Below are 69,334 nucleotides of genomic sequence, written 5' to 3'. Positions count from 1 at the left end.
CCCTCCCTCTCCCTCTCCCTCCCTCTCCCTCCCTCTCCCTCCCTCCCTCCTCTCCCTCCTCCTCCCTCCCTCTCCCTCCCTCTCCTCCCTCCCTCTCCCTCTCCCTCCCTCTCCCTCCCTCTCCCTCCTCCCTCCCTCCCTCCCTCTCCCTCTCTCTCCCTCCCTCTCCCTCTCCCTCTCTCTCCCTCCCTCCCTCTCCCTCCCTCCCTCTCCCTCCCTCTCCTCTCCCTCCCTCTCCCTCTCCTCCCTCTCCCTCTCCTCCCTCTCCCTCTCTCCCTCCCTCTCCCTCCCTCTCTCCTCCCTCTCCCTCCCTCCCTCTCCCTCCCTCTCCCTCTCCCTCCCTCTCCCTCCCTCCCTCTCCCTCCCTCTCCCTCCCTCTCCCTCTCTCCCTCTCCTCTCTCCCTCCCTCTCCCTCCCTCTCCCTCCCTCCCTCTCCCTCTCCCTCCCTCTCCCTCCCTCTCTCCTCCCTCCCTCTCCCTCCCTCTCCTCCCTCTCCCTCCCTCTCCCTCCCTCTCCCTCCCTCCTCCCTCCCTCCCTCTCCCTCTCCCTCCCTCTCCCTCCCTCCCTCTCCCTCTCCCTCCCTCTCCCTCCTCTCCCTCCCTCCCTCCCTCTCCCTCTCCCCCTCTCCCTCTCCCTCCCTCTCCCTCCCTCTCCCTCCTCCCTCCCTCTCCCTCCCTCTCCCTCCCTCTCCCTCCCTCCCTCTCCTCCCTCCCTCTCCCTCCCTCCCTCCCTCTCCCTCCCTCTCTCCCTCCCTCCCTCTCCCTCTCCCTCCCTCTCCCTCCTCTCCCTCCCTCTCCCTCCCTCCCTCCCTCTCCCTCCCTCCCTCCCTCTCCCTCCCTCTCCCTCCTCTCTCCTCTCTCCCTCTCCCTCCCTCCCTCTCCCTCCCTCCCTCCCTCCCTCTCCCTCCCTCTCCCTCCCTCTCCCTCCCTCCCTCTCCCTCCTCTCCCTCTCCCTCCCTCTCCCTCCCTCTCCCTCTCTCCCTCTCCCTCTCCCTCCCTCTCCCTCCCTCCCTCTCCCTCTCCCTCCCTCTCCCTCCCTCTCCCTCCCTCTCCCTCCCTCCCTCCCTCTCCCTCCCTCTCCCTCCCTCCCTCTCCCTCTCCCTCCCTCCTCCCTCCTCCCTCTCCCTCCCTCCCTCCCTCTCTCCTCCCTCCTCTCCCTCCCTCTCCTCCCTCTCCCTCTCCCTCCCTCTCTCTCTCCCTCCCTCCCTCTCCCTCCCTCTCCCTCCCTCTCCCTCCTCTCCCTCTCCCTCTCCCTCCCTCTCCCTCCCTCTCCCTCCCTCCCTCTCCCTCTCCCTCCCTCTCCCTCCCTCTCCCTCCCTCCATCTCCCTCCCTCCCTACCTCTCCCTCCCTCTCCCTCCCTCTCCCTCCTCCCTCTCCCTCCCTCTCCCTCTCCCTCCCTCTCCCTCCCTCCCTCTCTCCTCTCCCTCCCTCCCTCCCTCTCCCTCTCCCTCCCTCTCCTCTCCCTCCCTCTCCCTCCCTCTCCCTCTCCCTCTCCTCTCCCTCCCTCCCTCTCCCTCCCTCTCCCTCCCTCTCCCTCCCTCTCCCTCCCTCCCTCCTCTCCTCCCTCCCTCTCCCTCCCTCCCTCCCTCTCCCTCCCTCTCCCTCCCTCCCTCTCCCTCTCCCTCCCCCTCCCTCTCCCTCTCCCTCCCTCTCCCTCCCTCCCTCCCTCTCCCTCCCTCCCTCCCTCTCCCTCCCTCTCCCTCCATCTTCCTCTCCCGCCCTCACCCTCCCTCCATCTCCCTCCCTCCCTCCCTCTCCCTCTCCCTCCCTCTCCCTCCCTCTCCCTGCCTCCCTCTCCCTCCATCTCCCTCTCCCTCCCTCTCCCTCCCTCTCCCTCTCTCCCTCTCCCTCTCCCTCCCTCTCCCTCCCTCTCCCTCCCTCCCTCTCCCTCTCCCTCCCTCTCTCCCTCCCTCTCCCTCCCTCCCTCTCCCTCCCTCCCTACCTCTCCCTCCCTCTCCCTCCCTCCCTCTCCCTCTCCCTCCCTCACCCTCCCTCTCCCTCCCTCTTCCTCCCTCCCTCTCCCTCCCTCTCCCTCTCTCCCTCTCCCTCTCCCTCCCTCTCCCTCCCTCCATCTCCCTCCCTCCCTACCTCTCCCTCCCTCTCCCTCCCTCCCTCCATCTCCCTCTCCCTCCCTCCCCCTCTCTCTCCCTCCTCCCCTTCTGCTTCCTTCTCTTCCCCCTCTCTCCCCCTCCCCCTCTCTCCTACCTCTCTCTCTTCTCTTCTCTCTCTCCCCCTCCCCCCTCCTCTGTCCCCCCTCTCCCCCTCTCCCCATCTCTCTCTCTTCCCCTCTCTCTCTCTCCCTCTCTCTCTGTCTCTCTGTCTCTCTGTCTCTCTCTCTGTCTCTGTCTCTCTCCCTCTCTGTCTCTCTCTCTCCCTGGCATGTGGTGCTGGGGTAACAGTGAAACCAAGGACCAGGGAGCTCTTAGCTCAGATCCAGCCATTAGAGCAGTGGTACAGGAGCGTGTGCCCTGTTTCTGCTTGGTGTCTGACAGGTAACAGGTGCTCTGGGGCACAGCTTTCTGGAGTTCCGGCCTTGCTCCCTCTTGTGGCTCAACTACCACAAAGCTGGTTTCCAAACCCTGACAGGTGTCTGCAGTTCCTCTCACTGGTTCTGTCACAGCAAGGAGTGGACCGAGAGGAGCAGGGAACCACCCACAGTGGTTTCTCTCACTATCTGCCCCCGAGGACTGTGTTAGCTACGTTTCTCATGGCGGTGATCAGTTCCGACAAGAAGCAGAGTGAGGGGGGATGGCTTTGGCTTTCAGACGATGGTCAGGGTGTGGTGGATGGAAGACCGGCTAGCCCAGGAAATGGGTCTGAAGCAGCTGGCTGCATGGTTTTGGCAGGTCCCCATCCCCTCCAGTGACCTAACTGACCTGCTCATTTCCATCTCCTAAGGCATTCCCCACCTCCACGAAGAGTACCACTTACTAAGTACGGGTCCATCATTCAAACACGTGAAATGGTTCGGAGCCTTTCCCATTCCAGCCATAAGGACGTTTCGACTTTAATAAGAGCAGCGGGAACAAGGATGACAGACACAGGAAGCGTTGTGCTTCTCTGGGCTGGAGACATGGGCACTGCCTTATTAGAGTGGATGAATTGGCTGCTTCAATGGACCTTTAAATTGGACCTAATATTTTCAATAACTTTGATTACTATAGACCTCATGATTCTGTACACAGAATACACGTTTTTTCTTAAACTCATATTTGTGGGATTAAAGATGTGTGCTGTTATCACCGGGCTACAAGTAAAAGTTTAAAGATGAGGGGAAAAAAAACTTAAATATCAAAGAAAATCAATAGTTACGAAAAGAAAAATGTGTAATAAAAAAAACTGAAGTAAAAACACAAACTAAACTTCAGACCACAATCTACAGCTCAAAATACAAGGCAAAATCCACAAACCTAAACCAATGAATCAGGAAACACTCAATTCAGTTCAAAACAGAATACCTGTCAGTGTCTTTCAGATTGACAAAATCCACCTGTCTCAGAACTGGAGCGTCCAGCTTCTTGACAGCCTCTCCTCAGAGTGAGGACCAGCTCCCAAGTCTGTGCCTGATATGGGTAGACAGCTGTCACTCCTCACAATGGCTCCTTATGACATCACTCATGGTCACTAGCTTTCACAGCTGGTGTCAACCCATGACTTCCTAGTTTGTGTGCTGTTATCACCGGGCTACAAGTAAAAGTTTAAAGATGAGGGGGAAAAAGCTTAAATATCAAAGAAAATCAATAGTTACGAAAAGAAAAATGTGTAATAAAAAAAAACTGAAGTAAAAACACAAACTAAACTTCAGACCACAATCTACAGCTCAAAATACAAGGCAAAATCCACAAACCTAAACCAATGAATCAGGAAGCACTCAATTCAGTTCAAAACAGAATACCTGTCAGTGTCTTTCAGATTGACAAAATCCACCTGTCTCAGAACTGGAGCGTCCAGCTTCTTGACAGCCTCTCCTCAGAGTGAGGACCAGCTCCCAAGTCTGTGCCTGATATGGGTGGACAGCTGTCACTCCTCACAATGGCTCCTTATGACATCACTCATGGTCACTAGCTTTCACAGCTGGTGTCAACCCATGACTTCCTAGTTCTTTTCTCACAGCTGTTCTCTAGCCCTGGACAAGAAGCCAGTAAGAAGGGTGGAGTTGGGCCCGGGCTTTCAGAAGATGGAGAAGACCCGGTGGTGGGCTCGGCAGGGGCGTGAGAACTGCTTTCGCTGTATTGACAATTCCCTGTGCTTCCCAAGGACCAAACACCTCTGGCTAGGCCCCACATCCAAGGGGTCCCCAACTTCCCAAAACTGTTGCCTAAGCAGACAGTCTGAATTAGGGCTCTATTGCTGTTGTAAAACACCATGATCAAAAGCAACGTGGGGAGTAAGGGTCTATTTCTATCACATTCTGGGTAACAGTCCATTCCTGAGAGAAGGACAGGAACTCAAACAGGGAGAGACCCGGAGGTAGGCACTGAAGCAGAGGAGGATGCTGCTTGCTGGCCTGTCCAGTCTACTTTCTTATATTACAGCACCCAGGACCACCAGCCTAGAGGTGGCAGGCCAAACCCTCAATAGGCTGGGGCCTCCCCCGTTGATCGCTAATTAAGACAATGCCCTACGTGCCTGCCCATAGCATCATCTTATGGAGGCAATTTTTATTTTAATTGAGGTTCCTTCTCTCAGATGACTACTCTAGCTTGTGTCAAGTTGGACATCAAACTATCCAGCACAGGGAGCAAAGGTTCATGAGACAATGCAGGACATCTCATATTCACTCCATAACAAAGACCTTATCCACTTTATAATAACGAAAGCAACCATAACAGTGATAAGTGTCTGGAAGCTTTGTACTGCCGTGGGTGATAGACACCGGCACTTCCTAGGAAGTAAACATGGGGTGTTTCAATGGCCTTAAGACTTGGACCCTAAAATCTGTGACATATGGCTTTTACAGACTATATCATCTCTACACTCAAGGGTATTCAAATCCTTTTGCTTTAAACTGTGAGTTTTAAAGGATGGAGGCCTCTCTCATAGTGTGGGTATCTAACAGAATACTGTTTCCAAGGTATCTTGAGCGTGTGGTAAACATCTATGAGCCTCAGAGGGAGGCAAATGTATCCCAGCTTCCCTGAGACCCTCATCAGGATTCCTAAAGACAGTGTTGATGCATTCAAAAGGATCAAGGAAAATCTGAGTCCAGAGACCCACAGATACAAGAGGCATTCTTCCTGTGGCCACTGGAGATAGAGCCCTCTCTTCTTGTTCTCTAACAGCATACCTTGTTTTGAGTCCTTTATGAACCAGAGACAGAAAGTGACTTCTTGTACTAAAGGACCTTGGATAGCTGAGGCTAAGGTGCCAAGAGCTGAGGGGTGGGAGGCTGCGGTCTCTGCATCACGCACTCTGTTGCCCTCGAATGCCCAGGGAAGCACTGAACCCTCACCTAAAGGCTGTACTGTGAACCCCAAGGCCTTATCACCTAGATGCCCTGCCTCTTAGTACATTGGGGTTGAGGTTTCAGCAGGGATCTAGGGGGATCCATGCTCACACCTCATAGCACAAGCTAGAGCTGGTTCCCCCTAGTCTTTCGAGTTTGGCTGGACAGTAGGCAGGAGCTCAAAGCAGGAAGTAGAAAGGTATCTGGCAAAGGAGAGGACATGACGATCATCAGTTTAAGTGCTCTTGGGGTGGGGGTGTAGGCAGGACGGCCAGCAGTTCATAGAGTGAGACGAGATGGTATGTGTCACTTTGCTTCAGAATACTGTCACTATGGTTCTAAGAGGCGAGTAATCCTGAAAAGGCTTTCGCAATTTTACAGAATCTTAAATGCTTGACACATAGCCTGTCTACCTTCCTCCACCACTGAATTTTTTTGACATTTAAACATTATTTATTTTTATTTTAATTTTAAATAGCTTGTTTTACATGTCAATTCCAGTTCCCTCTCCCTCCCCTCCTCCCACACCCCTCATCCCCCCCCCCCCATCCTCCCACCCTATTGCCAATTCCTTCCACATAGGGGATATCTAGAGTCTGTCATTTCACTCAGGGCAGGGTCCAGACACTCCCCTAAGAGTCCAGGCTGAGAGAGCATTCATCTTTGTGTTATGGACACACGATGTCTGTTAGTATTCGAGGGATAGACACTGATCCACTGCTCAGTGCCCCATAGGTTACCCAGGCCTCCTCACTGACTCTCACATTCAGGGGGTCTGGATCAGTCCCATGCTGGCCTCCCAGCTGTCGGTCTGGGGTCCAAGAGCTCTCCCCTGTTCAGATCAGCTGTCTCTGTTGGTTTTGCCAGCCCATTCTTTGCCAATTTGCTCATCGCTCCTCTCTCTCTGTCACTGGGTTCCTTGGGTTCTGTTCAGTATTTAATTGTGTGTTTGCCTCTGCTTCCATCAGTCACTGGATGAAGGCTCCAGGATGGTTATAGACATCAAGTTCACTATCAGGAATAGGCATTCGAGGTGATCTCTCCACTATTGCTTAGCTTGCCAATTGGTGTCATCCGTTTAGATCACTAGAGGTCACAATGGTGCCTGATCTGTCTTCTAACCTATGATTCCCTCTTCCCCCTATCCTACCTCCCCCCCCAGTCAACCTTCCTGTTCCTCCAAGTCCTACTCTCTCTTCCTCTTCTCCCCCTATTTCCCAGGTCCCCGCTTCCCCCCCACCCCTCGCCGTGTTCCCCATCTGTTCAGAGGATCTTGCCTCATTTCTCTTCTCTTGGGTACCATGCATATCTTTTAGGTTCTTTCCTGTTTCCCAGACTCTCTGTCAGTGGAAGTGCAGACTAGCACTCTCCTGATCCATGTCTAAAATCCATATATGAGTGAGTACATACCATGTTTGTCTTTTTGTGACTGGGTTACCTCACTCAGGATGGTTTCTTCCAGCGCTATCCATTTACCTGCGAATTTCAAGATTCCATTGTTTTTTTCTGCTGAGTAATACTCCATTGTGTAAATGGGCCACATTTTCTCTATCCCCTGTTAGGTTGAGGGGCATCTAGGTGGCTGTGTATGAAGGTATTTTCTGATACTCTCAATCATTTCACAGCCATTAAAGGAAACACGACTGTACCAGCAGGGTGTGGTGGGGGTGTGCTGGGGGCAGCCCCGGGTACATGCCTATAGAGCAGATGAAGTCCCGAGGTACGGGCTATTGTTGACATGGGCATGGCCATGTCGAGGATCCAACACCTCGGCCCACAGGATGGCAAAGCCTGCCCTGTGTGGGTGAGGCTCAGGAAGGCGCCAGAGCACTAATGCCGAGGGTGTGTGTGCAGCTGTTTCTTCTCAGACGACTGCAACCTCAGACAGCTCCACTCGAGAGAGCTCCCGAGACCAGCTAACTCCTCCAGTACTGTACATAGTAAGGTTCCACTGTGGTGTAGGAGGTACTGATCCATCTGGGCAGGCACTGCCCACCTGATCCCTGTCTGTCTGTCCATCCATCCGTCTGTCCTGTTTTCATTCTCTTTCCCATCCCCGTCATATCAAGTCTCAGCTGTTTGGGACATGGCACCTGTGAATGACCTACTCACTGGTAAACAGGTTAAGAAATGACACTGTGACCAGAGCCTCTCTAAAGCTGTCAGCCTAACTTTATAGCAACGACGGGGGTGGGGGGGGTGGGGATGGTACAACTCAGGGGAAGAATGCTCCCAGGCAGTATGAGGCCCTAGACTAGTGGTTCTCAACCTTCCTGTGACCCTTTAATGCATTTCCTTGTGTTGTGGAGACCCCCCCAACCATAAAATTATTTTCACTGCTCCTTCATGGCTAATTTTGCTACTGTTATGAATTATAGCATAAATATCTGATATGCCCCCAATGTGAAATGGTAGTTTGGCACCCCACCCCCCCAGGGGTCATGATCCACAAGTTGAGAACCATTGTCCTAGATCCAATAAAGAAAGAAATGCAGCCTAATGCTAGAAACAAAGATATAAAACCCAACAAGCCTTTCTTGCCAAAGACAAAGAAATGAATCAAGCCATTCTAGAGGAGACTGAGTTTATTGAACACATTTTTACTAAGCCCTTGCTATATGCCAGGCATTGGGTTAGGTGCTGGGAATATGCTGCACTGATCAAAGATGTGCAAAGTCCCTGTCTTCATTGTACTCAACACTCTAGACACCGTAGGCTACAAGACAATAAACATAATAAATAAGGAAATGACATTGTAAGTTAGAAGGTGGAAACTACTAAATAAATAAAACAGAGCCATGGTGGGAAGGAATGACCAATCTTTCTGAACATTTCCCAAATGATTAAAGAAAAAAATACCAATTCTTTCTTGGAAAGTCTGTACATCTGAATACAATGAAACAAAACATTTCCGGGTCTGCGGTGCTTGTGGGATCTTAGCAAGAAATTAAAGCCGTTTGAAAGACAGGGAGGTAGAAGCAAAAACTAGGATGGATAACTTTTTCAAAATAGGTGCCAACTGCAGAGTTCTGGAAAAAGTGGCAGCTGGTTCCTGAAGCAGTAGAACCATCTAGAGTCTCGGCAAACCCCAAACGTCTGGCAGCACTACCAACCAGTTGCTCTCATGGGTCAAGGTGGCTAAAGAAAGTTGGTAGGGGAAGACACCATGGCAGAACTCTAACAGCTTTGAGATCTTTTTATTTCCAATCCCTTTCAAGAAGACAGCACACTGCTCTTTGTTGCTGCTAATACTGAACGATTAAGAGGAACACCCAGGAAAGGGATTGCCTGTGCTGCCGATCACCACATCTCCCCTCTCCACCTGTTCACGGCGCACACGGGTGATGTGTAGCACTAGGGTTTGCTCCGCCCACACAGTGAGCAGACACTAACGCTGAATCACCTGCAAGATTTCTGTCCTTTGATTTAATTTCCAATTTCAATGCCAGAAAAACAACCCAAACTACACGGCCAGTTTTATTCTCTGTATAATTAGGTTCTCCAAGTAAGAAGTGAAAATAGAGAGTAATGGTGGTGTCATCTTCAACAAGAAAGTCACTGATTTACAAAGTTCAGGTTAGGGGCCAGGAAAAAGGAGTGTCCACCATAGGACATTTACAAATTGATCACGATGACAGCAGCTCTTTCTAGAGGTAATAACGTCATTAGGTTGTCGTAACTGTCCAGTCTCAGGTTAACATCTGGAAATTGTTGAGATGATATGTATCTCCGCTTCTTGCTGCTAAGGTTTCAAGGGTGCCTCTTTGTGGCATACGTCACCAATGCATTTTGCAAACCTCCTCCTTTCAAATCAGGAAGTATATATAAAGTGCAAATAAGAGTCACTCCTGGGCTCCTGTCTCAACAGCCATATCCCCAAATCTATCAGTTAAACCGCTGGCCAATAAAGATGTCGGCAGGTATTTCTAGAGTTAGCTAATGAGTTCATCTGGCAAAGAAAGTATCTGAAAGTCAACACAGTCCTGGCAAGAAAACATGAAGTACCACAAACAAGACAGGGATGTGAGTGATGGAGGCAGTGGGGGGATTTTACAGACTCTTTGGCTCTTGACTTTTAAAATCTCAGGAACCACTACTAAATGAACGAGGCCAGCGGATTTCACACCACAGTCAGTCTTCAGTTTTTCCTGTGTTGGTGACAGGAAAGAAAGGAAAGAAAAAAAGAAAAAAAGAGGTTAGGAGTCAAATATGATGAATACGTCACCAAGTCTGTCTCTCTCTCTCTCTCACTCTCTCTCTCTCTCTCTCTCTCTCTCTCTCTCTCTCTCTCTCTCTCTCTCTCCCTCCCTCCTCTATTAAACAACATCCTATTTTATAAAGCAAATTGAGATTCCTGACAGAACTTTGCAAAGGTGTCTTCCTCGACATTTGATAGGTATAGGTCAAACAGGTCTTGAAGGAGGTAAGTTACACCCATTTCTTTATGCAAACATACATGTATTTGACAGTGCATCAAACTGTACCCAGAACATTCCATGTGTTGACAGGTGCTCTCCCTCTGAGCTACCTCTCCAGTTCTTACTGGAAGATGTCTTAGGTGTGCATTCACTAGAAAGGATACAGACACAGCATTTCCTGCATTTGGAGTGCCAGGATGTTACCTTTCCATAAACCAACCTGGCAAAATTACTACTTTTGTACAGCTTTTGGGGGAAGGCAGGACATGGAGGAGGTCTTAGTACAAGAAATCAGGCTGACCCCAAACTCATGATTCCCTTGCTTGAGCCTCTAAAATGCTGGTTCCCCATGCTCAGCTTAATGCAACCAACTCTGTAAAGTGTGGTTTATAAATAATAGTTGGAGGTGACAGGTATGATGTTGTCATATTAGTTTGGCAAGAACCCACTTTTATGTATACTTATATTTTATACTGAGTCAAATCCCACATTAATGTAAATTAGCTACTGGAACCAGGAGCCACTATATTTTCTGTATAAATGCCAAATTCATGGACAAAGTTTTATATTGCACATGGCTGGTTAACATTCACAATAAGTTATTTCCATCTCCTGCAAATCACCACACAACTGGTAAGCATCCTGAGGGGAATGCCCTTTGCATTTCCTTCTGATTTTTTTTTTAAGAGCATGAAGGCTGTTTCAGATATCACTATATATAAAACTAAGTTACAACTGAGATTAAACAGTGTATTGTAAAATACAAAAAAAAAGCTAAAGTCATAGAAAACGATCAGACACATACTAGTTAAATTCCTGAATTTCTTTTTGGCTTCTGCCCTTTCTTCAGCATCGAAGTACCAGACAGTCATAGCGTACCTGCAAAAGGCAAGCCCGTGTTACTAGAGAACACCAAAGCCTTCAAACTTACTCTGTCAAGTTCACACTAAAATTACTTGTAAAACCATCTCTTATCGGAAGTCCACTCCTATTTTAACTTAAAATCATTGGTTTCGGGTTCAGTGCTGTATAAATGCCATATAACACCTGCTCCAGGCACTGGGAATTCAAAGATGCTGTCTCGGGCTCCGGTGGGTGATTGTACGGGGAAGGATGGAATGGGAAAACCTGCATGGGAAGGACTGGAGGAGACCCGCACTGCTAAAGAGTAGAGCCTCAAGATACAGGAAGGGATCAGCGCAGGGGAGGTAGCATTTGAGTGGAGCTTTCACACGTCACAGAACCCAGCTCAAGGCCCGCTCTCTTTAGCTGTGGACGCCGGTGAAAAGATAACAGTTCACTACTGATGCCCTCGCGCTCCGCACCCTCCTTGCTTTATCCTATCCAAGGCACAGACTGCAACTGAAGCCATCACGCCCGCATTTTAAAACTTTTACATTTATATTTATTATCAGCCACAGTAATTTTCATTAAGATTCCCAGTAAAAACCCAAGACTTCTAAATCACTTTTACTGATATTTTCTCTATGAAGCTGGTCACAGTGGTGAATAATAAGAGAGTCCTGCCACAAAACAGGGTTCAGTTATTGAACTCCACCAAACAAGCCACAAGTAGCTTCAGCAGTAAGAACGGGTGGCCTGTGTGTGAAAAGCATGTTACAGTATCTCTGGGGCTCGGATCGGAGATGTCTAGAGGCAGTGTATACGGCTCTGAGTTAAGTTTGTTAAGGTTTAGCAACAGCTCTCCCTACCTCACTGCTACTCCCAGCACAAGCCCCGTCCTACGTCACTCCACACTCTGCCTGGCCCACAGCACTTGCTGGGAGATAAGGGAGAATTGGAGGCAGAAACACATAAACTCTCTTCCTTCTTCCTTCCTTTCTTTTTTTGGGGGGGAGGGGGGTTGAGACAGGGTTTCTCTGTGCGTGGCTTTGAAGGCTGTCCTGGAACTAGCTCTTGTAGACCAGGTTGGTCTCAAACTCACAGAGATCCATCTGACTCTGCCTCCCGAGTGCTGGGATTAAAGACGTGAGCCACCACCGCCAGGCTACATAAATATTTCTATCAGAGCTTTCTAGATTAAGATTAGAGGATTTTAAAGTGTTCAGTGACTCTGAAAATCTGTATGTCTATGCGTTAAGAAGGAGAAGGGGAGGAGGAGAAAGGAAGGAGGGAAGGAGGGAGGGAGGAGGGGAAGGAGAAAAGGAAGGAAGGAAGGAAGGAAGGAAGGAAGGAAGGAAGGAAGGAAGGAAGGGAGGAAGGAAGGAAGGAAGGGAAAAGGACTTAAAATCATTCACCTGTAGGTCTGGGGATGTAGCTCAGCTGATAGAGTGTTTGCATAGTGTGCATAGTGCCCTAGCATCTCAAAAACCGTGTGCACCACACACGCCTCTCATCTCAGCACTCAGGAGGCAAAGCAGGAGGCCCAGAAACTCAGCGTCATCCTCTGCTACATGGTGAGTTCCAGGCGAGCCTGGCGTGAGATCTTGTCTCGAAAATGAATGGATGGACAGACAGAGCAAGAAAACTATAACATCCAATTGTTATGGCACCGATAAGGTTAGCCCGGGCAAACAGAGAGCGGAAAGGAAATGAATTCAGAACAAATTATTCTTTCCTTTCCCAAGGTTCTTTCCTTGCTTAAACTGACAAACTGTAAATTCACTTGAAGGAGCAGAACTTTTGATACGTGACAATCAGGGCTAGTTCAGCACTGGTTTTTGGTGCTACTGTTTTCTCCTTGGCACTTCTGGGCCTAGGTCTCATTTAGCTCACATTGTCCTGAACTCTCAATCCTCCCGCTTACACCTCTGACTGCTGGTGAAACAGGAGTGTGTACAAGAAACTTTAGCCATAAGGGGAAGGAGGAAGGGGCAGAGGAAAGGGAGAAGCATTCTAAGGAACTGAGTGAGAGCAGTATGCACAACTCATAAAGTTAATAGTTACTTTAAACTGAAGTTACGGTTGTGTATTACTGAATTCTCAGGAGCCCCTTCAGTATCTATCATTCAAAACAGGCTTACCTATCAGTTTTGGGGTAGGACCAGCACTGCCTAGTATAGGACGCGAGTTCTAAGAGTTCTCCGGGAACTAGGATCCCATACATGTTCTGGAAGAGGAACTGTGGCCCCGGCTCTTACCTGGTAGCATAGGAGGGTTGAACTTCATGCGGGTTCCTGCGGTCTGACCAGAAGAACAGAAGTCTGTCAAAAATGGGTTCCACGTCTGCTACGAAAGATTTCCCTTCTGGAAATATCCGCAGAACCCCTCCATGTAACTGAAGGCCAAGAAGAGGAAGAGTTATTTCCTGATCTCACATAAAGTTTATCAGCAAGGATGTGTTAGTTCTACCAAAGAGAAATGCCACCTTTACCTCAGCTTTAAGTGGGTTTTACCCCCCAAATATTTACTCCCCTTATACTTTGTAGTTAAACTTACACCAAGTTAATACGGCTTAGCTATATACAGCTCTCCTCATCCACCTCAGATCAGCGTCTTCCCACCCCCACAGCCATGAAGGCCACAGACACAAAATAACAGACAGTCAAAGGGTGTCATACAAAACTGTTCATGTAAGAATGCTTCAGCCGGGGCTGGAGAGGTGGCTCAGAGGTTAAGAGCACTGACTGCTCTTCCAGAGGTCCTGAGTTCAATTCCCAGCAACCACAGGGTGGCTCACAACCATCTACAATTCATTCTGGTGCCCTCTTCTGGCCGAACACTGTATATGTAATAAATAAATAACTCTTTAAAAAAAAAAAAAAAGAATGCTTCAACCCAAAAGAGCAAGCAGACGAATCCTAAGCAATTTCCTAGCTCCATCAAATACTCTCTAAGCACTCATCACACACAGCTGCCCCTGCAATAACAACTTAGAGCATTCCTCTGAGTTCTTCAAATGCTCATCTGACCGCTCTGGCTGGACCCTTCCGAGAGCTCTCACACCACACTGCCTGCACCTTTTAGGACATCTATCACTGTCTTCGCCGCCTTTTTCTTTTTCACATGTACAATCTACTTGTCCTACTGGAACAATCATCTTCTGTGTGGAAATCAGGCTTCACACATCATTGTTTCTACATAACACACATCTGGCTCTGGCAGAAACTCAAATATTTGTTGGTTTTGTTCTTCCTTGTTTATTATTGTTGGTCCAATAACTCTGCTCACCATAGCATCCCAAAAGATACTTTTAAGCCCTAAAGGAAATGCTCCAGTCTTATTACCAAACAGAGAGGAGAGACACAATGTTATGTACATTACCACAGTCAGAGCCTGCACTGATGAACAGCAAACAGAGATGCACAGAATTCAAAAGCTAAACAAACTTCTAGAGTTCTCTGGTTTCCCACACTCCTAAGTCACTCTCGACTTTAAGAGAGCACATAAGGGACAAACCATGTCACACGAACTTCAATCTCTATCCAGTCTATCTCTACCACCTACCATACAAAAACAAGCCACACAACCTCTGCCACAACACTTGCTACAACAAATGGCTCCCTACGGGACATGCCATCCTGAGAAAGAAGACGATGTGGGAAGTCCTTCTCGAGGACAGTTTGCTATCCCACAGTTCTCTTGTGGAATTCTCTCAATGTCGCTGCTGGGGAGCAGGGAAGGTGTACATTAAATGCTGAGTTGAGACATCAGCTCTGTATTCCAATGTTAAATTACCTCCCTCATTAACCCCTGACCTTCACAATCACCCTACCAAATTAACTTTATAGCCACTGTCCTTAACCTCATCAACTTTGGTACTAACTCCACAAGTGGAGGGAAGGTAAGAAAATAAAAGTGGAGACAGACTATTAGAAACTATAACTCTCCTGCATGGTTTACCTAGCTGAAAATGGCTAGCTCCTCTCAGGGCACCCATATCTGTACTTTTTATGGCATATATAACCCACTCCCACCGCTCCCCCATGATTTCACAGTACCTTGGCATCCCAATTCTTATTCAGGTAGTAGATACAGGTGATGCAGCGGCCATCACCATTGGGGTTATCCACATGGCGGACATAACCTGTTCCATTTCCTGGATAGCAAGCCACCATTGCCTGTGGAGACATTAGAAGGATTCTGTTTAGAAAAGCTTAAATAGCTTCATCATGCAGCAGGCATACACGGCACATAAACCCCGATTACTATCAGAATATAAAAAGCAGCATGAGGTAACCTTTGGTATGAAAGCTTAACAAACAGGCAGTCCACGCCTTAGGACTAGGTGCAGGGTAAGTAGTCCGGTAATGTCCCCATGGTCTAGAACATTGAGAACCTTCTAAAGAAACCCATCTACATCATCAAGATGGCTGCCTTTCTTTAGCATTTCATTTGGAAAAAGCAGACTCCAGGTTTCCATCCAAGCCCCACAAGATCAGAACGCCGGGGTGTCAGGGGCAGACATAGAGGGCACACACATGTACTTTCAGTACCCAGAAGCTGAAGCAGGAAGGTGGGAGTAAGATGCTTGGCCTACCCAGAGAGATTTTCTCTAAAATGATGGAAAGAAGTGGGGGGGGCCGATAAGAGAAAGGCTCTTCGGTGTGGGGCTTTGCAACTGGGCTTGTTTAGCAGTTTCCTGAGTTGTGGACTCATGCTTGTTTTCTTACAAAACGATTATGTCTAATTCCAAAGGGCGTAAAGAGTCAGTGGGAAGCTAGACCATAACCAGTCAGCACAGATGACACGGGGAGACCTCTTTGAAGGGGAAAAAATAGTACATACATCAAGTGTACTCCTTAATCCTTATGCTCTTTTTTCTGTTATTAAAGGTTTACTTATTTATTTTATGTGTATGGGCGCTCTATCTGAATGTATACCAAAGGAGGGCATTAGATCCCACTATAGATGGTCGTGAGCCACCAAGTGGTTGCTGGGAATTGAACTCAGGACCTCTGGAAGGGCAGTCAGTGCTCTTAACCACTGAGCCATCTCTCCAGCCTCTCTTAAGACTATCAAACCAGGTGATAATCTGAGGTCCTTCTTTGTCTAAGTCTATAAGGGTAAATGAAGAAAGTAGAACGTCAGGTAGAAAAATCCTGAGAATTACAATTACAGGCTTACATACCATTAGTTTCATGGGGCGGGGGATATAATGGAGATGGGAAGAAAAAAAACAAACAAAATGTAAAACCTATTCTCATTACAAGGCACCGCTATAATTTAAAAATATTATATAGGGATTCAGGATATCTAAGGAAAATATTGGAACTGCTAAAATAAAATGAGGGCCTGAAAGCTTTTCTCAATTCTATCAGTGTGATCTTAGCACCTAAGGAGAACCCAACATGCAGAAGTTGTTCACTGAAAACTTGACAAGTGTATCAATGAGCTTATGAATGGGTCTTTGTTGAAACCAGATCCCATGCTACCTAGATAAATAAATAGCTCATTCTTCCTCTTTGAAAGCCTACCTTCAGACATACTTGGGGGGTCTGGTTAAATATTCCCTGATACATAGCAAGGTTACTTCATGAGTAAGATGCCTAGTCCTGTACAGCCCCAAACTAAGTCACAGACTTAGAGTGAGCGGACTCCCGACTGAGCCTGAGATCACAGAGCAGAGCTGGGCCTCACACACACTTCATCATGGTCAGAGGGCATGCCACACTGTACTTTTCTGAGCAGCTAGCAATCCCAATGCCTGCCTCTGCAGCTTGAAGAGTGCCACTGTGAAGCTCGTCTGTTAGCCTGGACATCTCCCCGAAAGTGGGATTGTGAGGTGACTGTAATAAGGATTCGACACACGATGGTACTGCCGGATAGATGGTGGCTCGAGGAAAGGTGATTGGGAGCAGACAGAAGTGACTGGCCTGGCATAAGGGAAGAGACAAATGAAGTCACCTAGAACACATAGGGAATTAGCTATTCCTGGAAGCAGCTATCAGAAGTGTAAGGGCCACACAGAAAGTCATTTAGGCACAATTTCTTGCTGATTTCCCCACCATCCCTGTCTCCACCTACTGAGCAGGCCTTTGAGAGAGAGAGAGAGAGAGAGAGAGAGAGAGAGAGAGAGAGAGAGAGAGAAAGGAAAAGAAAGCCTGCTGTCAGCCAGTGCTATAGCTTTATATTCCAAAACAGCTCTGCTCCCAGAAAAGGTCAGTGGTCTGGATGCCTGCCATCTACTTCATCTGCAAACGGCTGTGTGAGCCCGGGCCCCTTCCCGTGGTGAGGGTTAGGGTTACACGGTTTGTATTGATTGTCGATTTGACAGGATGTAGGATCACCGTGGAGACAGATCTCTGGGAATGCCTGGGATGGAGTTTGTAGATTGGGTTAACTGAGGTGGGAAGATGTCCTAAGTGCCAGACTAACTAAAAAGGAGAGAAGGAGAGGAGCGTTAGCTCCCCGCCCTCTGCTTCCTGCCTGCGGACGCGGTGTGACCATCTGCCTTGAGCTGCTGCTGCCGCGACTTCCTGCCACCATGGACTGTGCCCTGGGACTTGAGCCAAAGCGAACCCTTCCTTCCTTGAGCTGCTCATTGCCGGGCGTTTTGTCACAGCAATGAGACAAGTAATTGACACAGTCCTCCAGTGTCCAAAAGAGAGGGAGGACTTGATCTAAGCTCAACACCCAGAAGAACAGCGGTGTCTTGTAGAGCATCGAGAAGCACTAACCCGCTTTGGAACTCAGCTTGAATTAAAATACAAGCTGGAAATAATGGCAGTTCCCATGAATGCCGCCTCCGCCAACTGCTACAGGTACGAAACACACAGAGAGAATGTGCTGGCACAATCCCTGAAGGACTTACCATTAGGACACCCCTTTAACTGTGAGCATGTGCGTGTTTAAGGGAAGGAAGAGATCATTTTTCTGGCCAGAGTGAAATTCACCCTCTCTCTGATTCCAGAAGCCACATGCATCACGTTTGAAACAATGGAAGGAAACCAGGGGACGCTCAAAGGTCCCGCCGCAACCTTGCTGACCAATTGTACCACTGAGGTTTCTGGCCAAACGCCAGGAGGGACAGGAGACGGTTTTTGGCTCGGACACATTCCCAACTGTCTGCTGGTCCTCGCCAGAATCTCAAATTATGAAACTAAGGATGCGCTGAATGGCAAACCTAAGTGTCGAGTCATCAAGTCTGTGCCAATTTGTGCACGGGCAGTAACAGACTCCGGAAACTAATGGATTTATCGGATCTGTTATCTAAGCCTCATCAAGTCTGTAGAAGGATCCTGAGTGCAGAGTGGAGGGAAACGCTGCAACGCTTTATTGTTTTATGGGAACAGAGCTGGAGCATTTCAGAGATTGTCAGCACTGACATTCACCAGGAAGGTATCTTACTTATTACAGGCTTTTTATTGGCAGAAACTTCCTGACTGGACCAATAGTTGAAATCTTCGGCAGTTTTACAGCACATCAGTGTCCCTTGGGTGGCACAGTCTCTGCAGCCTTGTTCTAGTCCTGGGTTTGCAGATGAATCAGCACGTCCTCTGATTCCGCACGTTGTCTGATGCGTCTCTGTTCCCTGCACTTGCCCCTGCGCAAAGCCCCACCCCAGAGGCCTCGCCATAGCTCTGCAGCAACAGGAAATGAGAGGAATGAGCCAGGTGTTCCCGAGCTGGCTCTGCACCAGAGATATGTGCTTCAGACACCTCCACGGTCACGTTCGAGCAAGAAGGGAGCAGACAGAAAAACTACAGCAGAAGCCAAGTACAAAATCTACTGTCCAAAAGCCACCGGTAGAAAAGAAAATCATGCTCCTGTTAGGGGCTTCGGGAGAACTACAAAAACAAACAAGAAACCAAGTTCAGAGGTCAAGCCTTGGGTTTCCTCCCCAAGTCCCCAACTGGCTGCTCTAAGACTTGAACCACAGCTGGCTGTTGATACTGACCAGCGTTAAAACTGGCACCCTTCCTGTCCGTGCAGCAACAGTGATCACTTTCAGATAGAAACCTTAGCATCTCTCTATAGACCATGCTGCAGACTGGGGGTGAGGCCAAGCAGTAGAGCCGCGCCCAGCACCAGGTCAGTCTAGGTCTGTTACCCGGCCCCTCCCATAGAGAACAAATTAGGAACAGCATGCGTTTTATGAAAATGAAGTTTATTGCTCAGAACTTTGGAGTCAGATTCCTTAGTATAACTTGATCTTTACAAAATGCCAAGTGGTGTTTTATGCAAATTTTTAAAAACTGATCACTTCATTTACAAAACTTATCATCGGTGTAAAGATGCTTTTTTCCAAACCCACTACTCTGCTTCTAAGGAGGCTGAAGCAAGAGGATCACAAATTTTAGATCAGCCTGAACAGCAAAAAAGGAGATGCGATCTTAAAAACAAAAGCTGAGACGTGAACAGCAGAACTTAAAAAGTATCTGGTTGAACAGTCTTTAAAGTCTGATCTACTAGCAAATTAAGACCTCTTAGCTGTTAAATAGAAAAATCAGCAAACTTTTAAAGAATTTGTTTTGAGTCCTTCTTCTGGGGGATTTAATACTATTGTTTAATTGTGTGTATGTGGCTGAGAAGGGACCAGAGCTGGTGCAGGCAGGGAGGCAGCAGATCCCACAGAAGCTGGAGTTACAGGTCCTCCACAGGAGCACCACACACCCTCAATCCCTGAAAATCGTCTCTCTGGACTAGGATTTGTTTAATTAAGACTGTCTGAAAGAAGGAGAAGGAGGAAAAGAAGAGGACGGGGAGGACAGACCGCATAGAACGCTGGGAATGCGGCACAGCCGGGATATAGGGTCACCAGGGCTTCAATCTCTTTGTACCTCAGCTAACTCATCTGTAAAAATGGGTTCAAGCAGACTGAAGTGAAAAAGCCGTGTAAAACTCATAGCTCATAGCGCAAGATCTGGGCTTGCTTTCATTTGCATTGAGGGCAATGGAGACCCTTTCCCTCTTTCCCTTGCTACCCCAAGGCACAGCCGCCCGCCCGCACGGAGAATTAGATATGTCGAGTCAGGAGAAAATACAGGAGCGCACACACCTTCATTCACCTGGGAAAAAAAAGCCCACTGGGAGGAAGTCACAGCTGAGTTTTCTGGCTTGAAACCATCTGGCTGGCAGGAGCCTAGGTGACATGTGGTGGCAGTGTTTGCAGGGTCTGTGGGTGGAGGAATGAAGTCCATACTTGGGGAGAATGGCTCGGAGTGGTTTGTGTTCAGCCCATACTTGAACTCACACAACGAATGTGGACAGTGAGTTCTCTGAACACTTCATGTCCTGTGCTAGTAAAAGGCCCCTTGCTTAGGCAGCGCCCAAAAGGTATCACACAGAGGCAGGGTGGCGGGCGACTGCACAGAGGTCTATATGGCCTAGCAGCAGCTTTAACCTGGAATCTCTCCCATTTAAAAAGGAAAATTAAAATCTCTAGATACCCAAATGCCTTATGCAAGCATCCTACCACAAAGACCAGAGTGAAGGGGAGAAAAACCAAAAAACTAGAAGGGAAAGAGTCTTTGGCAGGGTTTGTTCTTTTTTTTTTATTATTTAAATTAGAAACAAGCCTGCTTCATATGTCAATCCCCGCTCCGCTCCCTCTCCCTCCCCTCCTCCCCTGTCCCCCACCAGCCCCCCTTCCCATCTTCCCTTCACTCCCCAGGGATGGTGAGGCCCTCCATGAGGGATCCCCAAAGTCTGTCATATCATCCGGGGCAGAGCCCCCACGTGTCCAGGCCCAGTGGGTTTTGTTGTTAAATGCATTTTTTTAAGTTAAAGACAACTGAAGCCAGCACGTCGAATTACATTCTCTATTTGGCTCTGACAAAGAGTATAACTCCAAATATGCCTTGCAAATGAAATGCAGAGGCATGAAAAGGCTGACTAGAACTGCAGCATTAGCCCCCTCCCCCCCCCCCCCCGTCCCCTTCCTCCCCCATCTAAGGTTTGTGTTCTAAAAGGACACCAGGATTAAGTTCCTACAACATAAATGCCTCATGACTGCTTCATGGACCAATGAAACGGCATGGTGGGAAAAGGTGCCTGCCACCAAGCCAGGCTACCCAAAGGCTATCCTCGGGACTCACGGGGAAGATGGACAGATTGAACTCTCAAAAGTCGTCCTCCACAATGCATGCCATGGCACGAATGTGCCCACAGGCACACCAGAGAGAGAAACAAGTAAATGCAAAGGCCTCTTCATAAGATGGTGACAACCATACAAAACTTTTTGTCACCAGCACAAAGTCCACAATAGCTGCCAACTGAACCAGTCTATGAAACTGGGCAGGAAAGCAAGGTCTGGGCATGATGAAAAAACAAACAACATTCGAATGTTTCAGAATTTTTAGATGTATTCTTAGCACTGGAGGGTTGGGTTTTACACTTTTTAATTTACTATAGAGCGTGTGCATGTGTGCGTGCGTGCATGTGTGCATGTGCGCGTGCGTGCATGCGTACACCCGTGCCATTCCCTACATCTACACACCCAGGCCAGAGGGCAAGCCGTGGGAATCGCTTCTCTCCTTCCACTACGTAGGCTCCCCAGGACTGAAGTCAGGTGGTTGAGCTAGGCAGCAGGGAGTGCCTTCACCAGGTGAGCCATCTCGCTGACCCAGCTTTAGAATGTCCACAGATTTATTCTAACCACCCATGGAGCTGTGGGCAATTCAGGCACTTAGAGAACAAAGGCAGGCAAAGTTACCTCAGCATCTCGCTGGTTATCTGTATCAACGGTTAGGATCAAGCCCTTCTATTTCCTCCCTTCAGGATCCTCTGGTGAGAGGCCAACGAGACAGAGTGAGGCGAGAAAAGGAAGTATGCTTTTGGTGGGTCTCAGCGTGGTTCCAGCTTCCCCACTTTCCTTCCCGGAAGTTTCAGGATGACAGAGTCCAAGGCATGTAAGGGTCAACAGACTCCAAGTCCCTGTGCTTCCCACTGGTCTTGTTTCACAGGGAAAACTTACTTTTGCCTTCCTCACTCAGAGGCCCTGAGTTCACACTAAAACCAATGCCGTTCCCTGCACCCACACAACACACCCAGGGCGCTGGGCTACACATTAACCTCGCTGCCAATGCAGCGTGATGGTGTGCATGCCCTTACACCTGAATTGCACAACCAAGAAGGAACTTGGGGACTTCTGCAAATGGGACTTACAAACGGCAGGGTTACTTTGGCGAAGTGGGTCTGCCTGCCCTTCCTGTTCTGGAAAGGGCAGACAATTCACCATCTCCACTTTCCAGCCACCCCTCTGTGAACTTGGCCCCAGCTTCCAGATGGTACAAGCAGAAGATAACCTTCTATTTAGCTGTTCTGCATTACTGATGATAGGGGTACCAGGTGCCAGAGTCTTCTGAGATCTGTATGCTGAAGAGATAGGCTCCCCTGTCCACTCCCTGAGAAGAAGCATTCACAGGAACACACAGACACCCACCACACAACACACAAATGCCCACAAGTTTGCACAAAACCACAGAAGATCACAAGACTGTAAAATCTGACAGTATTTGGTCAAGACTCCGTTCCGGGAGTCCCCGGGTCATGCCTGAAGTTCTGAGTGAATCACTCTCCCCCAAGAAACCAATGAAACTCTCAGAAGATGGGGACTTTAAGAGATGATTTTCATCCCGTTCTCAGTTGTAGCTAATTCCTTGGCTTGGAGGGGATTCGTCTAAGTCCTGCAATTAGGCACAGTAAACAGGCCTGGCAACATCCACATATCAATGCAGGCTGTTTGGGTTTGGGAAGGCAGCCCTTCCCGTGGAGGCCTGGCTCTAAGCCAGCCGGGAGATGACTGAGTGACAGGGCTACGTGCGCTTCGTGAGGGTGGCAGCCAGCCCACACCCGAGCACACCGCCAGGCAGCCAGAGGAGGGAACAGACTCTGGGGAGCCCTGGCTCCTCCCCCATCGCGCTCCAGTCACCAGAGAAAGGCTTTCAGCAGGGGCTTCCTTCTTGGCAATTACAAAATCAGCCAGTCTAGCAGGCTGGAGGACAGTATGACAAGCAGTTAACCATCTCCTCCCCAAGGCCTGGCACCACATGCTAGCAGCTGCCACTTCGTAAAAACTCATGGGCCCAGGTGGCACTTCTATAGAACCTGTTTCACTGCCTGGCTCCTGGGAAGGTAAGCAGAAGCTAAGCTGTGTCCCAGTCACACTGCTCACACGTTCTCAGAGGGAGTCATTAACCCTGGTTATCGTATGGACCTAGAGTTTACCACGTATCCCTGGAGAACAAACACATTACTCATCCTTAAGGCAATGCTGGGGTGGGGGATGGGGACTCTCTGCCCTGGGACTCACAGAATTTAACTTCCTTAACGTGAGAAACAGACTTAGCAGAAAAATCAAACATAGTGCCCCAAAGACCACACACAATAGGGGAACCTGGGACAGCTGATTGCCCAGAAAATTGTATGTGGGTCTCTTTATGCTTTTGTCTTAAATTAATCCCAACGTATGTGTATGTGAAGGAATTCACAGTGACTTAAAGGCAACCTGTCAGAAAAGACTTCATTAACAGATAACACAGAAAAGCACAACTGCCAATCAACAATGTCCTGAAAACAAGACAAAACAAAACAAAAAAGTTCCTCGTAGCAACATTTACTAGGCAAGAGAGAGCTACATCTGCATTTCAGCGCTTAGAAAAAGTGTATCTGCTCAGTTAAAGTAACCACACACCAAAAGGCAGCGGAGTCAGGAAACCCCGGCTCACATTCAGTTACCGCACAATCGGGCTCACAACGTGCTCACCGCCATCCCTGCCTGCGATGGGTGTGTCCCAAGTGCTGCTGTGTTCTCACTGTGACCCCATCAGGAGGGCGCTCATCCTCCCTGAAGAAGACACGGAGGCACATGAGTGTTTGCAAACCTGTGTTTGAACTGTGTTGGTCAGTCTGGCTGAAAACGGCGAAGTTCAGATACAAAGCTAAACAAGAATGTTCTCAAAGGCGAAAGGCGAACTAGCCTGTCCCAGGCTTTTGGAGGGAACTAAAGTCTTCGGTTCTATATGAAGCACCCTTAGGATCTCAGGACCCCGGAGGCCTCCGTATAAGATGGTGGAGTGTTTGCATCCGGCCTACCCAAACCGTCCCATACACCTGCTAGAGCATAAAAGCTATGCAAATAGCTGACAAACAGTATGGTGTAGGAAATGACAAAAAGACCTGTTCAGTGCAGAACCAATCTTTCCCCAGCATTTCCAATCCAGTTGATTTAAAGATACAGAGGAGCCTACGATATTCACCTCACCCTTTTCCACAGAGATAGAAAGTCCTAAGAGGCAACAAACAAACAAACAAACAAACAAACAAAAATTTTACAAGGATACCAAGAAACAAGTGTGCTTGAAGTTGTCTGTGAACTACAAGCTGGGGAGAGTCTGAGGCAAAGGAAATTGCCTAAATCCTGAGGCAAAACAACATTGGCCAGGCTGTTGTCTTGGCTCGTGTCACCCTCACAGCAGAGCCCATCTCACCATCAGGGCACCTCTCCCACACCAGCCCCTCCCTCCTTTCCATGTGCCCCAGCATCCATCTTAGCCCGGGCCGTCCACAGCCAGCCATGCTTCTTCCACGGTCTGTGATGGTGGCACCTTCCTTCTAGAGCCTTCCTTTATCAAGTCGTGTCAATACCTGGTTCCCAGACCAGCTTCAAAGTCAGATACTAAGTGGCCAATTCAGGAAAGAAAAAAAAAGTTTTTTAAAGTTAATATAAAAGTTCTGGAAAGAAAACAAGAAACACCCAGCAAAAGAATCCCAGGGAAGAAGAGATCAGTTTTCCCTCCGCAGGCACAAAGCTAGTTTGGGAGACATCTGAACTCTGCTACTAGTACATTAATTAGAATTCACAAGATGCAGAATGTCTACAGTCACGTTAATTAAAATTCACTCAATGCAGACTGCTGGCTTAAAGGAGGGCGGACGTCCAGAAGATCTTCAACTGCGGTCGAAGGGGGAGGGGGTTCTGAGAGAGACGGACACCCAGAGGGTCTGTGGCGGGAATAGAAAGGAGAGGAAAGATGCCTCGCCGGTTCTGAGGAGTGGGGGAACTAGAGAGATGTGTGCCTGGCGCTGTCAGTTAATTCAGTTGTCCAGAAGCTCCTCAGAGTGGGCTGTGGGCAACATCTGACGATTGTGGGGAACAGTCAGGTACGACTCCACCCACTTGTATTTAACAGAGGTCTGAGGTCCACTGTCACAGTTCAAGACCAACCTGGGCGTCACAGCAAGGTCTGTCTTAGTGCAGTAAAACCTAAACAAATGTGAGAACCGAGAGGCACTGCAGGCAGGGGCTGGGTATTTCAAAGCTAGGTGGGTGAGCCAGTGTTCCAAAGCAGCCTCTCCACCCGCCACCGCCGCCGCTCAACACCACTTCCAAAATACTAGGAAGTGTTATCTGAAATAGGCACTAGGTTTTCTAGAGGGTCCAGGAACGAAACTGCCCTCCTTCAGCTCCAAGATACACAATGAAGAAGCAGGGCATGGCATGGTGGGCCACGCCTGTAATCTTAGCATTGGGAAGTGGAGAGAATCTGGAGTTCAATGGCAGTCTCCCCAGCTAATAGTGAGTTCAAGGCAGCCTAGGCAACTGGACTGTCTCCAAACAAACAAAGCAAACAAAAAAGCAATTGAAAAAGGATTCTCAGTTCCTCAGAATTACCAAACACAGTCTCCAAGCCCCAAAAGGAAAAATCGAGGCCATCCATACCTAAGCAGCAGGAAGCAAAAAGGGAACCATATGCAGATTTCTACTGAATCATACACCTTCAATTCCAGTCTAGAGATGTCAGGTACAGAGCCCCAAACTTTGGCTTGCTCCTGCCCTCTAGAGCTAGACATCTTATTCTGGAGGGTCAGGGACTCCAGGCTCTTAAGTGGTGTTCATAGTTGGAATATATAGATGCTCACTTTTTGGAGACTCGACTGTTTACAAGACACGATTTTCAGATTGGCAATCATCAAAGTGACCAGGAATCTTTCTTCCTGTTCAACTATCCTAACCTTGGTCAATAAGACTTACTTTCCCCTTGACCCACCAGAAAAGAAGGAAATCATCAGTTCCCAGATTCCCCCCCACTATAGTTCTGGAAAATGAAGTTTATTGGCACAAATAACAGAAAAGCTCTAGACATGTAAGGCATGATTGCTCCCCCAAAATCTCACAAGCAAATTAAAAATGCTTGATTCCTATTAGCTTTAGTAACAAATAAATATACTTGCGTTTCATCAACTGAACTCTAATTTTCTTGTTAACACAGGGACTAGGAAAGTACCAACACCGTGTCTCATGAACTTCCCATGGTATCTCTCAAACTTCTGCACGTCAGGGAGTCACCCAGAGACATGGCATTTCTGATTCAGTGGGTTTAGAGAAAGCCAAGAATGTGTGCTTAGAGCCAATGGTGCTACCAGCCTTGAGAGTCACAACTATTCTATGCCAGAACCTTGAATGTATAAAGCCTCACTCTGAGTGTTCAAAGGTGAAAGGGGACTAGTCACCCGTGAGCAGACTCTAGGGTGTTTCTGCACAGGCTTTGCTTGGTCAGTCCTGCAGCAGGCAGGACACAGTTGTTTCTTTCCAGCATGTTGTCTTGTGCTGGACTCTGCCTCTGAGGACATGTGTCAGGACAGGGCTGGGATCAGACTCTAGGACCAAGTGGGCTGTCTCAGGAACCAACTATTTTCCTTCTCTGTGGGAAATCTCGTCCCATTTTCATGTAACTCCTTATACTCTTGGAAGGAGATATAACACTGTACCCATCTCACAGATGCAGAGGATGGGTTCAGAGAATAGACTTGCCCAAGAGCTCAATGAGAAGAAATAAAGTGTAAGGTTTCCATTCTAGTGCCTGATAACAGAGAGCACCCAAATTTAATTTAAAATGTACAAATTAATACCCAACTCGCTCATAAAGGGATGGGAGATGTTCTGAGAGACTGCCTTGCCAGAGGCAGAGAGAGCTAGGACCAGAACTTGAGGGATCTAAGTCCTAGGTCTGGGTATCTGAGGTGTGGCACAGAATTTTCCAAAGGGAGAAAATAACTTGCAAAGCTAAGGTTCTCGCATAGCTGGTTCAGTGAGAGACTGTGATGCAAACTCTCTTTTCTCCTAGCAAATAGACCTTCTCCTCCTCCTCCTCCTCCTCCTCCTCCTCCTCCTCCTCCTCCTCCTCCTCCTCCTCCTCCATTCATTGAATTCAAAATTCCTTTCAAAGATGAAATGAAGCCATCCACCTAGAATCTTAAGGAACTTTATATACAAAGCGCAGTGGCCTCTGAATTGAGGAACTTCTAAATTGAAGGGAGGCAGAACAAGCAACCAAATAAATGTTCTGGGGCAATCTAGACTGTGCCACCTGCTGAGTTCCAGGGGACAGAGGACTGACTTCCCAAGACAGGACTACATGGCCCGGGAGGTGAAGAGCGGAAGACAATGGAGACTAGCCGGCTGTGCCTGGCAAATCCTCTTCTAGCGTGCCACGGTGCAGTAACGCAGGCCTTCAGGGGGGGATTAAGTGTGAAAGGGTCGGATGAGGTCAGACAGAAAGACCTCTATGACTCAGCGAGGTTCAAAGGGCTGTTACAGTGGACAATGGGGAGCGAACAGCTCTGGCTACTACCACGTAAGAAGGGAGACGGCATGATTAGTGTCGTCTGCACAACCAGACTCCAGCAAGAAAAAAACAGGAGAGGGGTTAACAGAGAAGTTGAGAGCCAAAGGCAGCCGACTTTCTTTAAATATGTCTACTAAAGAAAACTCCAGCTGAAAAGGAAATCACAAAACTTGAGGTTCCACAGTGAAGCTGAGACACAAAACAAGTACCATAGGCCCAGTATTGATCACCCGTCTTGTGTCCCTGCCTACGTGGCTAAAAGGAATGCAATGGTCGGTCCAAATCACCCAAATTATTCCATAAAACAGCATGAGTATGAAAGGTAGGAGGGGTCTTTTTTGTTTGTTTTTTGTTTTTTGCTTGTGTGTTTTTTAAAAAGTCATCAAACTGTCAAGGGAAGGGGTTGGTTTTGTATACAGTCCCTGAAGTATGGAAGATGTGTAGAAGGCAGGGGAGCGGGAGGGGTGTTCGAGTGCAGTCTTTATTGTTCACTAGTGAATACCAGGGGCTTAGGACAATATGCAAACTACACTTCCAAGCAGCCTCCGGGAAACCCTCAAGTTCTCCTATTAAAATCAAATCAGGATTGTAGTGACACTCAGAACTGAGTTTCCCACTTTGTCTTCCAACTGGCAAAAAAAAAAAAAAATCAAGACTATTATGACATCCTTTAATTATGCACATTTGGGGATTATTTTTGCTTTGAAAGGCAAAGTCATTTAATGAGAAAGACACACTGTTTTAGTTATGTTTCTTGATGGCGTGACCAAATACCTGACAAGAAGCAGCTTAAGGTAGGAGGTGTTTATTTTGGATTAAAATTTGAGGGGATTCACTCCAGCCCGGCCAGGGAAGACCTCGAGTGTGAGGATGACGAGCTATCGTCTGCAGCCAGGAAGCTGGGAGCACGTAGTGGATGAGGCTGGGTTATCAGCTCTCAAGACCCTCCCCCAGTGACCCAGTGGCCCACTTCCTCCGGCCAGGCTCCTTTTCTTAAGGCTCTACAGCTTTACAAACACTGCCAACTCAGGACCAAGTGCTCACACCTGTCCCTACGGGGGGAGGGGGGGCAGTGGGCAAACCAGGACACACATTCACTTTAAAACCTGGGGGAGGTTACCAATGTGCCTTCTAACTAATCAAAACTTGGCTTGACTTAACAGGGGTGTATCAGCACCGTTCCGAACACAGGGAACATTGGGAAAGGTACCAAATAAACCAGGATTCAAAACCTAAGAGGCTACATTTCACAGTGTGGCACGGGGGAGGGGGGGGGGTAAGGCTGGGATGGGCTAGGGGGTTAAAGAGACAGAAGTGACTCCCAGGTCACCAAAACCACGGGCAGAAGCTCGCCGGCCCATCAGTATCTCAAGAGGGGGCAAACTGAAGCAAGGGCAGTATGGGCCTAAGATAGAAATAATGAAGAGAAAAGGGGTGCAAATCCTATGGATAATTAACCGAGCTCGGTAATCTTACTTGGCAAACACCCACCGAGCTGCGAATCCAAGCCCAAATCAATGGTTCCTGGCCATCTGCCAAAGCTGAATTCTTTAGTCTGGCATCACAAACTGATCTGTCTGTTGTATTTACAATTCCAGTGCTTCTGGATTCAGCCACCCACTGGGTACCCCTGGCAGAAACCCAACAGAAAACATCAGAACTATCATTACTGTCAGAACATGTGCATTTGACAAACACCAGAGGAAAGTGACACGTATCTCACAGGACGGCATTCGCTAACAGCCACGAAGTACTGCTACAAGGGTGCCATCAAATCTGTGGCTGAAACAACTAAAAACGCCAGACGCCTCGTCCTCCACAGAACTAACCTGCTCACTACTCTTTGGCCTTCAGTGGGCACAAGTCACATGCCAGCCGTTTACCCAGCACCAGAGAACTCAGCCCAAAGCTTTGCCAAGCTGGCCAAGCAAAGCCCCAGGTGAGCAGCCTTCTGAGCTTTGTGCTTAAGGACGCAAGCTACTGAGAGGCTTCAAGAGGCTCACCAGAGAGCTCTGCACGGGACAAGTCTTCAAGCCTCATGCCATATATGGTATGTCCCATATACAGTGTGCTGGCAAGGTGCCGTTCTAGGATGCAAAACTACCATTGTTATTATGAAGAAACTAGTTTTCCTAGCCAGAGTTGGGAATCTAAGAGAATTTGCCAACTGCGTTTCAGCCATCAGAAAGAGGAACCTGTTCCTGACAGCCAAAAGCCAGTTACAAAGATAAGCAGCATAATTCCGTCTTACGGGGGCTTATCATTTTCAGTTTGAACCATATTTAAACATCTCAAATAAAATGTTGAATTCACGTGGCAGAATTCACCAGCTAGTCCTGGGCCACATGACCCAGCCCCAGCCAGCTAAGGCCTTTCCGTGAGGCACCTTGTCAAGAACTGCTCAAGGTGTCCTCTCCTAGAAGAAACTTTTCTTGCTGAATGAGCAACCACACACACACACAGACACACAGACCACACACACAGACACTCATACACACCACAAACATACACTCACATGCACACACAGACACACACATACTCATACACACCACACTCACACACACACAGACACACACACACACACCACACACACACAGACACACAGACACACAGACACACACACACACACACACACACACACACACACACACACACACTAGGGGCTAGAGAGACGGCTCAACTATTAAGAGCACACACTGCTCTTGCAGAGGACCGGAGAACAGTTTCCATCACCCACATAAGACAGCTTATGACAACCTGTAACTCCAGCTCCAGGAGATAATGACACCCCTGACTTACAGGCACCTGCACACACCCACATACACACACACATACATGTAATTAAGAATAATAAAAATTTTTTGAGACATCTCACTGGGTAGCACTGGCTGTTATTCTGGAACTCTGATTATGTAGACCAGACTGGCCTTAAATTCACCGAGATCCACCGTCTCTGCCTAGGGTAACAGCACAAAGAAAACAATGACTGAAGAATGCAAAGGTGGGCTTTTCGATCAGAAAAACCAAACTAAAGGAGGCTTTATGAGCACTGAGCTCCTCCCTTCCTCTACCCATCCGTACTGAGGTCTGCCAGTACAGAGCAACCAGACTCCAGCCACCTGCTGAAGAAAAAACTGACCTGATGTCTGCTGATTCCTAGCTTCGCCCTGAGCCCGGAAGACTCCTGAGTAGCTTCTTCATAGACCATGAACTCTCCCTCACTGATGGCCGGCTTCCCTGTCACTGAATCTGTGTTCTAGAAATGATTTCCTCAAACAGTTGAAGACTTTATGGAGGCACTACCGACAAACCTCTGCTCTCTAAGCATCACACCTGTCATGGGCCCTGGCAACCATACTGGTGACATACGATTTGATATGCTCCCACCACCCCAGCCAGGGCCCCACAGGACCCCAAACTAAGGTGAAGGCAAGCGGGCTTTCTCCAGGGCAGCGGGATCTCAGATTCTGGGCTGGTGTTCAAGTCTCCGTCCATCTTGACCTGAAGGCTAAAGCAGCCATTGTAAGGCATCGCCTGTGCCACGTGTGTGGAATGACAGCAAACGCTGGACTAGAAGGAGAGAGGGGGAGAAACAGAGAACACAAGCAGAGGGAAAAAAGAAAGGCCTTAAAACTCAGAGAGCTAGCGCCAGCTGGGTGTGAAGGCTCCGTGCTCGCGGCCCCAGTCCTCTGAGACTCCTGACTGTGTTTCCTGTGCGTGTGACCTGAGAGATATCTGATCGGCACAGGACCGCATCCCAGCCTTGCTGAGCATGATCAGCACAGGACCGCATCCCAGCCTTGCTGAGCGTGATCAGCAATACCGCATCCCAGCCTTGCTGAGAGTCACTTTCAACCGGGATAAGTTCCACTAAGTAACAGGCATTCTGACACTACCAGAAGGGTGGGCCAAACAGCTGCTCCACAATGGGGAGCAAGCCCACCACTGCACAACACTCTTCTCTTATTCATCCACCTGCTGTTTCACCAATTGCATTGTCTCCAGCGAAGGAGTGGCCTGTCTGTGCACAATACAACCCTGTCGCTCACCACCATTGTCCACAGATGGTCAGGGTCCTAATAACCGGCCTAGCAATACTTTCCTAAAAATAACACTGGAAGAACTAATCCAAGGTTTCATTCCTTCAAACACACTCGACTGACCCACTTCAATGTGTGTGTGTGTGTGTGTGAGAGAGAGAGAGAGAGAGACAGAGACAGAGACAGAGAGAGAGAGCTTGAGACATTGTTAACTATGAACTAGACTATCCTACAGTTCACCTGTGTTTGTGAGTGTAAGCTGGCTCACTTACACAACAGCCCCACACAGAAACCCACAGACACACATGCACATTTGGGACATTAAACTGGAAAGCCTAATGGTTAAGAACACAAGCTCAGTCAGACAAATTTGGACTAGAGAGCCTCAAACCTCACTCAGAGCCTTTAAACGAGGACAGAGACTGGACATTCTATGAATTTTACATGGATTATAACGTCTTTTCTCCCAAAGCCTTTGTATCATTATTATTTTACACTGGATAAGTAACTTCTCAAAGGTCATGGGCTCAGCAGTGCCAATCCTCACTCACGACCTCTTTCAGAAACGGCCTCCTGCCCCCGGCTGTGAGAGAGTCTGGGTCATTTATTTAGGGGCTCAGTTCCTTTAAGACTGTGGCGCAGAAGAGTGAGTTAAACCAGCACGTTAGCACAGTGCTGAGAGGACTAACGACCAGGCAGTGCAAACCGTTCAGTAAAAGGTATTTATTATTGCTAGAGTTCCCAACGCTGAGTCTGCAGTGAGTGCTTCAGGCAAGGGGACATTCGGTTCTATAAATTACACGTTCTCTGGAAAACAGCCATTTGCAAGCTCTAGGCAGCCAAAGAAAAAGGAGCAAATTATAAGCAGTATTTATCTTGGATGTGGTCTAGATCTCCAGAAGAGAGTAACAGATAACCAACGCTGGCTGGAGAGCAATGACCACACTTGAGGTTAGGGGGCGCCATGCCACACTCCACGCCACAACAGGGACCCACTTTCCCCAGAGAGACTCCAAACCCCACTTTGCCACAACAAAGGAAAAGCAGACAAATTCTAACCAATAGCAACTTTTACTTTTGACAGGGGAAGGTACCACCTAACAGCTCTCCCACAGCTTCCATTTTAGGTCCGGTAAATACTCTTGTTTCTTCCCAACATCTTTGCAATTCCACTCGTATTAGTCAATGACCTTTACAAGTCAAGCAAAATAAATAAAAAAATAAATGTAACAAGGATGTATGCATCCATAAGCACAGTGGATAAAAATTTAAAATATATTTTAAAACAACAATAAAAAAAAAGCCAGTCAAAAACTAAATGTCCAAAACTGGCAGCTGCTAAAACTGCCTAGGTCATATTAGCCTATCTACATTTGTGTATGTTTGGAATTCCCTCAATCAAAGGTTATAAGTAAGTTTAAAATCTGTACAAATCCTCTCTAGGAAAAAAGAAAATCTCCCCCCGAAACTATAAGCAGGAAGCTAGGTCTGTCTATATCAGTACTGTGGGAAGCAGTGCTAAATAAGGCCGGGGAGGAGGAAAGGCAGGCAAGGAAGACAACAGGCCGAGTGAAGGAAACAGTGCAGCCCCTATAGACAGGATGTGCCTGACAATGCATCTCCAGTGAACTCCGTGAGGGACTGGAGGCCGCCATTCTTACACAAGTAAACCAAGTGCTACAGTCAAAAAGAAAAAAAAACTACACGGATTGTTGAAGCTTGGCTTTTGTTTGTTTGTTTGTTGTTGTTTGTTGTTCTAATTAGCCAGGGGATAGCCCAGTGTAGAGGTGGACTTTCTAAAGGGTATGAATTTGTTCAAGGATCAGATGAGAAAGCCGGAATCTGGATAAGGAAAGATGCCTCTTTGGGAAGTTAAGACAGATTCTTCTCCTTTCAATGCACAGGCACCTTCTGACACAGTTAGCTGAAAAGTTACTTACTTAGTCCACCCAGAAGAGAACCTGGGATTGAAAATGCTACAGAGATTGCTTCCTTACCCTGGGTGACTTTTTTTTTCCCATTCTCTTTAACTCTAGCTTGGGATCCCCGTCATCCATTAAGTCAAAGCTAAATAAAAAAATTAACTTTAAACTCTGTTAGTGACATGACATATCAACTAATTTCAGCCTCCTTCAGAAGGGGGAATTTATTTCTGAATCACCGAGGAAAAATTCTTTTACACCCAGGTTTGTTAGGAACTTTACAAAACCGATAAGGAACCATTGGCCCTTTCAAGTTAAATCTTCAAGTGTCTCCTGATACTGAGACTAACCCCAGGGCTATCAACAAGGTTATATAGTACAGAAATAACAGTGATCAACACACAGATGGCCTTCGAGTCTACCACCAAACTGTAGGAGAAAACAAACAAACAAAACCCCTACCAGACTCCAGCAGAATTCGGCTAACTCTGAACCACTCCCAAATCCAACTAAAATGCAGAAGCCAGAACTTTCTTCTAAGATTCGCTTTGGGTCCAAGTGTCCATGGGGACGCTTGTCAGACAGTCAGGTCACATCCTCCAAGCTCGAAGTCTGCAGCTCCCCAACGCTACTCATCTATCTCAACCTCCAGACGTTTCTAGTGGACCACTTGCTTTTTTTTTTTACAAGCATGCTCTTTCCAGCCTTAGAGACAAGTAAGACTGCAACAGTTTATCCCGAGACAAACACGTATCAAAGAGTGGGGCGCATGCGTGGATGCTCATGATCCCTCAGCTACTAGTAGGCTCTGCCTCGCTGCACTTGAGAAGTTTTAATGATTCTGAGAGTTCCTTGACCAGACAGCAACATAAGGACAAATCACTCTGAATTGCTCCTGCAAAGAGGTTTTGACTATCGTTAAAGGAAGATGCCAAGTGGACAAGACTAGCCCAAATTAAATAAAGCCTGTGCACCATTTCAGCTCCTTGGCCTCCCATTGGCCTGCCTGCCAGTCTACACCTGGAAACATTTCCAAGATAAATCATCACCACCCACTGCACCATTTCCGGCTCTGTGAACAGAAACAAGGTTTCTACCCAGAGGCACTTCACCACTCTCTCCACGGACCTTATCAGGATGCTTGAGTGGACTTTGCCATGCGTTCATAGGAAAAGAAAGGCGGCGGCGTAGGGCTCGGCACCAGGTGAGAATTTTCAGTTGGGTTGATGGGTCTAAGCGAATCCTGGGCGCCAGGGGTCAAAGGCTGCACGCAGACACGAAGTCTCACGGTTTCACTCAGCAAACTCTTCCTTCCCACCCTACCAGACTCTACCGGCCAGCTAACAGAAGGCAAACGTTACACTTGCCTCTAGTAGAGTTAAGAGTGCCTCTGGCTACAGGGAAGGGCAGTACCCGGTGGCTTTAAAGCAGGCACTTCGGATCATGGCCATCTTTTCCCTCCACAAGCCAGTTGTCCTGCGGGCATCACCGAAACCAGCGCGATTCTTTCAAAGTCTTGCAGAAGCTCATCACCATGACACACCTGAGCCCCTTAGCGGGGACTTTTGCTTAAGGAGGTGGGCCGGGAGGTGGAGGGGACGCAAGGGAGCAGATAAGGCAAGCTGACTTCTTGGTTAAAAACCAAAGTTCACTGCAGCCCAGCGAAGGAGACACAACACTCCGAACGAAGGTTTCCCGTCCCCGGCAGCGGTAGCTGCGGCTGGGCGCACGCACGCACGCATCCTACCTTGGACCTCTCCTTGACATAGTATTTGCCCAGCCGGCTCCCGCAGTACAGGACCAGCCTGTCGATGAGGGACAGGAGGAAGTTGATGGCCTCGCAGCCCTCCTCATTGCCCCCGATCCACGTGATCTGGTCGCCCCGCAGGTGCCGCTTGGAGACGCCGGCGCGCGGCCCCGCCAGCTGGCCGTCACGTAGAGCCCCGTTGTAGTGCAGCTGCTTGACTCGTTCCAGCACGCAGTCGCCCACCACCTCGCCTAGGAAGTTGTCCAGGTAACAGAAGCCGACCTCGTGCAGACAGGGCACGATGTACTCCAAGGCGATCTTCTCCAGATCCAGCCTCATGATGTGTCCCAGAGGCATCTCGCCCGCAGAGCCGACGCCGGGGACCCCGACGGTGCACGCGCCGAGGGCTTGACCTGGGCGAGCGCACAGCCGAGTTGCAGAGAGCCGGGCCCGGGGCTCACCCACCTGCGGCTGCCACGGTCCCGGAGCCACTTTAGCGCCAGGGGCGGGGAAAGTTGCTCGTAACTCTGGGGAGAAGGGAGTCCCGCTCCGAGGCCGGCGGGAGCAGCGCGAGGCTCCGCCACTCAGCGCCGGACTGGCCCAGTGAGAAGTCGGAGGGCAGCTTTTGGAGATGCAAAGCCACCGCCGCGGCGGCCGCGGCCGGGGGAGGAACAAGAAGAGGCCCCGCCTTGACCTCAACGTCACGGTCCCGCCCGCGGCACAGCCCTCCTCGGGGCCCTTCCTCCCGGACTGGTGCTGCGGAGGCGAACTCAACGCTAACCTGTGTGTGACCCAAGAAAGGGCTGGAATTTGTTTTTTTTTTTTTTTAATGCCCTAGATTCGCATATTGTTTTTCGTAAAAATCTCCTAACAAACTTGAAAACCTGGATCCCAGATCTGAAATGTACATGAATTTAGTCTCACAGTTTACTGCCACTCTGGGAGTCACCTTTCTGGTGACTTTCTTAACCGTTGACCTCGAGCTAGCCTCACCTTATGTCTTTTCCGTCCTCCCTTTTCTTCTGTTTGATCCGGGTCTGGCAATTCCAACCCCTGAGAGAGTGAGATGAATCCGGATTTTACTGAAACGGATACATCAACAAATGTTCCTTTGGACCCCCCGGTGTGCCAGGCTGCAATCGCTGAGGGGAGGGAAGAGGCTTTACGGGAAGGGTGGGGCTTTGCCAAACCCTGCAAATTGTTGTATTTTGCCCTGTGGCAGGAGATGCTCACGTCCCGCTTACTGCTCAAGCTGCTTTCTAAAAGGTTCTAAAAGTCTACCTCACTCACGTGTGCCCCAAAAGATACAACTGTGTTCCAGGTCTCTCTGACTTTTGCCACAAGCAACTAGACTTGTGAGGGAGTACAAGACCCTACCTAGAAGACTTAAATATCACCGATAAGTTGGTGTCTGTCTAGATTTCTGATGCCCTTTCCTTCCAAATACTAGAGGTAGATAGGGAGAAGGGAGGGAGGGAGGGAGAAATTTAAGCTGGCATGCAAAGTCATTTTCATTTTCTGAATTTCACATTTTTGTACATTTGGCTTTTCATTTAAGTTGAATGAAAAGCTGCACCGGTCTTTCCGGCGTCATGTTTTTTGGACACAAAACCCCTACACTTTTTTCCCAATAGCCCCTCTCCTCTCCTCTTCTGAGGGGAGAGGTGGGGTGCAGTTCATGCCAAGAAAGAGAGGCAGAAGGAGGAGGAAGAAGCCTGAGGCAGACCCGTGGGTTGTGGCAGTCAACAGTGGAGGATTCCAGCAGCTTTGATGAAACTAGTCAGCTCTATGGAGAACAGGCCCTGTCAGCGCTCAGTTGGTGTCTCTCCAGGAGGAGGTGTCTGCCCTTCCTTAGGGTAAAGGTTCAAATTGGCCTGACCTCAAGAAGTTGTCAACAGAAAGCCCACAGCAGCACAAGGGTGATAGGAGCCCATGTCCTTGGACCGTTGATGCCGGCGCATGGTAGATGGTTGGAAAATAGTCCCTTGAGACCCTGAACCTGGGCCCTGCAACCTCCTCTTGGGATTTTAGACAGGGAGCCAGCAGGACACGTCCTTTTGCAAGAGAAGGACTGGGGATCCTCCCAGGGTATTCACTGGGATTGAATGCCAAGAACAAGACCTGAGTGGCCACTGGGGGGTGACAGTGAGAACTGTAAAACACTCAGTTGGCCCGTTCTGTCCCAGGAGCGGTAAACAAAGCAAAGGCTGGAGGGGTATTTCTCTTCACTGGGAACAGGATGGAAATGAATTACAAAGGGGAGGAAGGGCCATCTCCCCTCTGTTATCTGAACCTCTTGTCTTTAGGAGCCCTTCTGATCCTCACGTGCCCTTCTGCAGGGACACCATGGGGTGAGGCAGGGAGTGCCTTAGGGCATTTGTAGCTTGGAGACTGTCATAGACCTCAGAGTAGACAGCTCTGAAGAGGGTCAGAGTAACAGGTAGTACTTGGAAGCTGGCCAAAATTCTTCTGGCCTATGGTTCCTTTTAGGTTCAACCCATATAGGAGGAGCTTTTATTTCAGGACCATAGGCTCCCCAGTAACCAACACAGAGACATTCTATTTAATTATAAATGCTCAGCCAATAGCTTAGGCTTATTACTAACTAGCTCTTACAACTTTAAATAACCCATATTTTTTTAATCTGTGCTCTACTACATGGCGGTAACTTTTTTTCAGCAGGGCATATTTATCTCATACTTCCTCTACATCTGGCTGGCGACTCCCTCCTTCTTATCCACATTCCCTTAGTTTGGCTCTCCTGCTTAACCTCTTTCTGCCTAGCTATTGGCCAATCGGCTCTTTATTAGCAACGAGAGCAGCACATCTTCACAGTGCAAAAGGATTATTCCACAGCACCCATATGCCTGAGGCTGACAGAAGGGAATTTACAAACGCCTGAAAACCTACGGTCCTTGTGGAGGGGTTGGCTAATAAAACATAGAAAAGTATATATCCACATCTGGCATGACCATGTTTACCTGCAACTTTAAATCCCAGGGCTAAACCGTTTAACTTCATAGTCAAATAATATTTCCACAATTTCAGAGCACAGTGGCTTCTAGTGGAGTCACAGTGAGAACAATAGTTCAAACAGGTTCAAGCCTCAAGTTGTTCTAGATGATTTTGGTTCCAAAACGTGGGCTGTTAAGGAAGGGAGTCAGCCCTGCAATACCGTTCCTTTCTCAGCAAGGGCATTTACTAATCAACCACAGGCTTGCCAATCAACTCAGGGCTGCCCGCACTGAGTATAGTCAGGGAGTCAGAGCTGCTGAAGCTGGTAGACATCAAAGTTCATGACTACATAGAGGGCGCAGACAAGCAGGAGCCAAACAGACTCTGAGGCTGAACACCAGACAGGCAAAACCCAAGTTACCTTTTAAGTACATGCATTTCAGACATTTGTCCATTAATTTGTAACATTTTAAAAATGAATACTATTAATCAGCTTCCCACAACGATGACAAAGTATCTGAAGCAATAGTTTAAAGAACGAAGGTTCATTCAGGCTTATGATTTTTAAGGTGTCAGTCCATAGCCTTTAGGAACTCTAGCAAGGTCTATTGTGTCAGGGAGAACCAGGAGGAGTGATAGAGTCCAGGGTTCCAGTGTGTGATACAAGGATGCACCCCCTAATTTCTTTCTACTAGAGCACTCTCCCAGCGGTTCTGCTATTTCCCAGTGGTGCTGTGGGCTGCCAATCAAATCTTAACATATAAGCGTATAGAAGACATTTAAGAGCCAAACTATAGCAAGTATCAAAATAGCTTTTCAAAAAACATGAAACCAACTTTCTTATCTTTGATTCTGTTGTGATTAAATACCCTGACAAAAGCAACATGGAAGAAAAGGCTCATTCTAGCTCCGAAGTCACAGTCCATCTTTGCAGGGAAGTCACGAAGTCAGGGATGCAAAGCCGCTGCTCATATCACATCCACAATCAAGAGGAGAGAGCAATGGGTGGATACATGCATGCATGCTTCACCATCTTCACTCTTACACATTTAGCATCCCTTGCCTAGGGAATGATGCCACCCAAGGTGGACAGATCTTTCCCACTCAGTTAACTGAATCAATATAATACCCCCACAGAATCCTCACAGGCCAGCCTGTCTATATGATTCATCATGGAGGGACTAGAGAGATGGCACCATGGTTAAGAGCACTTGCTTCTCTTCCAGAGGACCAGGATTCCTTTCCTGGCACCCACTCATAACCATCTGTAATTCGAGTTCCCAGAAATCCAACACCCTTTTTTTCTGATTTCCAAGATAATCAGACACATACATAATGCATAGATGTAAAATGCAGGGAAAACAGCCACATACGTAAAATAATAAATAAATGAAATATAGATGATTCCTCACTTAGAGTCCCTTCCAAGATAACTCTAGATTTTGTCAAGCTAGCAAAACTAGCCAACTCACTATTCCAAAGTGAAAATTTCAGTGGCATTTAGTACATCCACAGTGTGTTACAACCACCACCTCTCTCTAGTACAAAAACATTCCCACTGCCCCAAAAGAAAATTCTAACCCCCCTCGATAAGTAATTTTCTGTTCCCAGCTTTCTCCAATCCCTGGAGATCACTGATCTGCCTCTGTTTTCATGGATTTACTTATATCAGACATTTCCTGTAAGTGGATCATGCTATATGAGACTTCTTCCAACTGACTTCTTGCATTTCACGTGAAGGTGTTTTTCAGGTTCACCCACGTTGTACCACATACCAATGCTTCATTTGTTATGGCTAAATAATAATCCATTGTGGATATATCATTACATGTCTACTTAACAGTTGACGAGTCTACTGCTGCAACAAAACACCATGACCAAAAAGCAAGTTGGGGAGGAAAGGGTTTGTGTGGCTCACACTTCCACATTGCTGTTCATCACTGAAGGAAGTCAAGACAGGAATTCAAACAGGGCAGGAACCTGGAGGCAGGAGTTAATGCAGAGGCCACGGAGGGTTGCTGTTTACTGGCTTTCTTCCTCTGGCTGGCTCAACCTGCTTTCTTGCTTTCTTTCTCTCTTTTTTTTTTTTTTTTTTTTTTTTTGGTTTTACAAGACAGGGTTTCTCTGTATTGTTTTGGAGGCTGTCGGTCCAGCCTAGCCTCGAACTCACAGAGATCCGCCTGCCTCTGCCTCCCGAGTGCTGGGATTAAAGGCGTGCGCCACCACCGCCCGGCTCAACCTGCTTTCTTATATAGCTTGGGACCAGCAGCCCAGGGATGACACCACCCACAATGGGCTGGGTGCTCCCACATCCATCACCAAGTAAGAAAATGCCCTACAGGCTTACCCACAGCCTCAGCTTACAGAGGCATCTTCTCTGTTGAGGTCCCCCTTTCAGATAACTCTGGTTTTGGGTGTCAAGTTGACATAACACAAGCCAGAACTATGGGCATTTGGGTTCTCTTTATCTTTGAGCTACTGTTAGTACTACAGTATTTGAGTATCCATTTTCAGTTTGGGGAGTAAGGGTATGTACCCAGGAGAGAAATTTTGGAGTCATGTTTTGAAGAACCACCAAACTATTTTCTGCAACAGCTTACCATTTTGCATTCCCATCACTAATGTGGAAGGGTCTGTCATTTTTTTTCAAGGAAGGGCCTCATTCCAACCCTGGCTGGTCTGGAACTCATTAGAAGACCAGGATATTTACAAACCTATAAAGATCTGCCTGCCTCTTGAGTGCTGGAATTAAACATATATACCACTATGTTCACCTCAAATTCTTTATTTTATGTGTAGCAGAGTTTGGCCTGAATGTATTTCTGTATCCACATCTGGCATGGCATGACCATGTTTACTTGTAACTCTAAATCCCAGTGCTAAACCATTAATTTCATAGTCAAATAATATTTCCACAATTTCGGAGCACAGTGGCTTCTAGTATAGTCACAATGAGAACCATATTTCAAGCAGGTTCAAGCCTCAAGTTATTCTAGATGACTTTGGTTCCAAAATCCAAACATGTATGTTTCTGCTACCCACAGTGCTCAGAAGAGGGAGTTGGAGTTCCTGGACCTGGAGTTACAGTTGTAGACTCCTGTGTGGGTGCTGGGCTGGGCCTTCGGTCCAGGCTGTGTTCTTAACTACTGAACTGTTGCTGCAGTCCTCAAATTATTTTTTAATCCTCAAGTAATTTATCATTTCCTATCCAAGTTCTGCCACATGTTTGAGTTTCCTTCCATCCTAGTAGGTGCCTGAATATTGTGTGTGTGTGTGGTGTGTGTGTGTGTGTGTGCACATGTGTGTGATGTCATTGAGGTTTATCATCTTATTGAATGGTTTTATACTGAATGACTTACAAATTTATGCTGAATGAATATACAAATGATATCTAATGACTAAAATACTCTCATAACATTTGACATGGTATGGTAGGTTTTACAACCACTATTTCAGCTAATTTTTATAACACTAAGACTTAACTTCTATTATGATTCCCACTGTGAGTATAAACAAAGAAGTGGGACTCAGGGATGGTAAATAATTGGCTGCACTTTTCACCTAAAGCACAACAGTGTGGGGCTTTCCAGTGTGCCCAGGCTGTGGGAAATGCTGGGCCGTGTGCTGGGTATAGTGATCGCTTACTCCTGAGTACTTTCTGTTTGCAGTTGTTCTTCGTTGGGACACTTTTGTGTGTGTGGTGACATTTTACATTTTTGCTTCCTTACTAATACTTTTTGCTGATGGGACATAAGCAAAATATACCATATGCTGTTTAGATGATAGTCACTTTTCAGACTGCAAATTAGGATCTGTTTCTTGCTCCATCCTAATTATAGCCCAGGGTTCCAGGATGCAAAACATAAATTTCAGTGATGTATTGGCCTGTTGAGAACAATCCCTAGCGATGAGCTACGTTTCAGTCCTTGCCTGGAGTATGCATTCACAGGACACAGGAAGTGAGTTCATTTCAATGCTGCTAGTGAACCAAGACCAAAGGGAATTTATGGTTGTAAGCTCATGGGTATAAATTGGGTTCAGAGAAAGAAGCATTTGATTACATGGCTTTCCCTGTGGACCAAGCCCTTCTGGTCTTCCCCGGGTCTAAGAGGAGAGCTGGGAAAGTGACCTTGTGTCAGTCCTTAATTACTTCTCAGCACATAGGCACATCTCAGTCCATTTCATTTGTTCTCTGGTTATTCTGTCACTTCTGGGAAATGTGACATTAAAAATATTCATTAGTACTTCCCTGCTTTCTCTTGTTTAGGCTTTAAGTATCTAAAAAGCTTTTGCATTAGTCACAAAAATATAGCTGTGTCAAATTTTAAGATGGGGTATTTTTGCTTAATTTCAGAAAGGGTTTTCAAAAGTGTTTCTATTCATTAGAATTTTACACCATGCTGTATATTTAAAAAAAATAAACACATCCTAAAATAATCTTAGATGTACAGGGAAGCTGTGAAGACTTACACAGATCTCCAAATACCTCACAGGCTGTTCCCCTGCTGTTAGCATCTTGCATTGTTTGTGGTGACTTGTGATTGATACTGATATATTTTTAATTATCAAAGCTCTGATTTTGCTCAGGTGTTCTTTACTTTCATGCAGTGACTGTTGTCTTTCCCGGGATCCTGTTGACACTGTATAAAGGCTGGAAGAAGTCCCACACATCCCCAGCCCTGGAACTCCTGCATAAACTCCAGTCCGAAGACTCCTGGGGCAGATAGGTAGTCACCAGACATGCCTGCTTCCTTCCTGTGTGTCCCTGTGGAACTGGGAGTTAGTGGGACTGTGGGAAGCTCTCTTCTGCACATCCAGGGCTCTCTGGGACTCAGCTAGCTGGCTTTGCCATTCTTTCTCCTGGTCTGGGGGTCGGAGCAGGGTGACAGGCCCAACAGCCCTTGGGTTTACTGTCCTCCCAGAGCCTTGCCTTGCTTGACCTATTTCCTTTCCCTTGCTACAGAGAAAGTATTTCATGGTCTAAGACAGAGAGTCTCAAACTTGAGCATCCATCAGATTCCTTGGCAAACTTTGGTATCCTCACCAGTCCCCATCCCTGGAGCTTCAACAGGTGGACTCCTAGTGTGTATCTCTGATCAGTCCCCAGAAGCTGCTTCTGCTGGTCTGTAGTGATGCTTTGAGTTACTGTCCTATCCAATCAGAACACCTTTACCCTAGTGAGTCACCATCTAATCCAATCAGAACACCTTTACCCTAGTGAGGGAACATTACTGCTCTGTGGTCAGCTGTGGCTACACCAGCCAAATCTAGTGGCTCAGAACCCCAAGGCACAGTAGAATTACCTGACAGCTTTGAAAGAAATGACCCACACTGAGGCCCTACCCCAGGCTGGGTATGGGCAGTTTTTCAAAAGTTTAAATAAATGATGTTTTATAGTAAAATCATTACATAAACACAATAAAAACAATCGTAAAGCTTTCTTGTGTTAGCAAGAACAAGTCTGCCTGAGAAGAAGATTTACATTGGAGAAGTCATCCTTCCTTTTCTGCTATCCTGGAAAAGGTGATACAACCCCGTGACAACCAACTGGGTACCATCAGAGAAGCCTAGTCTCGCGATGGAGCCCTCACAGAGCAAGACGGAATGATGAGGGACAGGAAATTTAGTGACGTCTTAGAGTTGCTCATCCGCCAGTACTCAGAGTCTGTTCTGCCTTGGGACTTCTGGTTATGGGAGATAATATGCTTCCTCATTCTTTAAGTCAACGTATGTCACAATTCTTAGTGACCAGTCTTCAAGATCATCCTAACAGATACTGAGAAATCTGGCCACCCTGTAATACTAAGAGATGTTATCTATTTTAAAGAGAGGGTGTAGCAATGCACGCTTTTGATCCCCACACTTGGGGGGGCAAAGGCAGGTGGATCTCAGTGAGTTCAAGGCCAGATTGTTCTACATACCAAGTTCTAGGCCAGCCAGGACTACAGTAGTGAGACCCAGTCTGAAATAAACATATACAAACTGTACCTATTATTATTTTAAATAATTTTTGTTTTATTTAATTAATTTATTTATTGAGACAGGTCTCACTGTGTAGCCCTGACTGGCTTGGAACTCACTGTATAGATCAGGCTGGCCTTGAACACTCAGAAATCTGTCTGCCTCTGCCTCTGCCTCTGCCTCCCAAGTGCTGAGATTAAAAGTATATGCCACGTGCCTGAATAAATATGTGTTCTTGAAGCCCTTTGCTTAAGTCCCTGCCTCATCTACCCTGCAGAACTGTGACTCAGGAGAGACCAGAAAGACTGGCATCAGGGACAGATCTGATGCCAGGAAGGGGTGGCCTGAGGCAGGCGGAAGGCAGGGTTCTTCCCACCTGCATACCGCCTATCTCTGCCTGGGAGTTCTAAGAGCCTCTCCCCACCCGAGAAAATAGGCAGAACAAGTCAAGATCTAGTTTTCCTTATCTCTGCCTGGGAGTTCTAAGAGCCTCTCCCCACTGGAATTTAAAAAACAAAACAAAACAAAACAAAACACCCAATTAAAAAAAAAAAAAACAGAAGTCAAGACCTAGTTTTCCTGTGTGTTTAAAACAATTCGTTTTCTACTTCTACCTAAGTAAATACTAATGCTAGTCCAAGAGAAGGTTACATTCTGATTGTTTTCTTGAATTGCAGTTTATTTTAGGTAATAATTTTTTTAATGTTTACAGTTAGAAAATGTGATAGTGCGTAACATTCAATACCAGGAGATAGAACAAAGGAAATGCCTGTCAAATGGTTTACTGCATACATTTAGTACACTGAATTACAAAGCAGGATATAAGGCAAGGGAGAGAAGGAGAAGGAATGCATACTCTAGAGGTTATTGACGATTGTGGAGAAGTAGGGGGTTATATTCTGTTGTTAGTGCTTTTTTCTTTTTTTTTTTTTTTTTCTTTTTTTGTTTTTTCAAGACAGGGTTTCTCTGTGGCTTTGGAGGCTGTCCTGGAACTAGCTCTTGTAGACCAGGCTGGTCTCGAACTCACAGAGATCCGTCTGCCTCTGCCTCCCGAGTGCTGAGATTAAAGGCGTGCGCCACCACCACTCAGCGGTGCTTTTTTTTCTTAATGGGCTTGCGTTACATTTTTAGAAAGAAATACAACTAAGGGTATGCTTTCCTTTGTCTTGCTTAAAACAAATCTTTACTCTCCTGGGCTGGCCTTCGGTTCTTTGCACTAAGGGCCCTTTCTACGGCACTGCTGCCGTGGTGGGGCCTAAAATCCTGCATATTGCATTTCCCAGAGGCCTTTGCTGTTAACTGGGCATGCTGCTGCCAGCGGCGGGAAACTGCATGAGATGAGGGAGCGATCTCCCCCTCATCTTAAACGTCTGGAGGTGGCTAGGGCGGGCGACGCTAGCAGTAGTGGGACGTTCCTGTGGCTTTTTAGCAATTCCAAGGACATCACGCCCAGGCTAGCTCCAACTGTACTAGTGGCGTCCCACATTGTCAGGGGCCAGGCACTCCTGGTTCTATTTTTCCTCCAGCTGTGACAGAGACTTCCTGTAGATATTTATCACTAGGGTTACCACACCTGGGCCCTCAAAATCCTCCAATCATCCCACATCGGTTCCCTCTTCAAAATACCTTCTGAGAGTTCTGTTGTCTCGCTAAACACCAACTGATACGCGCGAATACACTTCCAGGTTACAGAAACCCTGCCGGCGAACACTGCCACGGGCACCTCCAGCTCCTCTCTTTTCCCTCTCTCCACGGCCTTTTAGCCTTTTCCAGCCCAAGTCCATCACCATAGTGAGTACCACAGATTCCTCCAGACCTCCCAGCGTCCACACCATGCAGTTCCCAGAAGCCCCAGCCTCCTTCCCAGGGCATAGGTCAGATGGAATCGCCCTGCTTTTGTCAAATCCCTGAAGTTAAAATGCAAGGCTAGGTAGGCATGGTAGGTGCTCCCTGGTAATGCCAGCCCTGGACAAGAGGTGCCTGTGCGGCCTTCCTGGGCTACGGTCACAAAAAGCCATAATATAGACTGAGGAGATGGGCCATTCATTAAAGCGCCACAAGCATGAAGGCTGGAGTTCTGAACCTTGGCACCCACATAGAAAGCCAGGCAGTTATGAGTGTATAACCCTTGCAGGCACCTATACAGAAAGCCAAGCAGTTGTGAGTGTAAAATTCCTGCACCGGGGAGACAGACAAAAGGTCCTTGGGGCTTTCTCACTGGTTTGTCTAATGCTGGGTTCAGTGAGAGACTCTGTTTCAAAAACGTAAGGTGGAGAATCAACTGGAAAAGACATCCAACAATGACTTCTGAATACCCTCAGCACACAAACATACCCCTGCATGCACACATGAACATGAATACGAATGCTCGTGCATGTATGTGTTAGCACACTCAGAGGTAAATAAAAGGAAGTTGAAATTCGGGAACATGGATAGCCCAGGCTCAGCTCAGCAAAGTTCTAGTGTCAGCACTATCCTTATGTCTTCTTCATTCGTCGTGATCCAATCTCACCACATCTTTCGAGGGTGTGTGAGCAAGCCAAGCCTCTTGCCACCTCTGCGAGGTGTACATCCTTCTCCCTACCCTACAGAAACCCGAGTACTTGTGATCTGAGCACTCATGAGCCTGAAGCAGGAGGATCAAGTTTGAGATCAACCTGGGCTTCGTGGTGAGACCCTGTTTAAAAACCGACATTTTCGGCAATCCTGCCAAAAGCAATCTACAGATTCAATGCAATCCCCGTTAAAATACCAGCACAATTCTTCACAGACCTTGAAAGAATAACAATCAATTTTGTATGGAAAAACAAAAGATCCAGGATAGCCAAAACAACTTTATTCAATAAAGCAACATCTGGAGGCATCACCATCCCTGACTTCAAGCTCTGTTACAGAGCTGTAGTCCTGAAAACAGCTTGGTATTGGCACAAAAATAGACAGGTAGACCAATGGCATCTAATTGAAAACCCTGATATTAACCCATACATGTATGAACATCTTATCTTCGACAAAGAAGCTAAAAATATACAATAGAAAAAAAGAAAGCATCTTCAACAAATGGTGCTGGCATAACTGGAGGCTGGCATATAGAAGAATGCAGATAGAGCCATGTCTATCGTCATGCACAAAACTTAAGTCCAAATGGATCAAAGGCCTCAACATAAATCCAGCCACACTGAAACACTTAGAAGAGAAAGTGGGTGGTACCCTTGAATGAATTGGTACAGGAGACAGCTTCCTGAACATAACACCAGTAGCACAGACACTAAGGTCCACAATTAATACACGGGACCTCCTGAAACTGAGAAGTTTCTGTAAGGCAAAGGACACAGTCAACAAGACAAAAAAGCAGCCCACAGAGTGGGAAAAGATATTCACTAACGCCACATCTGACAGAGGGCTGATCTCCAAAATTTACAAAGAACTCAAGAAGCAAGTCTCCAAAACACCAAAGGATCCAATTAAAAAGTGGGCTACAGAATTAAATAGAGAATCTCAATAGAGGAGTCTAAAATGGCTGAGAGACACTTGAGAAAGTGCTCAACATCCCTAGCCAACCAGGAAATGCAAATCAAAACTACTCGGAGATACCATCTTACTCCTGTCAGAATGACTAAAATCAAAAACACCAATGACAGTTTATGCCGGAGAGGATGTGGAGAAAGGGGAACACTCCTCCACTGCTGGTGTGAGTGCCAACTCATACAGCCACTTTGGAAATCAGTATGGAGATTCCTCAGGAAAATGGGAATAAGCCTACCACAAGACCCAGCAATTCCACTCTTAGGCATATATCCAAAAGATACGCATTCATACAACAAGGATGTCTGTTCCACTATGTTCATAGCAGCATTATTTGTAATAGCCAGAACTTGAAAGCAACCTAGATGCCCCTCAGTTGAAGAGTGGATAGAGAAAATGTGGTACATTTACACAATGGAGTACTATTCAGCAGAAAAAAAACAATGGAATCCTGAAATTTGCAGGCAAATGGATGGCACAGAAGAAACCATCCTGAGTGAGGTAACCCAGTCACAAAAAGACAAACATGGTATGTACTCTCTCATATATGGATTTTAGACATAGATCTGGGGCGTGCCAGCCCACAATCCCATGGCCAGAGAGTCTAGGGAACAGAACCTTCATTCAGTGGCTGATGGAAGAAGAGGCAGACTCCCACGGCTAAGCACTGAGCTGAACTCAAGGAACCCAGTGACAGAGAGGGAGGACTGATGACCAAAGGGATTAAGACTGGGCTGGTTTAACCCCCAGAAACAGTTTACCTGACAAGGGTTAGCTCTTGAATCCCAGGCTGATGCCTGGGAATCCAGCATGGGACTGATCAAGACCCCTGGAATGTGGGCATCAGTGAGGAGGCCTAGGTAATCTATTGGGCCTTGAGTATTTATCCCAGATATGCAAATGGACTTTGGACTCCCATCCAACAATGAGAGATGCACTCTCACCCTGGACTTTCCAGAGAGGGTCTAGGCCCTGCCCTGGATGAAATGACAGACTATGGACACCCCCATGGAGGGCCTCACCCTTCCTGGGGAAATGAGGGGATATTGGGGGTTTGGTGGGAGGGTGTGGGAGGAGGGAAGGGAAAGGGAGAGGGACCTGGAATTGACATGTGAAGCAGCCTTGTTTCTAATTTAAATTTAAAAATAAAAATTAAAAAAAAAACTGACATTTTCCTGTTAGGTTTGTTTTTATGGGTCAACCTTACTCCTATCTCATCCAGAACTATGGGGACAGGGACATGCCAGTCACAGTATTCCTACTGCTAGCTACCCAGCCTGACACAAAACAGCTGTTTGCTATAAACTGGTAAGCGTTTTGTGTATTTTACTGTTTCCATATTCATGTGTAGGCAAGCATCAACACCCTTAGCTCTTACTTTCTTGAGTCCTTTCAAATAGGCATTCGACCATACACCCGTCCGTTTACTCAAGTGACAAGGATTTTCTTGGGTGCCTCAACGTTTTAGGCTCTGTGCTGGGCCCCAGTAGCAGAGACAAAGACAAGAAGACAGGATTCCTGTGCTTCTGAGGGCTGCCTACAAAAAAGGAAGACAGCGCACCAGGAAGTCCCCAAATAAGCACAGAATTGTGGGTAGGTATGAGCATGGTAAGAGAATGAAAGCAGGTGACTATGGAGATGGTGGAGGCCACATCAAGGCCATAGCATCTTCAAAGTTGTCCCTGAGAAGGCTACCATGATTGTGAGGCGAGGGGGGCGGTGTGCCTGGGAATGCAGGAATTGCCAGAGTCTTTGGAAATCTCAGGGCCCACCTCTAAGGAGACCTGGGAGCTTAGGGAAGGACCGAGGCATGTGTCCCGTATACTGCTGTCATCTTGGTGAACACTGGATAAGGAGTGGCCGTTCACCCATGAGACATCAGGAGCAAGGGAGAGCGGGACCGATGTAGGGGCAAGGCTGGCCTTGCTTCTCCCCACAGTAAGACCTGGGAGAACTGTGCTGATGAAAACAAGGAGACTTTCCCGTGCAGACACAAGCTTCTAAGAGCCTCGAATTTTACTCTTTTAAGGATGGGCCGCTGCTCCTGTGGTCATCCAGGAGGTTCCTCAAAAGGAACCTCTCCAGCGGTTCATGCACAGAGTAGAAACAAATGCTACATTCAGAAGGCGCTGGGCTGGACCGTGCTGGATGTGTCAGGGGCGTTGGAAGAAGTGTTTGGTGTAAACCCAGAAGATAAGGCCATGGGTCTAGACAGGCCACACCAGGAAGTCTTTAAAAGGCCTGATAGTAAAAGTGAAAGCATTTGGAGACTTTAAATACTATTATAGTGACTGTTCCTTAGTCCAAGGTGGGATGAGAGCTGGTGTTCATCAGGGAGTTTCCTGTTGCTGGGAGTTTCCGGACAGATGTGCCACACAGCTCGGTTGGACACTAATAGGAGGCTAACTTGTCAGCGAGGTTGGACTGGTTGACAGATATCAGTCACCCTCTCTGGCATATCAAGATTCAGAGAATGTCTATGATATCAGCATTTCAGAGTCACACTTTTCGCATGGGGCCTTCCTTCTCTATTCTCAAGTATTCTCTCTCTCTCTCTCTCTCTCTCTCTCTCTCTCTCTCTCTCTCTCTCTCTCTCTCTCTCTCTCTCTCTCTCTCTTTCTCCATTATCTGCTGTTGCTGATAACTTGCTGTTGCTGCTGCTACTGTAGCTGGCCTGTCTGTCAGAACCAAATTTATTCATTCAGAGCTCTCTCTTTGACTATCAGACCCTGGAAAGGATGAACCCCAAGAAATGAGAATTTCCCCAGGAATCTCCTGCTAGGCAGAGGAAATGGTTGAAGCCAAAGAAGGAAACTGTCTCCTAGAGAAAGATTGACAGTTTGTTAGGTGGTCTTGCTGGGCAGACTGCCCTTGTATGAGGGGAGAGGCGCCTGGACAGTGGTGGGCAGGAGACACAGCTCACCCGACTATTTCCTTACTCATGTTTCTTCCGTTTATTTAAACCCTGCCCTCAACCCTCCATCCTCACCTGCCCCCACCCCAAGATGGATTGAAAGTTGCTGATTTTCTTTGTGGCCATATTGAAATCTCATTTTTCTGCTTTTCACTATTAATTTGGCTCCTTTAAGTGATTTCTCGCGCATGGATGCCAAACCTGGCAGGGACCCAGGCTGGGATTTCTAAGTTTGATAGCTCTGCCAGTGATTTATTCTTGGTTCCACTGATTGTATTGAATGCCATGGTTATATAGTGTTTGCATACATGTATGTTTCCTGTCTCTACCTAGCACTTACATGCAGCTGACAATGACCATCTTTGATGTAGAAAATTTTGAGGGCAAGGGTCACCCCTTTTCCCTCAAGGGCTATATTGTGGTACACACTCATAGAGCTATAAGGCCCTCATACACAGGCAAGGCTAATGGTTGATCGTCAGTTGTGATCTAGAGAGAGTGTAAGATTAGACTGGTCAAACTCAGAACTATTTGGGAGCCTCTCCTCGGGTGAATTAAATCCATGATTATCAATGGGATCTTGAAGGTAGAGTGCAGTGGGGATGTTGAGGGCCATAAGAATACGATGAATGCTCAGTCGCTAGCTCAGGAACGCTGAAAAACCATCCCCTAATGCCAGAGTTAGGGACAAGTCAGCTAGACTGTGACACTGAGGTTGGAAGAAAAAGGGGCCACTGACAGAGCTGTGTCCTGGAGCTGAAGCAGCAAGTGAGGGACGTGGGGAGAGACAGCATGAACTGAGCACCTTTCCAAGGCCAGAAACGAAGGGCATTATAGATTCTTGTCTCATTTAGTTTCAAAGCAACCCTGCAAGGTAAGAAATTATCCTAGGGGCTGGTAAAATGCCTCAATGGGTAAGAGCACTAGCTACTGTCAGAAAAGACTATTATTGATGTTGTATCAAGAAACATATGACCAAAACAAAACAACATGGCAAGGCAATTTCTTTTTGTAAAAAGGTTACACTATGATCCAAACTATACAAGGGGAGCTTGGCTATTACTCCTTCACTAAGTTGTAACCTCATAGACCACTCAGGATTGGCTAATTTGGAAGCTAGGAGGGGTCTGCCTACCAGCTGGTGAATTCTTGAAATGTAGCCAGGTCTTTGCATAAACAAAAGTTTTTCAAGGTGGGGGAGATGTACAGAATATTGATCCTTTCATTGAGAAAAAAAGTTTCTCACAATTCATAAGCATGAATGCCTAGCGCAGAGAGCCTGAGATGTTCCTGGAAAGCCAACAGTGTGCTCTCAGGTACATGTGCTGAATTAGGAAAAAGTTCTGTGCTCGGGCAAAGGAAGAAAAGGAAAACCATAGTCACCACCGTTTCTCCACTCTAGCCCACCCTGGCCAAGGTATGATGCTTGTTCCAATGCCATGCTTTACCCAGTGATCTCCTGGTTTCCTCAAAGGAAGATATTGACATGCAATTTCTTTGTAATTTTCTGCGTATCTGCAGCTATGCCTCTTCTATACACAACCATTCTCACTCAGGATCTGAAATCCTTCATGAGGCTTGCCATAAGGCCAGGTGTGATGTACATGCCTGTTATCCCAGGACTTGTGTCCCATGACCAAAAGCAATCTGGGGAAGAAAGGATTTATTTTAACTTGCACTCTATATAGTCCACCAGACACTCAGGGCAGGAACTCAAGGCAGAACTTGTGCTGTGGAATAACCCTTCTGTACACTGTGAAAATGTGTTGCTCTCATTGTTAATAAAGGGCTGACTGGCCAATAGCTAGTCAGAGAGAGGCTAATCAAGACAGTCAAACTGAGAGGAACTGGGAGGATGCTGGGAAGAAGAAGGGTGGAATGATAGGAGGTCACCAGCAGGATGCAGAGGAAGTAGGAGGTGAGCATGCTGTGCTCAGACAAGGTACCACCACATGGTAGAGCGCAGATAAGAAACATGGGTTAATTTAAGATGTAAGAGCTAGTTAGTAGCAAACCTAAGCTATTGGCTGACCGTAAGTCTCAGTGTGTTTATTTGGGGAGCTGGCTGGTGGGTCAGAACTGACTGGCGGGTCAGAACTGACTGGCGGGACAGAAAACCTCATCAACAAACCTGGAGGCAAAGCTGGTGCAGAGACCATGGTGCTTACTGGCCTACTCATCATATCTGCTCAGCCTGCTTTCTTTTAACACTCAGGACCACCTTCCCAGGGGTCATCACCCCCAGTAGTCTGGGCCCTCACACATAAATCATTAATCCCAGAAAATGCCCCCACAGACTTGCCTGCAAAGTTTAGTGGAGGCATTTTCTAAATTGAGGCTCCTTTTCCTGGTTAACTCTAGCTTGTGTTAAGTTGACAAAATAACAACAACAACAAAAACTAACCAGGAAAGCTTGGAAGGTAGAGGCAGAAGGATTGTCATAAGTCAGAGGCCAGCCTGGGTTAAATACTGAGTTCCAGGTCAGCCAAGGCGACACGGTGAGACCATATCTCCTAGAGAACTAAGCAAGAATAATCACAACATAATCTACTACAATTTAGAGATGAAAGTTGGACCTGCTTCAAATACACTGCTGCACAATTCAATCTAAGCATTAAGAGCCTTAATCTCATGATTTTCTCACTAATTATATAGAGTTTTCATACACCAACAAAGGGCAACGTTTGCAAATGAGGAGACAGGCTAACAAACAAAACTATAGCAAGAAACAAGAGTTGGTTTTCTTTTTATTTTAAAAAGTCAATAAATTCATTCCACACAACAGCTAACTCACATTTGTATGCCCTGCTCACCGTGTATTCATCTCAATAAGGCACAGCATCAGTGAAGTAGACCTACAAAGCTGTGGCTATAGAACATGATCTAACACAAAAGAAAAATTACGTAGCGTGGTCAACATTGCCAATGTAAATCTAATTTTATTTTCTTTTCAACACAGGATCTTGCTATGTGGCCTTGCCTGGCCTAGAACTTGCTATGTCGACCAGGCTGGTTTTGAACTCACAGAGGTCTGCCTGCCTCTGCCTCCTGAGTGCTGGGATTAAAGGCGTGCGCCACCATGCCCTGCGCAAATGTGAATTTAGAGCACACGAACAACAGTGCAGGCTGACTTGTGCCCAGGGCTTGCAGGTTCTGTTTTCTGTGTCTTTGAACGTCAGCCTTTGCCCCTTCGCTGCTCATCAGGGTGACCCCAGTTCTGCTGCTCAACTGGTGAGCGCAATGGTAAGTCACTTCCCTTCTCTGGGTCTCAAGGCTCTTGCCAGTCTGTGAGGTGGGGACAGGATCTGTCGGTCTCCTGCTAGGTAACACTGCTGGTAGTTCTTTGCAGCCTTCATAACCCACCCCACCCCCACCTGGCCCCTGGTTCTGCTGAGCAGAGATACTTGATTTAGTTGTCTCATCAAAGAAGCTTAGTTCTCAGTGTGGCAGTGTTGAGGCGGCGGAAGCTTGAAGAAGTGATGCATAGTGAAAGATCGTAGAGGACGTTGTCCTTTCAAGTGGCTAATGCAGCTCTTGGGAGCCCAAGTCAGAGCCCTCAAGCATAACAGTACAATCTCTCAGGCTTCCTGTCCCATCATATGCTCTCTTGAAACGCAACCCAGCTACTGTGATTCAACATTCCAGTGAGGTCCTCACCGGAAGCTAAATGGGGCTCCCCAGTTTCAACACTGAGCCTCCCAAATTGTGAGCAAAGTAATGTTTCCTTTGTAAAATGCCCAGCATCCAGCATTTTGCTATGTCCCCAGAAGATGGACTCAGACACAAGCAGTGCAAGGCGACGATGGGGGGGGGGGGATATCCTTCTGTATGCCGTGAATATATCTTTTCCTTATTGGTTGATGAATAAAGCTGTTTCTGCCAATGGGCAGGCAGAGTTTAGCCAGGTGGGAAATCCAAACAGGGATAGAGACAGGTGGTAGGCTGTGGCAGGGAGGCACCATGTAGCTACTGAGGAAGCAAGAGAGCTGGGCATCATCAGTAAGCCAAGGCCACGTGGAGATACACAGATTTATAGGAATGGGTTAATAATTAAGAGAGAGCTAGCCAATAAGAAGCCTGAATAATAGGCCAAACAGTTTATAATTAATATACGCCTCTGTGTGTTTATTTGGTACTAAACAGCTGGAGGACCGGGAAGGACAGAAACTTTCATCTACAAGGATGTTATATGAGCAGAAAGTACAGCTGCTCTGTTGGTGCTTCCCTTAAAGTAAGGTTCACATGCCCTGCCAATAAAACAGCCCACTGTCACCCAAGCAGGAATCCTCCTGGTGTTACCATCTACGGGTCTTGATCATGTTCATTTTCTTTTCCAGTTAAAGAATTAAAAGGCAGGAGAAATCGTGAGGACATGGGTAACAACTGGGGTAATTGCAAACAGCAAACAGGAGCAGACAGAGTCAGCAATTGAAAAAAGGCTTTTTTAAGGGCGAGGTGATGGGGGAAGTCCTGTGTATATATCAATAAAGCACTGTTGGCCAATAGGGAAGCAAGATAGGTGGGACTAGGAGTCCAGGAGGACTCTGGGAGGAGAAACACAGGGAGTCATCATGAAGCCTGCCAGAGAAATAAGATGTCCGTCCGGTAAGAGAAATACTTAGATGGGTTAAATACAAGTCAGAGCTAGCCAGTAAGAAACAAGCAAGGCCAACAGCTTCATAATTAATACAGTGTCTTGTGTGTTATTTGGGGACTACAACACGGCAGAACCCAGGCGACTGATGGGGAAAAAGCAGCTGACAAGGAAAGGCTTCTCTCTACAGAGAGGACACTCCAGCATGCTGCAGGCACGAAGGGATAAAGACCCTCTGACAAGCCCAGCCAGCGAGACTCAGGGAGCCTAAGTACCGCTTCTTAAGGCTGACTCTTGCTAACGTCGCTGAAGGGTCCTCCTGCCATAATTTAGAGTTGGTCAGTTTAGAGTAACACAGGATGGATGACTGGCCCACAACTGTCTCGTGACGTGTTCTGATCCCATCTTCAGCTTGTGAGTCCATCAGCAGGGGGCCTGCTGCTGGGACAATTTACAAGGCCTTTGTTTTAAGCTGCCAGACGTTTGCCCCAAGCCTGGGCTTGTCCCTCAGCCTCCTGGGCCACCTAGTCTGGGCCCCATATCTGTCTGCCTGTCAAGGGGTGTGTCTGACTACAGTCCTTCACCTCACCAGCACAAATGCTGTCATGTAACATGATCACACGGCTCCAATATCCTGAAAGTCATGGTGTTAACCAAAAGATGATGGGCTGATTTGATTAGAAGTGTAACCCAGCCTCATTATAAATCATTTCATACAAAATCGCCTAGCATTTCCATCTTTTTTTTCAGTTGCTCCATTTTTAAAGTTCACAGTCACCTGTATGTGTTCTTTGACACCAATGATAATAGCAGGCAGCGAGCCACCTACCGTGTTTTGGCAGCATCCCTGGTGGCTGTGATGGGGGTCCATCTGATGAACTCTGCTGGGTCTCTGAAAGGCACTCTGGAAAAGGCTAGAAGTTGGTCTTTAATTTCTGTTTTAGACACATTATAAACTTGAAAATTTATTTCCTAGTTGATTCAATCTGCCATCGCTAAATCTTTAGGGAGAATTACAGGAATGGAGATAAAATCTTGGTAATTTATTCAATTTTATCACTTCTACTGATCCCATAAAAAGACTCCATCTGTCAAATTATCTTTTCCTTAAGAAAAAAAAAAACAAAACTTTTCATCACTTTCTTTATATGGGTATGTTGGAAACGAGTAGTTTAAGTATCTGTGTCATGAAAACTATTGACGTTCCAATAAAATCTGTTCTTTTTGAATTATCTGCTCTTTGCCTCTTTGGAGAGCGAAGCGCCGGCATCTATCATTTGTTTATAATTCGCTCGTGCGGCACAGGATTTATTGCTTTGGGTGAATACATTATGGCATATTTGAGAAGTGCGGAATGAAATATTCTTATGCTAACGCATTCGGTGATTGGGATTCCAATCCATAATCAGCACATCTTTCTTTTACAAATTTCTGTCTGGGTTCTCCAGGAAGCACAAGTCAGGAGGAGAAAAAGCAGGGAAGCTGGTTGACCGGTGTCATTAATCCTGTATCTGTGACCTTGTTTCTGAAGTCACAGGCTGTGAGTAAACCCATTCACCTGCGAACCTGGATTGCATGACAAAGCCCTCCCCGTTGAGTTTTCTGTTTTCAACCCTCTGTGGAGTGTTTGGTTAGCCTCTTTCTCTTCAAGAGGCTCCTAGGATTGTGAAACAGAATTTAGGACAACCCAGTTAAATCTGAGTTTCAGATAACAGCGAGTACCTTTTTAGTAGATAACCCACACGACTTTTACTGTGTCCTATATTTTTATTTGCTAAATCTGGGACTCCTGTCCTATGATCTCTTTCTCTCAGGGTAAAAATGGAAATCATTAGCAGAAACTTTCTCTGCTTCCTGCCATCTCTTATGTTACATCTGGAGTCATGCCCTAGCCTGTCTCCTCACTTCAGTCACTGGCCACATAAATTACTACCTCCTGAGCTCCATGGCCACCACATCCCTGCTTTATTGGATGTCTTGGCCCAAGCGCAAAAGGACAGGCTGCATCTTTTTTTTTTTGGATTTTATGAGACAGGGTTTCTCTATATTGTTTTGGAGGCTGTCGGTCCAGCCTAGCCTCGAACTCACAGAGATCCGCCTGCCTCTGCCTCCCGAGTGCTGGGATTAAAGGCGTGTGCCGCCACCGCCCGGCCATACAGGCTGCATCTTAATATGAACAGTGCTGTAACGGCTGGTCTTGATGGATGATGGATGGATGGATTTGTGGGTGTGTGTAGATGGATCACTGGGGTGGATGGGCATGTGGATGGAGGGGTGAGTAGGTGTGGGGGGTATGTGGATGGATGGATGGGTCGATGGATGGATGGATGGATCTATGGGTATGTGGATGGATCAGTGGGGTGGATGGAGGGATGGGTAGATGGATGGATGGATGTAGATGGATGGATATGCATGGTGAATGAAAGATGGGCCTACACTGTTTAGAGCCAAAAGCCAGGCTCAGAAATCTCTCCTAGACTTTGTAAGAAAGAAATTTGTAACTCCAGGACCAGGGCAGTTAAAGCCAGAAGTTAAAGATTTCAAGGTAAATCTGACTTCGGCTACATAGTGAGACCCTGTCTTAAACAAAATAAAATAAAACAAAAGCTGGAGAGGAAAGAAGGAAGGGAGGAAGGAAGGAAGGAAGGAAGGAAAAAGAAAGAAAGAGAAATTTGTGAGTTTTCCCAGACAATATTAAATGTTTACATGCCATATCGTTATTGTTGGTCCTGATACAGTCTCTCATGTGACTTGTGACTAAGGGCATGCTACCTCACAAAACAGGCTACATGACCGAAAGCCTGCTACCTCATCTCCTTTGTTCTCAACCCTCTCTGGGGAGGGGACTCCCCCTCCCCACTATAGCCCTTAAAAAGGTCATGTGCCAGTTGGCCATCTGGGTCCCTGCCAATCCACAAGAGTCCCTTGTCCCTCTTAATAACACAGTCTTTGTGCTGAGAATCTGGTCTCTGGGTGTGTTTTGTACCGATTCCTGGGTCACTTCAGTTATCACTATGGTGCTGAAAGAAAGTATTTTGTTGTATTTGTTGGTTGTTTTGGTTTGGTTTTTGGTTTTGATGGGCTTTCACTATGAAGTCTTGGCTGTTACAGAACTTACTTATATAGATACACCTGGCTCTGCCTCACCAGTGCTGGGACAAAAGGCATGCGCTACCACACCCAGCAAAGAAATGTTTTTAACCAGCTATTTTCAAATGTTTAAATTAGCAAGCTACAAGACAGATTAAGTTACTTTCTGTTTACTCTCTGGAAAATTACATTACAAAACCACTGTCAAATGATGCGGTTAAGAACCTGTCAAGCCAAAAATGTAGAGACAAGACGTATCTCAGAAGTGTTTAAAGCAGGTTTTTCTGCTTTCTCAAACTGTTTCTGCCTCTCATGATGCTGTGGTACTTGTTGACTTTGTAGACTTTTTAAAAACGTGTAACTTTTGTCTTTTATTTTCTCATTCTAAACAAACACTTGTTGGTTTGCCTACTTTTTTTTTCTTTTTGATTTTTCAAGACAGGGTTTCTTTGTGTCCTGGAACTTGCTTGGTAGACCAGACTGGCCTTAGACTCACAGAGATCCACCTGCCTCTGCTGGGATTAGAAGTGTGTGCCGCCACTGCCTGCTCTTTTATGTATGGTTTTGTAGTCTTCCTTTTTTTAATGTATTATTGTGGAAGGGGGCTCATGTCATGACCCATGTGTGGCAGCCAGATTGATCCCTGTTCACTTGGCACGCACAGCGAGCAGCTTTACCCAATGAGCCATCCCATCCAGCCCTGTACTCTTCTTAAATGAAAGGTATCATCTAGACTGGGGTTCCTCTGGGTGAGAAGTGAACTCGACGAATTCCAGAGAGTGGCACCAGACTTTGGCAGCACTGTCATACATCCCTGGGTTCCTTCTCATCTCTGACAAATATGGTTTAGAGAGAAGTGGCTCCTTTTCCTTTGCTGTCTTCACGCCACATCCTGCAGGGTAGCAATGATACGCTCCCCTCACTTTTGCTGTTATTTGTTTCTCATTTCATTTTATGTGTAAGGATGCTTTACCTGCATGTATGTCTGTACACTGCATGTGTGCAATGCTCTCAGAGGCCGGAAGAGGTCATTGGGTGCCCTGGGAGTAGAGTTACAGACAATTGTGAGTCACTATGTAGGTGCTGGAAATCAACCCTGGGTCTCCTGGAAGAGCACCCAGTGTTCTTAGCTGCTGTGTCCTAGGTCTCAAACCTAGGACAATTGGCTGAGATGCCTATTCAACATATCAAAGAGGATCTGGCCACCAGGTTCTCCCAGCATCCCTCAGTCCCTTCTTGTTACAGAATATGGCTGGCTGGGATGCCCTTCCTGAAGCTGCTCGTCCTTATATAAACCAGCCATTGTGGTTACCCAGTCCTTTGGTCTGCCGCTTACCCTCCTGGCCTCTCAGTCTCCCATTCTCCCATCTCCCCTCCCCGCTTTCTCCGTGTGGCCCAGCTCAGGGTCGTGTTCACTCTGTACTCCTCCCAGATGTCCCTGAAGCTGGCTCTGCTCTCCCTTTTATCTATAACAAACCTTTCCCAGCATACCTAGGAGCAGCCATGTCCTTCCTGGTTTGTTCCATCTTCTTGTTCACTGAGCTCTCTCCTGCCACAGTGGCCTGTTCCCACGGGCCTCACATTTCTCTATCAGCACCTACAGTCTAAAGAATTTTCACACTATTAGTAGGACCCACTTCTGCCAAGCATTGAACACACCGTGACTTCTAACCCCATCCTGCAGTCAAGGCAGGAAAGCCCTGTGGTCTCTTGGTGCTCCGGCTCAGAGTCCTAGCTGGATAAAGCAGCATCCTGCCAGTTCCTTTTCAATGAATGTACAGGTGAGAGAGAAGGGGAAAAAAGCATTCTCCTACCCTCTTCAGAGAACTGGTTGCATGTTATGCTTGAGCTGCAGGGCGAGCCTCCCCTAGAGCCTGACTGGTATGCAAGAATGTGAAGGATGGGCTGTGTAAAGGGCTTAGCTTTATAGGTCTTTGGGTCAGAAAACCACCCCTACCCTCACAGGACCCCAACGTCATACATCCCTGTATTCCCATGAGAAGTTTCCCCTTGGACCTCAATGCAGGCCAGAGCTAATTTATGCCACTCTTACCCAGAAAAATATGCCTCGCTGTTGTGGACAGTTACTAGGCCATTGTAAATGGAACATTTGATAAAGAGATTTCTCTTTCCCAAACAAGGACTGCAGCAATTGGAATCAGAGGGTTTTCCCAAGGGAGGATTCTTGGCACTCACTTCAACTTGATTATAGAAAACGACATTGTGAAGCATCACGTGGGCTCCATTATGGTCATTCAGATCACAGTCCAGCTGTTTTTTATGGAGATATAACTTGATGCAAATTGGATTTCTCTATAGGAAATTTAGATTTTGCTGGTTTTCCTGGGGTGCTAGAATGGGTTGCAAATTGATAAAAATTATCCTTATGGGGGGTCTACTAATAATAATTATGAGAAATATTTTTTCTAACAGGTACTTTTCATTGACGATAGGCAAATAAAGCCTTTATTTAGGATTTTAGGAACTGACCCTGTATAATGGCATGATGCGCCGTTGTCTTCATCATCATTTCCAGAATGATAAGGAACTTATCATGGTAAGGAACTTAAGGACGCGAAGGGAGCGCTAGAGAGGCGGCCCAGCAGGTAAGCACTGGCTGCTCTTACAGAGGGTCAGGCCAATTGCCAGCACCCAAGGCAGCTCCCGATCACCTGTGACTCCAGTTCCAAGGGACTGGACACTCCTGGCTTCCTTCGGCACCACCACACCCATACACAAACATGTACAATTTTTTGAAGAGCGTAAAAGAAAATTCTCTGAAATGTAATAATGTATGGAAGGATGGATAATTTCAAAAGTCTTGGTGAAAGGGAAACTTTTAAGCTCTTTTTTATAAGACACACATGATAGTGTGTGCATTGTAGCACTATCTAACAACTGAGAACACTCCATACCCCCAACTAATAGGTTGTTGGTTGAGTGAATTATGGAAGTCCACGTAACTATTAAAAGTGATGATGTAGGCTTGCAATTGTCCATATAGAACTATATTCCATAGGGGAAGAGAGTCACAAAACTGAGTACAATAAGTAAAATAAACACAGGATGAATCTGAAATCTCACATGATGTGTATGAAAAGTAAATTATAGGACTTTTCTTTGGGTAGAAATATGGAAATATGAACAAGCTATTTTGATTCCTACATTATCTTTTTTTATTAACTATTTGTTGGTTTTGTTTTTTTTCAGACATGGTGGAGTTCAAACAAAATGCCAGGCAAGTGTTCTCACCCCTGAGGTGAGAACCCCAGCTTTTCTCTGATTTTCAAGAAACAATGTACACATGTTGTTCCACATCTAGAATCAACAGTAGTTGATTTTTTTGTTTTTTAAAAACCTCTTGGCTTCTGAAGGGTAAACTCAAGGGTTGCAGTGTGAAAAGGTACTAGAAAATTCCCCTATCCAAACCCTGCTCCTGTCCAACATCCCCCTCCAAGGAACGCCTTTCTGGATGTCTGGCAGATGGCCACTTGTAATTAATAGGGAACTCACTACTTCTCAAGTTCACAGCAATTCTGATAGCATTTAATTTGAATGGATAATTGTGTTAGTGACATTCCACTGAGAAAGGGAATCAAATCTGGAGAACTATGGAATATTTTGGCACGCTCTGGGCATGATGATACTCCCGTAGTATGACCGCATGCTCATAGCAAAGTGCTCTATATGAGAGGGAGAAAATAATGCGAGTTCTTCATAAAAGGAATGAAGGGGGGGTGATTGCAGAGGAAACCAAAGCCAGAGGGCATTTATTGTGATGGAAAGAGACTGAGATGACCACGTTCATCTTTCTGGGGAGATGGCTAGAAGTTTTCCCAGGGTTCCATGAGCTCTGTGGAGTTCAGAGGTCAATGCTGGCTCTATCACTTTATCACTCTATCAATCCCTGTATCATTTCCAACCTTGTTTTTTTTTTTTTTTGAGATAGGGTCTCAAAAACAAAATGATCACTTAAAGAAATGGTCAACATCCTAGTCATCAAGGAAATACAAATCTAAACTTACTTTGGGATTTCATTTCCCAGATGAACAAAACAAATGGCAGCTCATGCTGGCAGAGATGAGGAGTAAGAGGAAAACATATCTGGGGCTGCAGGAAGTACCAACTTGTACAACCACTATGGAAATCAGTGTGGTAGCTCCTCAGGGAGCTGGGAACAGATCTACCTAAAATCCAGCTATGCAACTCTTGGACAGATACCCGCAGGGCTCTGTACCTTACAACAGAGGCCCTTGCTCAACCATGTCATTGCTGCTCCATTGTAATGGACAGAAATAATCATGCAATTAACAGGTAAATGGATGTAACTAGGAAAAAAGCATCATCCTGCAGGAGGTAACCCAGACTCCAAAAGACAAATATGGTATCTAATCTCTCAAATGTATATGTTAGCTTTTCAGTCTTTGATAGGTATGCTACCATTTTTTTTCTTTTGTGAATCAAGGCTTCTCCATGTAAACCAGGCATTCCTGGAACTCACTCTGTACACCAGGCTGGCCTTGAACTTACAGAGAACTGCCTGCCTCTGCCTCTGCCTCCAGTGTAGAGGTTAGGTATAAAGTAAAGGACTATGGGAAAGGGGAGGCTCTCTCAAGGAAGGGGAAATAGAATATATAGTTGTAGAGAGATGAGTGGGGGGACTGGAATGGAAGGGTTAAATGGAGAGGGTAAGGAAGATGGGGTAAGGGAGGGAATAAACGAAGGACAACTACCACTAAGGGCCATCTGAGGGGCCATATGGAGACCTACTACGGTAGAAGCTTCTTAAAACATACTCATACATGAAAAAACACTAAATGGAGTCACCAAATAATGGGTGTAACAACACACCAACTAAATATCTCTTGCCACCAAATATAACTCCCAGTCTAGGAGTGGCTTGTATCCAATTACGTTGTTGGCCACAGGGATCACATAGGAAGCCCCAAACAGCTCAGGCTTTTGACAAGACTATTGGTTGTTCTCCACAACCTGATAATAAGTGTTGCTGAAGACAACACTTACATATTTCATTGAGCACGAAAATGCCAAGCTTGTGCCTAACTAGAGCCTCAACCCCACTGACTAGTGTTCATGATGCTGGTAGGCACCTTGCACACAACCAGAGGAGAAAGATAATCACCAACCCAGCTTTAAACCCTTCAAACTACAATGGCGACCTGCACGCACCACACACGGGTGCAATAGTGACCCCAAAAGTTGTGAGAGTGACCAACCACTGTCAGTCACATTTAAGGCCCACTCCTTGAGATGAAGCCCATGCCTGACACTGCTTGGGTGGCCAAGGACCTGAGACTCGATAGGCCATGGTCCTAGGGAATAACCAAATACTGCAGTTCAGTTGAGGGAACATAAAACAAAATGACTTCTAACAACATTCTGCTATACCCACTGATTAGCGTCTTGCTCCGAGAAACTTCCTCCTGCAGAAAATGAGATGGAAAGATTCAAAGGGCCAGAGGGGATGGAAGACACCAAGGAAACAGTGTCTTCCGGACACAGCAGTACTGACATGTGTATGAACTCCAGAGACTATGGCGGCATGACGTGGTCTGCACAGGTTCAAGCCGGATGGTGTCCCAGTGGTGAGAATGGAAGTGAATACAAGCCCCTAATCCCAACCAAGAAGCTATCTCCAATTGACAATGGCTTGCAAAGGAAAAACATACTTTTCTCCAATGGAGTTGAACTAGATATACAAACCACATTTAAGGACAGACTTCATGCCCAGCAGTAGATGGTCAACACAAAATGAACTCAGGGGTATTTATGGAGATCTTTTTGTCTCATATTGCTTTGTTTGGGCATTTCGTTTAACTTACTGATCTTTGCTTATAGTTTATAGTTTCCTATTTTGTGGTTTTATGGGATGTGTGTGTATGTTTGCATATGTGTGTGATGTGTGTGCATATATCTATGTGTATGTATATATACATGTGTATGCATCTGTGTATTTGTGTGTATATGCATGTGTGTATGTATATAAATGTGTATGTGTGTATGTGCAAGTGTCTGTGTATATGTGTGTATATGTGTATGTACACACGTGTGTGTCTGTGTATGTGTCTATATGTGTGTGTATGTGTGATGTATATATGTATCTGTGTATCTGTGTATATGTGTATATATATGTATATTTGTATGTATATGTGTGTATGTTTGTCTATGTGCATGTATATGTGTGTGCTTTTTTTTTCTTTGTCTTTTTTTTAACTCTGGGGGGGCATTGTAGTTTTGTTTTAGCATGACTGTTTTCTAAAGAAAGAGAGAAAGAAGGCAGAGTGTTGGATGGGTGGGGAGGTGGGGAGGATCATGGAAGAGATGTGGGAAGGAAACCATGATCATTTTAAATGAAAAAAGAATTTGTATGCCAGGTATGACTAATAAATGTGATGGACTAGGCACCTGGAGTCACTTTAACTCCTAAGAAAAGAGCCAGCTCTGGACAGTTACTTAGTAGAAAAAGGGGCATGTGGGGAAGTCAGTGTTGCTTAGATGTGAGCAGCCAGAGGCCCCAGGTGACATCTCCTGCACGGAGACTCCATTGTTTTATAGTTCCCTTTTCTTACATCAAAATCTGTTTCTGTGTCTCACCAGTCTGCCAGCCCTGTAACCCAGAGTTAGTTTAATCCCTGTTCCAAATGAAAGATAAAAGCAGCATGATACCCTTGAAATATTAAGCCACAGTAATTTTCATTCCCCATAAGTGGCGGTGCCCTATGACCCCTCTCTGTATGAATCAATGGGTTCTACCATTCCAGGGGAGCTGAATACATAACTAGAACAAAGCCATTACTCGGCTTAGGGTGTCAAACTAAATTTCTTAAGTTCACAGCAAGATAATTCCAGGCTTTGTTAAGAGAAAAAAGGTTTTGCCTAAATCCAAAAAGTTTTCTTTTTCAACATCTCCGAAGCCATGCCAGGGGTTCGGGGCACAGTTTACTGCAAGGCTGAGGTTTCCGAATGCATGTGTGAATCGACCCTCTGAGGGCTACGAACTCTCTGATGATGCAAAAGAAATCGTCCACTTTATATTCTTTCTTAAAATTAGCTGCCTCGAGATCTGCTGTAATTCACTGACTTCCCTCCCTCATCTCAGTCTGCCTTTTCCAGCCATCACTTTTTCGATTTTCTGCATAAAAAAAGTCAACCCCCCCCCCACTATCTGAATTCCTACAATGTGCATGGCCCCAGTAGACAAAAGCCTCCTGGGCGCTGAAGGACTGTTTGAAGAGCGACCCAGCGATGGAAGCAGTGCCTGACAGGCTCACAGAGCACAGTAAGGGCAACAGCTCTTTACCTTGCTTTCTATACTTTGGAATTCACATGCAACATGGCTGCCATGCAGACTCACATGGAATTACTTCAGCTGGAAAATTAAATCAAGGCTTCTTCTAACCAAAGGCATAGCTGGTTAGCTGGTTGGCTGGGCAATGAGAACCGACTCTGTGGGTAAGGTTTAAGGTGAAAAAATTCCACTGACAAACATTGAATCAGCAAATCTAATGTTCTCGGGTTCCAACAAAAGGGCACACGCACAATGTAAAGTAGACCACAGGCTTTTGCAACTACGAAACCTACGACAAAGAAGTGTAGATGCTGATTTGACGGATGTGGAAGTTTTCCAGAATTCTTTAAAGAGTTCTCTCAGATTTTCTCTGGACTTCCAGCTCCCAAATAATTACACGGAGGTGTCTTATTAATTAAAAAAACTTGACTTTAGGTTTGTTTCCAACTAACTCTTAGAGCTTAAATTAACCCATTGTATTAATCTGTATCCTGTCACATGGCCTGTGACCTCTGCTCAGCCCTAGGTGTTGGCCTACTTCCTCTGGTTCTTTAACCAAAGAAATGCAGACAGGTGTTTAGGCAAAAATCATGAGGAACAAGTGGAGTTCCTATTGCTGTGAAGAGACATCATGACCACGGCAGCTCTTAAAAAGAAAAACATTTTATTGGGGTGGCTTACATTTTCAGAGGTCCAGTCCATTATCCTCGTGTCGCACCATGGTGGCATGCAGGCAGATGTGGTGGCATGCAGGCAGATGTGGTGCTGGGGAAGGAGCTGAGAGTTCTACATCTTGTCCCACAGGTAGCAGGAAGTAATCTGAGGCCCTGGGGGTGACTTGAGCATATATAAGAGCTCAAAGCCCACCTCCACCATGATGCACCTCTTCCAATAAGGCCATTATCTACTCCAACAAAGTCACACCTCCTAATAGTGCCACTCCCTGTGAGCTTTGGGGGGCCAATTTCATTCAAACTACCACAGTTTTTTTGAATCAAATTCTTACTATCTTTATGGCTATGTGCAAAGCTACCAAGATCACAATGACAACAGCAGACTCTTCATATTTTTACTATTTGGCTTAATGCTTTCTCCTTATTTACCTCCAGAGGAGTAAAAGAACCAACCTCTGACTCACTAATGACCTAAATGTGATTCTACCTCTTAGGTCTGACCAAGGCCTACAACTTCAGGTCTGTGTGGTACTATACCGTTATCTATTGATTTCTGTAAAATTATTATACTTCTACTGATTTCTGTAAAATTTTTCTACTTCTACGCCGTTAAGAAAAGATAAATTTGACCTTACCTGGCAGGGGAAATACCATGATCATGAAGGTGGTTTTCCCAGGGAGAGGCTTATCCATTGCACTCCGGATGTGCTGATCCTGCGATTTCCCCAAATGTGGGAAACTCGACTAATAAATTTAATAAGCAATTCTGATTTGTAGTGTTTGGAAATTTCTATGGTGTAAACACACAGCCATGGCTGAATAAGCACTATCGTGCCATTGAAAAGGTATACACAAATTTGCTGTCCCAAGCCAGTGCTACCCAACATGAGAGCAGAGCAGAGATCCGCCCCTTTGTTATCTCATCTCTGCCCCAGGAGCATGCTAACTTACAGCAAAGAGCATTGAAGACAATGGGGTGCCACTGACAACCTTTGAACTGCAGCATTGGCTTTGTCTTCAGCAGAAGTGTGGCATTACGTCAGTAGTGCCTTTTGCTTCAAGGCAATGGTAAACTCACCTGCACCTTTCCGGCACCTGGGGGATTTTACGAATTATCAGTGCTTGGGTTTGAAACCCCAGAGATTATCATTCATGTAACAGAGATTGGGAATATTTGAAAGCAGATTATGTTTAATGGGAAACTGTGGTGGTTTGAATAGGAAATGGTCTTCACAGGCTTATATATATGAATGCTTCATCATTAGGAAGTGGCACTACTTGACAGGGATTAGGAGGTGTGGCCTTGTTGGAGGAAGTGTGTCACTAGGGGTGAGCTTTAACGTTTCAAATGCTCAAGACAGACCCACTGTCTGTCTCTGCCTGCTGCCTGTTGATCTGGATGTACAACTCAGCTACCTCTCCAACACTATGTGTGCCTGACACTGCCGTGTCCCGACACAATGATAATGGATTAAACCTCTGAAAGTGTAAGCTGCCCCCCCAATAGATGTTTTCCCTTATAAGAGTTGTCATGGTCACCGTGCCTTTTCACAGGAATAGAACACTGACTAAAATAGCAACCAAGTAAAAACATCTCCCACTTAATGTAGTCGGTGGGTGGTGATGGTATTTTCACTTTTGGCATAGTAAAGAAAAGTGAACCTGTGTGGCCACTCTCAAAGGGGAGAGGTGAGAGGCCAGGCTAGACCAACGCCACTGATGAAAGGTCAAGCTGAGGGAAAGTGTACTAGGACTCCTGCATGCATCCAGAAAAGAAGCATAAATATTTTTTGAGTCCTTAAAAGACACCCATGTACCAGGCGGTGGTGGTCCTCACCTTTAATCCCAGCACCCGGGAGGCAGAGGCAGGTGGATCTCTCTGAGTTTGAGACCAGCCTGGTCTACAAGGGCTAGTTCTAGGACAGCCTCCAAAGCCACAGAGAAACCCCGTCTTGAAAAACAAAACAAACAAGCAATAAACAACAAAAAAAAGGCACCAGTGAGTTCTCCTTCCTTTCCTCCTCCTCCTCCTCCTCCTCCTCCTCCTCCTCCTCCTCCTCCTCCTCCTCCTCCTCCTCCTCTTCCTGCTCCTTTTCCTCCTTCCTACTTTCTTCCCCTGGACTTCTTCCTATTTCCCAGACTGGGCTTCAATTCTAGATCCTCCTGCCTCCACCTCCAAATGCTGAAATTACAGACGTGTGATTTTTCCTTTAGCTCCGATTTAAATGACTGTGGGACACCCTGAATTCTTAGGAAGTTGTCTTCTGTATTCTGAATTGAGAGGGGCTGGTATTATCATCGTGACTAGTTCTATTTTCCCCATCCATCTTAGATTCGCACCTCTTTTCTTTTAACCAGAGGGAAGCAAAAACTCAGTCACACTACCACGGCTCGTGCAGGTCAGTTTCTCGTGTCTGGGGAAATCACACGGGTCTGTACATCCCAAGTGCAATGGGAAAGCCATGCCCTGGGGAAACAACGTGCATGATCATTTTGTATTTTTTGTAGCATTCAATAAATCCCTGAAATAAATTGTATTTAGAATTTTACCAATTGATAAAATTGCTACTTTATTATGAAATCATTTTTGTGCAAAATATTTCAGAGAAGAAACCATATGTCAGTCCCCAAGGCCATAGATGACAGAATCAGGGCCACAAGGATCTGCTGAGTGCAGGCTGTGGCCAACCACGCAGAAGGGCAGCATGGGACTCAGTTTCTTGATCTATAAAAACAAGGACAGAGGACTGTGGTCCCGTTGACTTTAGAATGGTGGTGGTGCACTTCTTTAATACCAGCACTCAGGAGGCAGAGGCAGTGGATCTCTGTGAGTTCGAGGCTTGCCTGGTCTACAGAGGGAGTTCTAGGTCAGCCAAGGTTGTAACACCAAAACCTCAAAACACCAAAGGGGGGAAAAAGCATCATGAAAGGGAAACCACAGTCTATCAATGAACTGAAATCTCATCTAGTTTGGTGGATACTGCCAAATTCAACACACGATGGACTGACTGACACACAATTGTCTTGGGCCTGGGAAGAAGTAAGAAGACGCATGCCTGTGTCCCATCCTTCCCCCCAAGATTTTCACCCTGACCAGTGTTGTATTCATCTCTCATTAGTACTTCTGAATCACGGCTCTGCATGCTGCCACGCTCTGCTGTGAAAACACACAGTCAGGCCAGTGTTGGCTCTGAAGACAATGCAATATTCTCTAGTGAGTCTCTAGTAAGCAACTTCAACGCGGATGATGTCTTTATAACGGTCACACACC

General features: G+C 46.6%; 1 protein-coding gene and 1 non-coding gene across 2 annotated transcripts; one reads left to right on the top strand and one right to left on the bottom strand.

The window, feature by feature from the left end:
* Positions 1–8,910: 8,910 nt before the first annotated feature.
* Egln3 (egl-9 family hypoxia inducible factor 3) lies at positions 8,911–37,005 on the bottom strand. The gene is made up of 6 exons (XM_005080498.4): positions 36,952–37,005; positions 35,045–35,800; positions 14,766–14,885; positions 12,966–13,102; positions 10,670–10,743; positions 8,911–9,594 (listed from the first exon to the last, which is right to left on the bottom strand). Exons 1-6 carry the CDS (start codon positions 37,003–37,005, stop codon positions 9,578–9,580), a joined length of 1,158 nt encoding a protein of 385 aa, XP_005080555.2. The 3' UTR covers positions 8,911–9,577.
* Positions 37,006–66,690: 29,685 nt separating this feature from the next.
* On the top strand, positions 66,691–66,846 carry LOC121139636. The gene has a single exon (XR_005876544.1). It is a non-coding gene; the product is annotated as a U1 spliceosomal RNA (small nuclear RNA).
* Positions 66,847–69,334: the final 2,488 nt, after the last annotated feature.

The sequence above is a fragment of the Mesocricetus auratus genome, unplaced genomic scaffold (assembly GCF_017639785.1).
Source record: "Mesocricetus auratus isolate SY011 unplaced genomic scaffold, BCM_Maur_2.0 Super-Scaffold_15014, whole genome shotgun sequence".
Classification (NCBI taxonomy): Eukaryota; Metazoa; Chordata; class Mammalia; order Rodentia; family Cricetidae; genus Mesocricetus; species Mesocricetus auratus.
This window is presented reverse-complemented; position numbering and strand designations above follow the sequence as displayed.

Excerpts from the sequence above, each read along its gene's own strand:
- Egln3 (XM_005080498.4), bottom strand. The coding sequence starts at position 37,005 with ATGCGCCGGCATCAACGGTCCAAGGACATGGGCTCCTATCACCCTTGT. Across the intron at positions 14,886-35,044 it reads ATGTCAAGGAGAGGTCCAAG|GCAATGGTGGCTTGCTATCC; the intron begins GTAGGATGCGTG and ends ATGTCTCCACAG. Across the intron at positions 13,103-14,765 it reads ATAAGAATTGGGATGCCAAG|TTACATGGAGGGGTTCTGCG; the intron begins GTACTGTGAAAT and ends CTTGGCCTTCAG.